The sequence below is a fragment of the Ursus americanus genome, chromosome X, assembly GCF_024610735.1.
Source record: "Ursus americanus isolate L20-20 chromosome X, mUrsAme1.1.p, whole genome shotgun sequence".
NCBI classification, from domain to species: Eukaryota; Metazoa; Chordata; class Mammalia; order Carnivora; family Ursidae; genus Ursus; species Ursus americanus.
In genome coordinates, this window is record NC_142164.1 from 74,413,884 (window position 1) to 74,485,972 (window position 72,089).

The 72,089-nt window shown below is 38.9% G+C and overlaps 1 protein-coding gene across 1 annotated transcript; it reads left to right on the forward strand.

Annotated features, from left to right (window-relative positions):
- The first annotated feature begins 28,740 nt into the window (after positions 1 to 28,740).
- On the forward strand, positions 28,741 to 30,243 carry LOC123802695 (germ cell-less protein-like 1). Its single transcript, XM_045813566.1, has one exon. The coding sequence runs from the start codon at positions 28,741 to 28,743 to the stop codon at positions 30,241 to 30,243; it is 1,503 nt and encodes a 500-aa protein (XP_045669522.1).
- The last annotated feature ends 41,846 nt before the right edge of the window (positions 30,244 to 72,089 follow it).

The following is a 72,089-nucleotide window of genomic DNA, read 5'->3' on the forward strand; positions in this document are numbered from 1 at the left end:
GATAAAACACAGGAGCACTGTGCCACCGGGCAGGCAGACAATTTTGCTGTCAACATTGGCAGGCATGTATTCATTCGAATTAGTATTTTTGTATCCATTGAGTAAATACCTACTAGTGCAACTGCTGGATCATAGGGGAGTTCTACTTTTAAATTCGGAGGAAACTCCATACTGTTTTCCAGAGTGACTGTGCCAGTTTGCATTCCCACCAGCATTGCAAATGGGTTCCACCTTCTCCATATCCTCGCCAACACCTGTTGTTTTTTGTGTTGTTGATTTTAGCCATTCTGACAGGTGTGAGGTGATATTTCATTTCAGTTTTTATTTTCATTTCCCTGAAAATGAGTGATGTTGAGCATCTTTTCATACGTCTACTGATCATCTGTGTGTCTGCTTTGGAAAACTGTCTACTCATGTCTTCTGCCCATTTCTTAATGTTATTATGTGTTTTTTGGGTGTCACGTTTTAAAAGTTCTTTATATATTTTGGATACTAACCCTTTATTGGATATATCATTTGTGAATATCTACCCCATCCCATAGGTTGCCTTTTAGTTGTGTTGATTGTTTCATTTGCTGTGCAGAAGATCTTATTTTGATGACATTCCAATAGTAATTTTTGCTTTTGTTTTCCTTGCCTCAGGAGACATATCTAGTAAGAAGTTGCAATAACCGATGTCAAAGAAGTAACTGCCTGTTACTTCCCTCTAGGATTTTTGTGGTTTCAGGTATCACATTTAGGTATTTTTTCTTAATGTTTTTTTTTATTATATTATGTTAGTCACCATACAGTACCTCCCTGGTTTCTGATGTAAAGTTCGATGATTCATTAGTTGCATATAACACCCAGTGCACCATGCAATATGTTACATTTAGGTCTTTATTCCATTTGGAATTTGTTTTTGTTTATGTGCTGTAAGAAAGTGGCATAGCTTCATTTTTCTGCATGTTGCTGTCCAGTTTTCCCAGCACTATTTGTTGAAGAGACTGCCTTTTTTCCATCGGATAATCTCTCCTCCTTTGTTGAAGATTAATTGGCCATACAGTTGTGGGTCCATTTCTGGGTTTTCCATTGTGTTCCATTGCTCTATGGGCCTGTTTTTGTGCCAGTATCATACTATTTTGAATACTACAGCTTTATAGTACAACTTGAAGACTGGAATTATGATTCCTCCAGTTTTGTTTTTTATTTTCTACACCGACTTGGCTATTTGTGGTCTTTTGTGATTCCATACAAATTTTAGGATTGTTTGTTCTGATTCTGTGAAAAAAGTTTTTGGAATTTTGATGGGGATTGTCTTAAATGTTTAGATTGCTTTGGGTAGTATTTACATTTTTCATTTTGTTTTGTTTTTAATATTTTATGTATTTATTTGTCAGAGAGAGAGAGAGAGAAAGAGGATGAGGAGAGAGAGAGAGAGCACAAGCGGGGGGAGTGGCAGGCAAAGAGAGAAGCATGCTCCTTGCTGCTCAAGGAGCCCAATGCGGGACTTGATCCCAGGACTCTGGGACATGACCTAAGCCAACAGCAGACTCCTAACTGAATGAGCCACCCAGGATTCCCTGGATAGTATGGATGTTTTTGTTTTTCTTTTGTTTAAGCAGTTTATTTTATTTTTTTATAATAATATTTTTTATTATGTTATTCACCATACAGTACATCCCTGGTTCTTGATGTAAAGTTCGATGATTCATTAGTTGCGTATGACACCCAGTGCACCATGCAATACATGCCTTCCTTACTACTCATCACCAGCCTATCCCATTCCCCCAACCCCCTCCCCTCTGAAGCCCTCAGTTTGTTTCTCAGAGTCCATAGTCTCTCATGCTTCACTCCCCCTTCTGATTACCTGCCCTTTCTTTATCCCTTTCTTCTCCTACTGATCCTCCTAGTTCTTATGTTCCATAGATGAGAGAAAACATATGATAATTGTCTTTCTCAGTTTAATGTGTTTTTTAATTTTTTATAGATTTTATTTGTTCATTCGACAGACAGAGGGAGAGAGAGCACAAGCAGGGGCAGCTGCAGGCAGAGGGAGAAACAGGTTCTCTGCTGAGCAGGAAGCCTAATGTGAGGCCTCCATCCCAGGATCCAGGGATCATGACCTGAGCTGAAGGCAGACGCATAACTGACTGAGCCATTCAGGGGCCCCAGTATGGACGTTTTAACAACATTTGTTCTTTCAATCAATGATCATGGAATATCTTTCCAATGCTGTGTTGTCTTCAATTTCTTTCATCAGTGTTTTATAGTTTTTAGAGTACATGTCTTTCACCTCTTCAGTTTTGTTTATTTCTAGGTGCTATATTATTTTTGGTGCAATTTTAGGTGGGATTGTTTTCTTAATTTTTCATTATCTTCCTTCATAATCAGTATATACAAACACAACAGATTTCTGTATGTTGATTTTGCATCCGGAGGCTTTACTGAATTCCTTATCAGTTCTGGTAGTTTTTTGGTGAAGTTTTTAGGGTTTTATACATAGAGTATCTTGACATCTGGAAAGAGTTAAAGCTTTACTTCTCCCTCATTAGTTTGGATGCATTTTACTTGCTTTTGTTGCTCATTGCTGTGTCTAGGACTACCAGGAGTATGTTGAATAAAATTGGTGAGTGTGGACATCCTCGTCTTGTTCCTGATCATAGGGGGAAAGCTGAGAGCTTTTCTATGAAGTAAACTACGAAGTGTGCTTAATATAAGGCCTTTAATATATTGAGGTATGTTTCCTCAAACCTAGTTCATTAAGTCTTATTGTCATGAATGGATATTTTACTTTGTGAAATGTTTTTTCTGCACCTATCTAAATGGTCATATGGTTTTAAGTTTTCTCTTAGTGATGTGGTGTATCACGTTGAATGATTTGTGAAATTTGAAAGTTTTTTTAATTTTTTGATTATTTTAATTTTTTATTATGTTATGTTAGTCACCATAGAGTACATCATTAGTTTTTGATGTGGTGTTCCACAATCCGTTGTTTGCATATAAGAATGTGGCTTTTTTTAGATTTTATTTTATTTATTTGAGAGAGAGAGAGAATGAGCAAGGAGGAGGGCAGAGGGAGAGGGAGAAGCAGGCTCCCTGCTGAGCAGAGACCCTGATGTGGGACTCGATCCCTGGACCTCGTGGATCATGACTTGAGCCAAAGGCAGATGGGTAACCAACTGAGCCACCCAGGTGCCCCTGATTTGTGAAATTCGAACCACTCTTGCATCCTGGGAGTAAATCCCACTTGATTTTGTTGAATGGTTTTTTTTTTAAATATGTATTGTTAATTGCAGTTTGCTAGTATTTTGTTGAGGATTTTTGCATCTATTTTCATCAGAGATATTGACCTATAGTTCTCTTTTGTGTGTGTGTGTGGTGCCTTTATCTGAAAATGGTATCAGAGTAATGAAGGCTTCATAGAATAAATTTGGAAGTTTTCCTTGTTTTATTTTTTGGAATAGTTTGGGAAGGATAAATATTACTCCTCTTTAATATATGGGAGAATTTGCTGGAGAAGCCATCTGGTCTAGAACTTTTGGTTTTTAGGGTGGGAATTTTTTTGATTTCTGATTCAATTTCCTTGCTGGTAATCAGTTTCCTCAAATTTTCTATTTCTCTTTGCTTCAGTTTTAGTAGGTTATATTTTTCTAATAATTTACCTTTTTCCCCTAGGTTGCCCAATTCATTGACATATATTTTCCCTATATTTCCCTATATTTCTTTGTATTTCAGTGGTGTTGGCTGTTATTTTTACTCTCTTATTTGTGATTTTGTTTATTTGCGCCATTTTACTTTTTTGTTTGTTTGTTTTTGAGTCTGGCTTGAGTTTTATAAATTTTGTTGATTCTTTTCAAAGAACCCGGTCCTGATTTCACTGATCCACCTACTTATTTATTTATTTAGTTGGCCAGCAGGGTCTGTTGTCAGACTAGTTGTCTGCCTCCTGCCCATTGCTGGGGCCTCCATCCACTGGTGTTGTCATCTTTCAGTCCCTCTGGGGCAGGAGTCACTTTAGAGTGGTGCTGACCACTGTAGGAGCTGCTTGCATACTTCCAGGCCTGTGATACCACCTTGTATGGCCTCTGGCCATGAACATATTGGAGAGGTGGATCCCCTGAAACACAGAGTGGAGATGGTGTAGCAAGGCGGAGATGCTAGTAAGCTTTGAGCACCAGGGTTCCTCTACAGGACAGTCCCTGCCACGCTGGATGAGATGGGACATCGGGAGAGGGAAATAATGGAAGTAAAGCATGTTGGGGCAGGGCAACAGTGCTGGCAAGTTAGGTAGCCAGTCCTGCAGGTGCCCATGTGTTTACTTTGGGGGTGGCCATGGGAAATGACAACTGCTAGTTCCTTTGTTCCTGGAGGAGTCCCCCAGCAATTTATGTGCCCCTGGGACAGGCTTTGAGATGAGTAAGTAACTCTCCCTCCTGTATGCCTCAGATGTCTTTCAAATTGCTGCTTATATGCTGTATCTCCACAGGCTGTTTGTCATGCTATCTCTTTAAAGGCAGGGACTCAGTTTCCTCTCAGCCTCCCAGCTCTCCCAGAGCGATGCCCATTGATTTTTTTTTTAATTCCAGGATTAAGTCCTGCTGGTTGTAAGAACTCATGTAATTTGGCCCCTCTGGTTTCCAAAAACAAATGTTATGGCGATTTGTTTTCCCCTTGTGGGTGCCCCAGTGTAAAGATGTTTCTCTCCCTTTTCCATGCCCACAGCATCCCTCCCCCACCCCTGCAGATAGTCCTGTGAGTCCGTTTAGCACTTGACAATGTCTCTGCTCTTTCTGTCCTTTACAATATGGTCTCTTCTCTGCATTTAGTTGTGAAATTTATTCTGCTAGTCATTGGGTCAGTTTCTGAGTTATTTAGACACTTGTGAGGGTTCTCTAGTTGTATCCATGCGACAAGATGATCCTTGTGTCCTCCCACTCTGCCATCTTCTTGGCTAAGTGTGTTTAATATAAATAGATACCATATTTTGTCAAAAGCATTTACTCTATCTATGGGAATGATCATATGATGTTTATCTTATATTCTACTAATGTGATTTTACATTGGCATTGATATTTGTATATTTAACCGTCCCTGCATCCCATGAATGAATGCTACTTGAGCATGGCGTATGATCCTTTTAATGTACTGCTCAATTTGTTTTGTCCATATTTTGTTGGAAGTTTTTTTAATCTATACTCGTCAAGGATATTTCACTGTAGTTTAGGTTTTAGTTCGTTCTTTCTCTTTCTTTCTTTCTTTCTTTCTTTCTTTCTTTCTTTCTTTCCTCTTTCTTCTTTTTTTGTAGTGTCCTTATATGGCTTTGATATCAGGGTATGTTTGCCTCATAAATCAAGTTGAAGAGTGTTTTTTCCTCTTCAATGGTTTGAAAGAATTTGAGAAGGATTGGGATTAAATCTTCTATAATTGTTGCTGTAATTCTCCAGTGTAATCATCTGTTCCTGGGGTTTCCTTTATTGGAATATTTTGGATTACTGACACATTCTCATCGCTAGCAATTTGCTCAGATTTTCTGTTTCCTTTTTTTTTATTACTATGTTCAATTAGCCAACATACAGTACATCACTAGGTTTTGATGTAGTGTTCAACGATTCATTAGTTGTGTATAACACCCAGTGCTCATCACTGCACATGCCCTCCTTAATACCCATCACCTGGTAACCCCATCCCCCCCACCCCCTCCCTTCTGAGATGCTGAGTTTGGTTCCCAGAGTCCAGAGTCTCTCATGGCTTGTCTTCCTCTCTGATTTATTCCCATTCAGTTTTCCTTACCTCCCCCTGTGGTCTTCTGCCTTACTCCTTATGTTCCATATATGAGTGAAACCAGATGATAATTGTCTTTCTCTGCTTGGCTTATTTCACTTAGCATAATCCCCTCCAGTTCCATCCATGTCAAAGCAAATGCTGGGTATTCCTCTTTTCTGATGTCTGAGTAATATTCCATTGTATCCATGAACCATATGTTCTGATCCATTCATCTGTTGAAGGACATCTTGGATTCTTCCACAGTTTGGCTATTGCAGACATTGCTGTTATGAACATTGGGGTGCACATGCCCCTTCTTTTCACTACATCTGTATCTTTGGGGTAAATTCCTAGTAGCGCAATTGCTGGGTCATAGGGTAGCTCTATTTTTAATGTCTTGAGGAAGCTCCATACTGTTTTCCAGAGTGGTTGTACCAGCTTCCGTTCCCACCAACAGTGTAAGAATGTTCCCCTTTGTCTACATCCTTGCCAACAAATTTATTGTTTCCTGTCTCTTTAATTTTTGCCATTCTAACTGGTTTAAGGTGGTATCTCTTGGTTTTGATTTGCAGATTTTCTGTTTATGACTTTTGTCATTGTGGGTTGTTTTTCTAGGAATTTATCCATTTCTTCTAGATTACCTACTTTCTTGCTATACAGTTTTCCATAATAGTTTCTTATAATCTTTTATATTTCTGTGGTATTGGTTGTAATGTTCACTCTGTCATTTCTAATTTTATTGATTTTTGTCACCTCTCTTTTTCTTGGTTAGTCTAGCTAAAGGTTTGTCAATTTTGTTTATCATTTTGAAGAACCAGTTCCTAGTTTTGTTCATCTTTTCTGTTGTTTCCCCCCTTTTTTTTGTTTATTTGTTTTTGCTCTAATTTTAATTTTTCCTTCTTTTTGTTAAATTTGGGCTTATTTTGCTCTTTTTCTAGTACATTGTTGTGCAAAGTTGTTTGTTTATTTGGAATCTTTCTATTTTCTTAATGTATGACTTTATAGCTTCAAACATTCCTCTTAGAACTGCTTTTTTATTTCATTTGTTAGTCTCAAGATACTGTCATTTCTCTTTTAATTTCTTCTTTGGTCCATTAGTTCTTCAGGAAAGTATTCTGTAAATTCCGTTATTCATGAGTTTTCCAGTTTTTGTTTTCTTCTTACTGATTTCTAGTTTCAAATCACTGTGGGCATAGAAAATATGTGGTATGATTTCAATCGTCTTGAATTTCCTAGGACTTGTTTTGTGACCTAACCTAATCAGTCTTAGAAAAATTCTGCATGTGTTTGAGAAGAATCTGCATTATGCTGTTTTCAATTAAAATGTTTTGTATATGACTGTTAGTTGTATTTGTTCTAAGTGTTGTTCAAATCCACTCTTTTCTTAGTGATTTTATATCTGGATGGTGTAATCATTGTTGAGAGAGGGGTATTAAAGACTCCAATTATTACAACATTGCAATTTATTTTCTTTTTAGTTGCGTTAGAATTTGTTTTATATATTTAGGTGTTCCTGAGTATGTGTGCTTTTTAAAACATATTTAGGTTGTGTGCATATTTATAATTGTTATATCTATCTGATAATTTTTATTATGTAACAATTGTCTTAATCTCTATGGATCTTTTTTTTTAGATTAAAGAATATTTTGTTTCATATTCAGATGGCTACCCGTTTTCCTCTTACCATTACTTTGATGTATATTTCCATCTTTCCGCTATCAGTTAAAGCTAAATGAGACTCTTGTAGGTATCACACATTGGACTTTTTTTTTTTTAAATCCATGCAGCCATTTATGTCTTTTGGTTCAAGAATTTAATCCATTTACATTAAAGTTACTATAGGCAAATACTCATGTTGTCATTTTGCTAAATGTTTTCTGTATTGTAGATCCATTGTTTATTGTGTTTTATCATGCTGCCTTCATCTGTGATTGTGTTACTTTTTGTTTGCTATGCCTTGACTTCTCATCATAATCTTTGTGTAACTACTACCATTTTTTCCTTTGTGATTTCCATGAGGATAAGAGAAAATATCCTAAAATTTTAATAATTTATTTTACTATAATAACTATTTAACTTCTAAAAGATTTTATTTAGAGCTTGTGGTTAGTGAACACGTGGAGATTTGGGGAGAGTGGCGGCCTGGAGAAGGCAGGGAAACTGCTTGGTCTCTCTCCAGACCTTGCCCTACTAACTGTTCCATCTGGCTGTTCCTGAGTTACATCCTTTTATAATCAACCACTGATCTGCCTGACATATTCCACAGAGCTCTTAAGGGAGCTGGCTTCACAGTTTTCTATCTGGCAGAGTTTCAGAGAGCTACAGATCTCTATGGGGACTACGAATAAGCAGATATTTCATTAGACAACAGTGAGAACAGATGGCGGAGGAGTAGGGGACCCCTTTTTCAGCTAGTCCCCTGAATTGAGCTGTATATCTACCAGACCATCCTGAACACCCACGAGTTCAGCCTGAGATGTAGGAAGATACATCTGGATCTCTACAAATGAACATCTCCAGTGCTGAGTATTGAGATACGAAGCGGGAAGCCGTGAATCTGTGCACAGATATCAGAAGATAAAGAGGAGGGCAAGGGAGCCACCATGCCCAGGCACCGGGAAGCAGTAGGCACCTGCACTGGGGAGGTGGCCGGACTCGCGGACCAGCACCCGTGAGAAAGCCGACTGAGACCATGAGCCTGGGAATGCACCCGAAAGACCGAAAACTGGAGCTCCGGAGCGCTCACTGGAAGCAGACTGATACTGGGACCTTGGGAGCACGCACGACTGGATTGAAACTTGGAGCTCCACAGTGCACACTCGAACGAGATTGAAACTGGGAGCTTGGGAGTGAACACGTGACCAGACTGAAAACAGGCACTCCAGAGCACGCACACGAGCAGACTGAAACAGAGAGCTCAGGAGCGCGCCCGGGATCTGGGGGCGGCTGGCAGTGTTAGAAACACAAAGGACAGAGAAGTGCCATCCCTGGAAGCAAGGGCTGGGAGAGCCACTGTGGGGCGCACAATTCGGGATGCTGCAGGGTTTTTAGCAGCACCGACAGAAACAGAGTTAAAGTAGCCAAGAGAGCTCAGTGGAAGGAGGACTGCAATCTCTCTGTTCTGAGGCAGAGGCTAGGATACGGCCACTGCTGCTCTGACTCTCAGAAGAGTCACAGGAAAACACCAGGGAAAGCTGCCAGAGAACAAAAGCCCAGAAATACCAGCTCACATTGGGCCAATCCCCATCCTCCCTCAGAGGGGACGGGGTGAATCTACCCAAACAGGGTTGCCTGAATATCAGCGTGGCAGACCCCTCCCCTGGAATGAAAGCGGAAAAATCAAGAAGCCCACATCCCTAAGGTCCCTATAAGACAAGTGCACACTGCCTGGGTCCTGGTCAATAATTTGGGCTCTGGGCAACCCTGCAACCTCTCCTCATCAGAATGATGAGGGGGAGACATCCCCCCCCAGCAAAGAAAAGATAATGAGTCTGTGGCCTCTGCCACAGAACTGATGGATATGGATATAACCAAATTGTCAGAAATGGAGTTCAGAGCAACAATGGATAAGATGATGTGTAGGCTTGAAAAAAATATTAACAAAAATATTAACGAGAATATAGAATCTCTAAGGGTGGAAATGAGAGTGAAACTGGCAGAAATTAAAAATGCTATGAATCAAGTGCAGTCTAAACTAGATGCTCTGACAGCCAGGGTAAATGAGGCAGAAGAATGAATTAGTGAATTGGAAGATGGGATGGTAGAAGAGAAAGTTAAAACAGAAACTTGGTGTAGAAAAATCAAATCTCAAGAATGTAGGTTATGTGAGATTACTGACTCAATGAAATGTTCCAATGTCAGAATCATCGTCATCCCTGAGGGGGTGGAGAAAGACAGAGGTCTAGAAGAGGTACTGGAACAAACTGTAGCTGAGAACTTCCCTAATCTGGCAAAGGAAACAAGCATTCGTGTTCAAGAGGCAGAGAGGACCCCTCCAAAGGTCAATGAGAGTAGACCTGCGCCACGTCACGTCAAAGTGCAATTAGCAAATATTAGATCCAAGGATACAGTGTTGAAAGTGTCCAGGGAGAAGAAAATCCTTACATACAGGGGGAAAAATATCAGAATTACATCAGACCCGTTTACAGAGACATGGCAGGCCAGGAAGGGTTGGCAGGGTATTTTCAAAGCTCTATCTGAGAAGAACATGCAGCCAAGGATCCTTTATTCAGCAAGGCTGTCATTCAGAACTGATGGAGAGATAAGGACCTTCCAAAATCGGCAGGAACTGCAGGAATTCGTGACCACCAAACCAGTCCTACACAAGATATTATGGGGGGTTCTATAAAAGTAAAAAGGCCCCAAGAGTGATACAGAACAGAAAGTCACAATCTGTAGAAACAAAGACTTTACAGGCAATATGACATAATTAAAACCATATCTCTCAATAATCACTCTCAATGTGAATGGGCTAAATGCTCCCATAAATGCCACAAGGCTGCAGATTGGATAAAAAGGCATGGCCCATCAATTTGCTGCCTACAAGAGACTCATATTGAACCTAAAGATACACCCAGACTGAAAGTGAAGGGATGGAAAACCATTTTTCATGCCAATGGACCTCAAAAGAAAGCTGGGTTAGCAATTCTCATATCAGACAGATTAGATTTTAAACTAAAGACTGTAGTTAGAGACACAGAAGGACACTGTGTTATTCTTAAAGGATTTATCCAACAGGTGGATATGACAATGATCAATATCTATGCCCCCAATGGGGGAGCAGCTAGATACACAAACCAACTATTAACCAGAATAAAGAGACAAATAGTAATAATACATTAATAGTAGTGGACCTCAACACTCCGCTCTCAGCAATACGCAGATCACCTAAGCAGAAAATCAACAAAGAAACAAGTGCTTTCTGTTATACGCAAGATATGAATCATGGAAATTTGCATCAAAAACTTGGGATGTACTGTATGGTGACTAAGATAACATAATAAAAAAATTACTATTAAAAAAAAAAGACACAAGAGCTTTGAATGACATACTGGACCAGATGGACCTCATAGATATACACAGAACACTACACCCAAGAACAACAGAATATTCATTCTTTTCAAATGCACATGGAACTTCCTCCACAATAGAACATATACTAGGTCAAAAAACAGTTCTCAAACAATACCAAAAGACTGAGATTATTCCCTGCATATTCTCAGACCACAATGCTTTGAAATTGAAACTCAATCATTAGAAAAATTTGGAAGAAACTCAAACACATGGAAACTAAGAACCATCCTGCTCAGGAATGATTGGGTAAACCAAGAAATTAAAAACCAGATTAAACAATTTTTGGAGACTAATGAGAATGAAAACACATAGGTCCAAAACCTATGGGACACTGCAAAGGTGGTTCTAAGGGGAAAACACATAGCCATCCAAGCCTCACTCAAAAGAATAGAAAAATCTAAAATTCAGTTTTTATATTCTCACCTCACGAAGCTGGAGCTGGAAGAGAAGAAGAGGCCTAACCCATGCACAAGAAGGCAGCTGATCAAGATTAGAGCAGAGATCAATGAATTGGAAACCAGGAGCACAGTAGAGCAGATCAACAGAACTAGAAGCTGGTCCTTTGAAAGAATAAATAAGATCGATAAGCCACTGGATAGAAGTAGTCAAAAGAATAAAGGTAGGACTCAAATTAATAAAATTATGAAGGAAAGGGGAGAGATCACGACCACCACCAATGAAATAGGAAGTATAACTAGAAACTTTTATCAACAAATTTATGCCAATAAATTAAACAACCTGGAAGAAATGGATGCCTTCCTGGAAACCTATAAACTACCAAGACTGAAACAGGAAGAAATTGTTTATTTAAACAGACCGATTAATTATGAAGAGATTGAAGCAGGGATCAAAAACCTCCCCAAAAGCAAGAGTCCAGGGACTGATGGATTCCCCAGGGTATTCTCCCAAACATCGAAGAAGAAGTAATACCTATTCTCCTGAAGCTGTTTCAAAAAATTGAAACAAAAAATAGAAAAGGCCCCGAATCGCCAAGCAATTGTTGAAAAGGACAAACAAAGCTGGGGGCATCACGATGCCTGATTGCAAGCTATACTGCAAAGCTGTGATCACAAAGACAGCGTGGCAGTGGCACAAAAAGAGACACATAGACCAATGGAACAGAATAGAGAACCCAGAAATGGACCCTCGGCTCCTTGGGCAACTACTCTTTGACAAAGTGGGAAAAAGCATCCAGTTTACAAAGACAGTCTCTTCAATCAATGGTGCTGGGAAAATGGGACAGCTACATGCAAAAGAATGAAACTTGACCACTCCTGTACACCATACACAAAGATAAACTCCAAATGGGTGAAAGACCTCAATGTGAGACAGGAATCCATCAAAATCCTACAGGAAAACATAAGCAGCAACCCCTTTGACATCGACCACAGCAAATTCTTTCTTGACACATCTCCAAAGGCAAGAAAAGAAAAACAAAAAAATGAACTTGTGGGACTTCATCAATGTCAAAAGCATCTGCAAAGCTAAGGAAACAGTCAGAAAAACTAAGAGCAGCACACGGAATGGGAGAATATATTTGCAAATGATACTACAGATAAAAGACTGGTATGCAAGATCTACGAAGAACTTCTCAAACTCATTACACAAGAGACAAATAAACAAATCAAAAAATGGGCGCAAGATATGAACAGATACTTTTCCAATGAAGACATTCAAGTGGCTAACAGACACATGAAAAAATGTTCAAAATCATTAGCCATCAGGCAAATTTAAATCAAAACAACCTTGGGATACCACCTTATGCCAGTTAGAAGGGCAAATATTGACAAGGCAGGAAACAACAATTGTTGGAGAGGATGTGGAGAAAGGGGATCCCTCCTACATTGTAGGTGGGAATGCACGTTGGTACAGCCACTCCGGAAAACAGTGTGGAGGTCCCTTAAAAGTTAAAAATTGAGCTACCCTATGACCCAGCCATTGCACTACTGGGTATTTACCCCAAAGATACAGACGTAGTGAAGAGAAGGGCCATATGCACCCCAATGTTCATAGCAGCATTGTCCACAATAGCTAAATCATAGAAGGAGCTGAGGTGCCCTTCAACAGATGACTGGATTAGGAAGATCTGGTCCATATACAATGGAATATTACTCAGCCATCAGAAGGAATGGTTACACAACATTTGCAGCAACATGGACGTGACTGGAGGAGATTATGCTAAGTGAAATAAGTCAAGCAGAGAAAGACAATTATCATATGGTTTCACTCATTTATGGAATATAAGGAATAGCGGGGAGATCGGTAGGAGAAGGAAGGGAAGAATGAAGGGGGGATAGACAGAAGGGGGAACGAACCATGAAAGACTATGGACTCTGGGAAACAAACTGAGGGCTTCAGAGGGGAGGGGCGTGTGGGTTTGGGTGTCTTTTCCACTGGATGTTTTTTCGTGCTTTATCAAAGATTAGTCGCCCAAAGAGCCGAGGGTCCATTTCTCGGTTCTCTATTCTGTTCCATTGGATTATGTGTCTGTTTTTGTGCCAGTACCATGCTGTCTTGGTGATCACAGCTTTGTAGAAATCAATGAATTAGAGATCAGGAACAGAGTAGAGCAGATCAACAGAACTAGAAGCTGGTTCTTTGAGAGAATCAATAAAATTGACAAACCACTGGCAATACTTACCCAAAAGAATAGAGAAAGGACTCAAATTAATAAAATTATGAATGAAAAAGGAGAGGTCACAACCAACACTAATGAAATTGGAAGGATTATTAGAAACTTTAATCAACATCTATATGCCCATAAATTAAGCAATCTGTAAGAGATGGAGGTCTTCCTGGAAACCTATTAACTACCAAGACTGAAACAGGAAGAAATTGATTTTTTAAATAGGCCAATTAATTATGAAGAGATTGAGTCACTGATAAACAATATTCCAAATAACAAAACTCCAGGCCCAGGCTTTTTTCCTGGGGTATTCTATCAAACATTCAAAAAAGAAATAATACCTATTCTCTTAAAGCTATTTCAAAACATAGAAACAGAAAGAAACTCATTCTATGAGGCCAATATTACCTTGATCCCTAAACCAGGCAAAGCCACCATCAAAAAGAATTACAGACGGATTTCCCTAATGAATACGGATGCCAAAATCCTCAACGAGATCCTGGCTAATAGAATCCAACAGTACATTGAAAGGATTATCCATCATGACCAAGTGGGATTCATACCCTAGGATGCAAGCGTGGTTCGACATTCGCAAATCGATCAGCGTGATACATCATATCAACAAGAAAAGATTCAGTAACCATATGATCCTCTCAATTGATGCAGAAAAAGCATTTGACAAAATACAGCATCCTTTCCTGATTAAAACACTTCAGAGTGTAGGGATAGTGCACATTCCTCAATCTCATAAAAACCATCTATGAAAAGCCTACAGGAAATATCATTCTCAATGGGGAAAAGCTGGAAGCCTTTCCCTTAAGATCAGGAACACGAGAAGGATGCCCATTCTCGCCACTACTATTCAACATATCACTAGAAGTCCTTGCAACAGCAATCCGACAACAAAAAGGGATTAAAGGTATCCAAATGGGCAAAGAAGAAGTCGAAATGTCTCTCTTTGCAGATGACATGATACTCTATAAGGAAAACCCAAAAGAATCCACTCACAAACCATTAGAAGTTATAGAGCAATTCAGTAATGTGGCGGGACACAAAATCAATGCTCAGAAATCAGTTGCATTTCTATACATGAATAATGAGACTGAAGAAAGAGAAATTAGGGAATCCATCCCTAATTAACTTAACCAGAGATGTGAAGGATCTATATTCAAGAAACTATAAATCACTCTTGAAAGACATTGAGGAAGACACAAAAAGATGGAAAAATATTCCATGCTCATGGATCGGAAGAATTAACATAGTTAAAATGTCCATGCTACCCAGAGCAATCTACACTTTCAGTGCTATCCCGATCAAAACAGATGACATTTTTCAAAGAACTGGAACAAAGTGCCCTTAAATTCGTATGGAAACAGAAAAGGCCCCGAATCACCGAGGAAGTGTTGAAAAGGAAAAACAAAGCTGGGGGCATCACAATGCCGGATTTCGAGCTGTACTACAGAGCTGTGATCACAAAGACAGTATGGTACTGGCACAAAAACAGGCACATAGACCAATGGAACAGAATAGAGAACCCAGAAATGGACCCTCGGATCTTTGGGCAACTAATCTTTGATAAAGCAGAAAAAAACATCTGGTGGAAAAAAGACAGTCTCTTCAATAAATGGTGCTGGGAAAATTGGACAGCTACATGCAAAAGAATGAATCTTGACCCCTCTCTCACACCATACACAAAGATAAACTCCAAATGGATGAAAGACCTCGATGTGAGACTGGAATCCATCAAAATCCTAGAGAAGAACATAGGCAGCAACCTCTACGACATTGGCCAAAGCAACCTTTTTCATGACACATCTCCAAAGGCAAGAGAAACAAAAGATAAAATGAACTTGTGGGACTACATCACGATTAAAAGATTCTGCACAGCCAAGGAAACAGTCAAAAAAACTATAAGGCTGCCCACAGAATGGGAGAAGATATTTGCAAATGACACTACACCTAAAAGACTGGTATCCAAGATCTACAAGGAACTTCTCAAACTCAATACGTGAGAACCACATAAACAAATCATAAAATGGGCAGAAGATATGAACAGATACTTTTCCAATGATGACATACAAATGGCTAACAGACACAAGAAAACTGTTCAAAATCATTAGCCATCAGGGAAATTCAAATCAAAACCACACTGAGATACCGCCTTATGCCAGTTAGAATGGCAAAAATTGACAAGGCAAAAAACAACAATTTTTGGAGAGGATGTGGAGAAAGGAGATCCCTCTTACATTGTTGGTGGGAATGCAAGTTGGTACAGCCACTCTGGAAAACAGTGTGGCGGTCCCTTAAAAAGTTAAAAATTGAGCTACCCTATGACCCAGCCATTGCACTACTGGGTATTTACCCAAAGATACAGACGTAGTGAAGAGAAGGGCCATATGCACCCCAGTGTTCGTAGCAGCTCTGTCCACAATAGCTAAATCGTGGATGGAACCGAGATGCCCTTCAACAGATGACTGGATGAAGAAGTCGTGGTCCATATATACAGTGGAATATTATTCAGCTATCAAAAAGAACGAGTTCTCAACATTTGCTGCAACATGGACGGCACTGGAGGAGATAGTGCTAAGTGAAATAAGTGAAGCAGACAAAGACAATCATCATATGGTTTCTCTCATCTATGGAACATAAGAACTAGGAAGATCAGTAGGGGAAGAAAGGGATAAGGAAAGGGGGGTAATCAGAAGGGGGAATGAAGCATGAGAGACTTTGGGCTCTGAGAAACAAACTGACAGCTTCAGAGGGGAGAGGGGTGGGGGAATGGGATAGACTGGTGATGGGTAGTAAAGAGGGCACGTATTGCATGGTGCACTAGGTATTACAGGCAACTAATGAATCATCGAACTTTACATCAGAAACCAGGGATGTACTGTATGGTTTCTAACATAAGAAGAAAAAAAAACATTAAAATTAAAAAAAAAATAAAATCAAAAGATATAACTCAGGAACAGCTAGATGGAAGAGATGCATAGGGCAAGGTATTTGGGAAGGATCGTGGAGCTTCCATGCCCTCTCCAAGTGTGCTACTCTCCCTGAATCTGCATGTGTTCACAGACTCCGGAGCTCTCCAAACTCCATTCCTTTGTTTTTTTTTTTTTTTTTATGGAAGCTTCATTGCACAGGCATGAATGATTAAATCATTGGCCATTGACAGTTGATTCAACCTCCGGTGCCCCTCCCCTCCTGGGAGGTCAAGGGAGTAGGACTGAAAATTCTAACCTTATGATCACATGGTTCTATCTCCTGGCAACCATCCCTATCCTTAGGTGCTTTCCAAAAGTCCTTCATTAACATAAACAAAGACACCTTTATCACTCTCTTCACAGGAAATTCCAAGGATTTTAGGCTTCCCATGCCAGGACCAGGGCCAGGGGCCAAATCTATATTTCTTATTAGAAATCACAATATCACAGTGGGTGAGAGAGGTGTGATGTGAGAAAGACTTGACACACCATTGCTTGCTTTGAAGTTGGAGAAAGGGGGCCATGAGCCAAGGAATGTGGCAGCCTCTAGAAGCTGGGAACAGGCCTCAAATTGCAGCCAGCAGGGACCTCAGTCCTACCACTGCAAGGAATTAAATTGCACCAACAACCCAAATGACCAGGAAATGGATTCTCCCCAGAGCTTCCAGAAAAGAATATAGCCTGCTGACACCTCGATTTTAGTCCACTGGAACCCCTACTAGATTCCTGACCTAAAAACTGGAAAATGATAAATGCATGGTATTTTAAGCCACTAAATCTGTGGTCAACTGTTACAGCAGCTATAGGAAACAAATACAGCCTGTCAGGGGTAACAAGCCCCCCACTTCACATGTGCTTTCAGTGCAGACCAAATGGGGGAGCAGTGATGAGGCACCTCCTTCCCCCAGGGTGTCAACACAGGCCTAGTGGGAACCAGGATTTCTATCCCCACCTGGCCATCATGAGGAGGTGATCATCCTTCACCTGCTGGTATGGTTTCAGAGGAAGTCTGCTAAAGGAGAAGAATTACATAATACAGAGAGCCTTATACCAACCCAAATGTCCAGGATACAACTGAAAATCACTCATCATGCCAAGAACCAGAAAAAGCTCAGTGTGAATGGGAAAGGCAATCAATAGATGCCAGCACCAAGATGACACAGATAAGAGAATTATCTGACAAGGATTTTAAAGCAACCATCATTAACATGTTTTAGTGAGCAATTACAATCACTTAGAAAGAAATGGAAAAAAAAAAAGAGAAAGAAAGAAAGCCTCAGCAAAGATAAAGTAGAAAGAAAGCCCCAGTGGAAATTTTAGAACTGAAAAAATAAAATAGTCAAAATGAAAAATTAATTAATTAAAAACTCAGTGGATGGACTCAGTAGCCTAATGGAGAGAAAAGAATCAGTGAACTTAAAGATAGAGCAATAGAAATTACACAGACTGACCAAGACAGAGAAAATAAACTGGAAACAAAAATGAACAGAGCCTCAGAGACAATAACCAAAGGTGTAACTGTTTTAACTTATTTTATTTAAATGCAAGTAGTTAACATACAGTGTATCATTTGTTTCAGATGTAGAGCTCAGTAATTCATCAGTTGCATATAACACCCAGCGCTCATTGCACCATGTACCTTCTTTAATGCCCATCACACAGTTACCCCATCCCTCCCCCACCTCCCCTCCAGCAACCCTCAGTTTGTCTCCTGTAGTTAAGAGTCTCTTACGTTTTGTCTTCCTTTCTGATTTCTTCCCAATTTTCCCTCCCTTCCCCTATGATCCTCTGCACTGTTTCTTGTAACTTTTATGTCATTGGCATCTCAGTGGATTTCTCATCAGAAGCTATGGAGGTCAGAAGAAAGTGGTATACTATTTCTCAAGGGATGACAGAAATGACTGTCATCTCAGAAGCTCATAAATGGTGGAAATATCTTTCAGAAATGAAAGAGAAATAAACACATTCTCAGACAAATGAAAACTAAGAATTTGTTGCTGGTAGACCTACCGAAAAATCACTAAAGGAAGTTCCTGAAACAGAGGGTAAATGATGAGGAAAGAAATCTTCAATCATCAGGGAAACAACAACAACAGCAGCAGCAGCAACAACAACAACAACAACAACAAAAGAGTATAAAGAGTATTGATATGTGCAAATGCAATAGATTTTCCATCTCCCACTGAATTTTCTAATTATATTTGATAATTGAAGCAAAAAAGTATAACATTGTCTGTGATTCTCAATGTAGAAAAATTATATGAAATTGCAATATTTTTGTTAACCATTTTGTTATAGAGATGATGAATAAATTCTCAAGTTATTGAATACCTACTACGTTAGGAATATTTTCTGTTATCTTTAATTTTCTTTGCCTTTTGTGATGGTAGGGGTAGTCCTACTTTGCAGATGTGGTACCAGAGGCTTTGGGCCCCAGTGTGTGTGTGTGTGTGTGTGTGTGTGTGTGTGTGTGTGTGTGCACGCGCGCACATGCACGCACAGGTGCACGCACACACACACGCATGCATGTGGTGTGAGTGGGGGATGGACGGGGTGGGTGCTCTGCTAAGCAAGGATGTTAGTTAAATGACTTAAGATGAACTTCTGGGAAAAAGGCAGAACATAGATGAAGAAATAGGCAGTTGTGAGTATTCAAGAATTTTAGCACACTATTTGTGTATACACTTCTTATATCTGTATATGTGGTGATCACTGGAGACCATCTTTCTGTCTCTCTAAGAAAGCAAGAGTTCAACAGGTAGCTGGTAAGGGTGGGACAAATGTAATTTTCCCTTTTCCATAAACATCAATGGAGGATGGATTATCTGCGTTTGTGTGGCAGTGGCAGTTTTGAGGCCAAAAAAACAAAAACAAAAACAAAAAACAAAAGAAAACAAAACCAAAACCAAAACCAAAAACTCACTTTGCTGTGGTTGGATCTCTCACGTTATAGAACATGACCCAAAGCCTCATAAGTTTAGCTGTTCAACGTGAGGGGCCACATGTGGCTACTGTTTATGTATCTACCTTTGAAGACAACGTGGAATAGTGGAAAGCCCCTGTAATTTATAGACAAAGTGACCTAGATTTATATCCTCACTCCAGAAATCACTAGCTATGCCATAAGGGAAAGATTACCTAACTGTTCTGATTCTCATTTTTCCCAATTCAAATGTGGGTGTAAGAATGCGTACGTGGGGGGCGCCTGGGTGGCTCAGTCATTAAGCGTCTGCCTTCGGCTCAGGGCGTGATCCCGGCATTCTGGGATGGAGCCCCACATCAGGCTCCTCCGCTGGGAGCCTGCTTCTTCCTCTCGCACTCCCCCTGCTTGTGTTCCCTCTCTCGCTGGTTGTGTCTCTCTCTGTCAAATAAATAAATAAATAAAAATCTTAAAAAAAAAAGAATGCGTATGTGGTATAGTGTTTGTGAGGGTCAAGTGAAAAAAAAATGCATATAAAGTGCTTAGAATGTTAAAGCTGTTCAGTAAATGTTAACTCCCTGCTCTACCACAACCCTCCCAACCTCCAACTCAAAACAACTGAGTTTAGATCTTTGTAGTGACATCCGTTAAATTGTGTGGAGATCTTAAATTGCTCTAGAGAAACACTGGTTTAGAGTAGAGCAGTCGGTGAACAAGTGTATTTACTCATGGCATCACACCTGACTCGGCAACTTTGGAGAGCATGTTAAAATATCATGGCTGAACTTGTCAAATAGAAATAAGATATCTTACTTCCAAACCACTAGAGAGGTAGGAAAGAACACTCGGTCTACCCAATAGAAACTCAATGAATCCAATAGAAAACCAAAAAAGAGAGTAGTACATGAGAAGCATAGAAAAAAAAAATCACGATAAATGGAAAGCAGAAATAAGATGGCAGAAACAACTGCATAGATAGAGATTACTAGGGAAAATTCAAAATGGAGCCATATGACCTTTAAAAGAGGTGTATGTAAACCATAAGGACACCAAAGAGTTAAAAGTAAATAGCTGTGGACAAATTATTTTTTTCAATGATTTCAGTTCATAAAGGATTTAAAAGAGGGATTCAGGGTGCATAGATAGCATTTCTAATTATTGTGTGTATAATTCTGAAGCCTCAGAATATACACATACCCAAAATTCACTAAAATTGACAAATTCACTAAGTGGGAACTTTTAGTATATCTCTCAATAACTGATTAAGAAAACAATAACTATTAGTAATGATAAGGAAGATTTGAAGAACCCTATTAAAATCTTGATTTGATGGGTATGTATAAAATGCTAGGTCCAGCAATTAGAGAATATATATATATATATATATATATATATATATATATATATATATATATATATATATATATATATATATATTTGGATGCAGGAATGGAACATTTAGAAAAAAATGATTATATACTAGGCCACAAATATATGTCAGCAATGATTAAAAAGAGTTGTTAACATGAAACCGCTTTCCACTTAAGGAAAAACATCTAAACACAATGTAATTGAGATAATAAAAAATAATAGCCCAAGGAAAACAGAAACAAACCACTTAGGGCAGGAACATTTAAAAATGCAACCTGAATCAAGTGATAAATATGACCAGCGAGTGATAACTTGTAATTATTAATCATAATGGAAATTAGGAAATATTGAAACCAAATGGCAATGAAAAAGGTACCTATAAAATCTTGTGGGATACACCAAAGTGTTAGTTTGAGGGGCATCTATAGCACCGAATGCGTACATCAGGAAAGAAGGAAACATACAAATTAACGAGCTAAGAAACCAAAATATGAAATTGGAATAAGAGTAACAGTAAATACAAGAAAGTGGAAGGAAGGAATATTTATCAATATTAAATAAAGAGAACACAAAATCCACAAATAAGTTCAAGCAAACCAAATGGTTCCTGTTAGAAAATGCAAATTAAATCAATAAAGGTCCAGCAATTGTGTTTCAGAGAGAAAGAGAGAGACAGAGAGAGTGCACCTAGTTAGAAGTCATTAAGTATAAGAGAGTCATGGCTACAGATATAATAGATATTTTTCGTAAGTAGCATACTACTTAATCTGAATTAATTTGAATACCTAATTTTTTTTTAAAGATTTTATTTATTTATTCAACAGAGATAGAGACAGCCAGCGAGAGAGGGAACACAAGCAGGGGGAGTGGGAGAGGAAGAAGCAGGCTCATAGCAGAGGAGCCTGATGTGGGGCTCGATCCCATAACGCCGGGATCACGCCCTGAGCCGAAGGCAGACGCTTAACCGCTGTGCCACCCAGGCGCCCCTGAATACCTAATTTTTAAACTTAGATGAAATAATTTTCTCAACCTACTAAAATTAAACAGAAATAGATTGTTTAATCCATCATAAATATGAAATTGTTTTTTTTAATTTTTTTTGAGAGAGAGAAAGAGAGGGAGAGAGAGAGAACAAGCAGGGAGGAGGGTCAGAGAGAGGGGGAGAAGCAAAATCTCCTCCAAGCAGGGAGCCCAATGTGGGGTCTGATCCCAGGACCCTGAGATCACAACCCAAGCTGAAGGCAAACACCTAACCAACTGAGCCACCCAGGAGCTCCAGTATGAAATTCTTTTTTCTTTAAATATTTTTTTTTATTCTGTTAGTCACCATAGAGTATATCCCTGGTTTTTGATGTAAAGTTCGATGATTCATTAGTTGCCTATAACACCCAGTGCACCATGCAATACGTGCCCCCCTTACTACCCATCACCAGCCTATCCCATTCCCCCACCCCGCTCCCCTCTGAAGCCCACAGTTTGTTTCTCAGAGTCCATAGTCTCTCATGCTTCATTCCCCCTTCTGATTACCCCCCCCCCCGTTCTTTATCCCTTTCTTCTCCTACTGGTCTTCCTACTTCTTATGTTCCATAGATGAGAGAAACCATATGATAATTGTCTTTCTCTGCTTGACTTATTTCACTTAGCATTATCTCCTCCAGTGCCGTCCATGTTGCAGCAAATGTTGAGAACTAGTTCTTTTTGATAGCTGAATAATATTCCATTGTATATATGGACCACAACTTCTTCATCCAGTCATCTGTTGAAGGGCATCTCGGGTCCTTCCATGATTTAGCTATTGTGGACAGAGCTGCTACGAACATTGGGGTGCATATGACCCTTCTCTTCACTACGTCTGTATCTTTGGGGTAAATACCCAGTAGTGCAATGGCTGGGTCATAGGGTAGCTCAATTTTTAACTTTTTAAGGGACCGCCACACTGTTTTTCAGAGTGGCTGTACCAAATTGCATTCCCACCAACAATGTAGGAGGGATCCCCTTTCTCCACATCCTCTCCAACAATTGTTGTTTCTTGCCTTGTCAATTTTTGCCATTCTAACTGGCGTAAGGTGGTATCTTAGTGTGATTTTGATTTGAATTTCCATGATGGCTAATGATTTTGAACATTTTTTTCTTGTGTCTGTTAGCCATTTGTATGTCTTTATTGGAAAAGTGTCTGTTCATATCTTCTGCCCATTTTATGATTTGTTTATGTGGTTCTCGCGTATTGAGTTTGAGAATTTCTTTGTAGATCTTCTTGTAGTCTTTTATCTGTAAGAGCAACCATGTCTGGAACTCACAGTGTATCTACTTATTAAGTCATATCCGGCCACCCCATACATTTGGGAACCTGATCCCCAATTTTGGATTCTATCCTTTTACAAGCTGATATGATTAATTACTTCAAAGTACTCATAGGATACTTCCAGCTTTATCATGCAGAAACGGGCTGCCTTTCCAAAACACCCAGCTAAGCAGCCTTTACATGATCTGCAACCTGGAAACTTGGTTTTCTGAAATAGGCATCAGAAACCTATGCCCTCGAGCCTAGATTTAAAAATGAAATCTCATCAGGTACCTTAACAACTAACATCAGTGAAACTCTGATGTGTTGATCCCTGAATTAATGTTTCCCATCATATCTCCCTGTCTTCTGGATATCCACTCCATCTGAAGACATTAAGCTGAGGATTAGTAGTAATCTTTCAGGTGATGCCGACTTCAGAACTGGACTGATTCCTCCCAAGATGACAGAATAAGTTTAAGTTTCTGATACTCCAATACTTTTTCCTCCCTCTTTAGTCTACTATTATTGTTACCTATTATTACATTGTGATGTCTTCTAGAACATTATTATGACCTTCCCTTATGTTTATCCTTCTTTATCCTATCACCTTTTTTTTTTTTTAACTCCTATGCTTTCCTCCTGCCACTTAAGAAAAAGACGTCTGACATTCCCCATCTGGCCCTGTTGATAAACAAACAAACAAAAACAAACCAAAACAAAACAAATGCTGTTCCTTTTAAATGCTCTTAAAGGCAGAATTCTTTTTGAAGACGTTTCTGATTTGTCAGTTTCCTTTATAGCATTAATCTCAAACTTCAATTTGGATGTTGACCTCGTGGTCAACAAAACACTCCTGCTGTGGTCATTATAATTCTATCAGCAAGGCTTACTTAATCAGGAGTAGGCTCCAATATCAGGGCCCTTCTGGCCCTGACAGTCACTTTGTTCTTGATATGCATGTCTGTCCCTGATACTCAATCTGCCCTGTGAAACTGATGAACTCTGCTGAAGACATTGTCCATCTCAAGGAACACAAAATTGGCTTTCACTTGTTGTGATAAGTGATATTTATACTCCCAATACAGTCTGTGTCACACTGGGGTGCTACTTCTTATATAAACACCCATATGGCCCATGCTAACTTAACCTATGTATTCAGGATAATTGTTAGAGACTTTTAGATACTTTAAACTAAACATTCTAGCAGGTCTTGTTTCCCTGGGGAAAATGAAATTATCCAGAAACATTCAAGCCAGTTTCTTTAAGAAACTCCCAGGAAAAACAACTTCATATATGCTATGTGACCTGCAATTCCCACATTGAGCATAATAATAACTAGCAAGGATAGCTCAAAAACTTGTCTTTGACTCTAACAAAAGTCATGTGGCTCTCTAAAACAGACCCAGGTGGATTGATTGCCTAGGTTTTATAATCTAGGCCCTTGACTTCAAGACTTGTTTCAAGGACTAATAATCATTGTGTTTTGTGTGATTGCTTGTTCTGCAGTAGGCCAGTGCATCCTATCCAGAGCCCTAAACACTACTGCACAGCCAGTGTCACATCAGAGGACTCAACTATGCATTGTACACCAAAAGGAGCGGGAAAGACTGACCCATGACTGATTACAGACTACATTTTCTGAACAAACTCCTGATGGGCAAAATCAGAGCGATGGTGAAAATCTAGACAAAATGGATTAATGCCTTGTGACTTAATGTCTTTGGTCAAATGGGGGTACTACAAAAGAAAACAAAAATCTCCTGACATCCAGGCTAGGACATGTTGTTCTCCCATTGGACATTAAAAAATCTCACAACTTCGGACGAGGTCACTCTGAGGCCATCATAAAGTGAGACAAAACAAAGGCTGCTTCATAATTTTTTTAAAGCACAGACAAAAATAAGATCACTGTACAAACCATCATACATTTCTCTCCTATCTAATATGAATGACGGCTAGATTTTTTTGTTTGTTGTTTTTTTTTTCCCTTTTGTTTCTACCAATTACAGCTTTAAGCTCACTCTAATCTGTTCTCTCTATACAAGAGGTTTATTAAAATAATCATGGGGACACTCTCTCTTCCTGACAGCATCCAAACCCAATCAAAACTCTGCTTTCCTTACACTGTCACCCAAATCACCTCACACAAGCTCAAATCAATATGCCTTTATATCACCCTTTAATATGCCTTTTATATCACCCTCTTACATATATGGCTCACATTTCCCCATCATATGCTTTCTCTCTTACTGCAATGAGTAATAAACCCAACGTGTTCAAGTACAAATGTATTCATGGTAGTCTTTAGCTGGAAGGCATTGACATATTGTGTTATGTTAATGTTGATGACAAAGCAAAATGAAGAATAAAATATGATCACTACAATAGTCCCATATGCTAATATTTGTAAAGTAATTTTCAGTTTACAAAGACATTTATTTTGTATCCTCTCTATAGGCAATTCCCAGGTCTCAAGACTGAGAAGAGGGCTGGCATAATGCTGGAGATATTAACAAAAAGAACAGTAAAAAAAAATCAAACAGAAAATCATTGAAAATGGATTTTTGTGCTAGTGGAATGGAGGAAGGAACACAAAGTTGAGTTTTGGACAATGAGTTTGAGATGATGGCCCGACAACCAGCTGATGCCTTCTGGACCACAGAAGGCAAGACCCAAATTCCTCAAGTTCCAGAGCACAGAGTTTCAGAATGAATGGCCTTTGGATGGCTACCAACCTTCCAAAAGCCCTGTCCCCAGCCTTCATAGCATCTCAGCAAGCACAATGAAGACAAATGAGACCCTATAAGTCTAAACGTGACCACTTTGTACTTCTGTTTTTCTAACCCCTCTCCACCCCCACAAATATCACCAACCCACTTAGGGGTTATCCAGACGACCTATATATTCAGAAGTAGAAGGAAAGGAAAAATTCACTTGGGGCAACTTATTATAGAACAGCTCTATGTAACAGAACTCCCAGTGCTGATAGAAATGTTCTATTTCCACACTGTACGCAGTGCAGCAGCCACTATTCATGTGCAGCTAATGAGCACTTCAAATGTGGCTAGTGAGACCGAGTTTTCAATCTTATTTAATTTTAACGAAGTTTAATAGTCACATGTGACTAGTGACTACTATATTGGAGAATGTAGCTCTAGAGGAAGTCTCCTCTCCTGCTGGTGGACCATAGTCGACCACTTACCTTCACCCAAACCATGCTCTTCATGACTGCTTGGAAATTTTTAATTCACTTAAAGCCACAGTCCTTCATAAAATCCCACATACTTCAAATGCACTAATCAAAACCATCAGTTGCTTATAGCTTCCTAGTTTTATCATTGCCTTGTTTTATTTATTTATTATTATTTTTTTTATAATTGACAGGCATCACAAGTGTAATGCATTGGGTTCATGTGATGAATACTTCTCAGAGAATCGAGGATTTTTTAAGTATTCAAATCTTAGCATGACTTTGCCCAGGCAGTTTTCATCCTTTCCACTGCATCATATCACCCTGCTTGCTTCTAGGCCCCAAATCAAATTTTGCTACAATATGGAATGAAATCATCCTTTGGTGTCTAACTTGAGGAACGAATCACAACAATTGATGTGGAAAACGCGTTCAAGGTCTAAGGTAAACTTTTACCTGCACTGTTAGAACAAATCACCCTCAAAGACTTGTCATAGTATCAGTTAGCTATTTATTGTCTAAATATGAGGTAAATTTCAGTTCTCTTGTCTACTAGAAAAAAAATTCTTTCTGTCTTCAGAACATCATGAGCAAAAAAATATTCCTCCACCCCTGATATATTTTTACAGTCTATAAGACATTACATGATCAGAAGACCTATTGAGGCAAAATTTGTATTTCTGAAGCACCTGAGGTCAAAGCAGAAGTCCATGCATGGGCTATGAATTTGAGAGTCTATGACATTTAGATGGTGACTGAAGTCAAGCAAGTAAACCTTGGAACATGGGGAAGATGATACACCCCTTTCAAGAGACTTATTGTAAATAAAAGAAAGGGCATTGAGGCCCATGTAGCTGAGTGGACAAGTGAAGTGGAAACTTATGTGGGCTCATAAAACATTAATGTCTTGGGAGTCATGTTATTAGCCAAAAAGGTGATGTCATGGAAACCTTGGGTTTTGTTTCAATCCACTTACTTCAATGCGTCTTTTTGGCTCACCCCAATTCAAAATGTTAAGTTTAATCCTATGGTTTGGGTCATGTGCTTCTAGAACAGGTGTATTTTGCTATTTTAACTCTCATCGGACAGCTTTATTTCCAAATTCTGTGGTCGAGACCCGGCGAGCACCTCCTGTGGACCTTATGGATATACACTCTCTCCCCGTCCCTTTATTTTCCTCTTGAAAAGATTTTTCTTTTTGGTAGCGCATTGATAAATCTTTCATCAAAATTCCAATGTCATCTTTGTGTTCCTTATACATAGACCCTTTATTTTTTATTAAAATATTTTATTTAGTTATTTGAGAGAGAGAGAGAGCATGAGCAGAGAGAGGGAGAAGCCGACTCCCTGCTGAGCAGAGAGCCCAATGCAGGGCTTGATCCCAGGACCCTGAGATCATGACCTGAGCCAAGGGCAGACGCTTAACCAACTGAGCCACCCAGGCACCTCTGTATAGACCCTTTAAACAGTACCATACTTTACACTTTCTGATGTCTGTGTCTATCCCATCTACATCTTTCTCCTTTATAAGCCATTGCTTGTTAGGTCCCTTATATCTTTCAACATGAGCTCTAAGACTGCTAGCCTCTGTTTTTCATAGACTACTAAATCTATCTCAGGGACCCCACTGGAAGGGGACATAACAGAAGAAAGTTTGTATACTGAATTGTAGTCACATTTCAGTCCTGCCTCCTTAAGATAGGCAGAGAGAGAGAGAGAGAGAGAGAGAGAGAGAGAGACTAAAAATGATCTAATCAAGCCCGAGGGAGTACAGTTGAGGGAAGACTATCTCTGCCATGAAGTTGTGAGAAAACTTGGTCTTTCAGCCAGATCTCAAATGTTGAAAATGAGTTTTTGTTTGGAAAAAAAAATAGGGAAAGTGCCATACGGAGAGGGTTCAAGATATTCAAACAGGTAGGAAAAAAAAAATAAAACCAAAGGGTGTTCTGGGAACTTAAGATTTCTCCAAAGCTATGTTTCTCTGCCTATGGAAAACAGAGACATGAACACAAAAGCAGATGGTTTACACACATACAAAGAGTTGAAATTGGCTGTGTAACTTAATGCTATTTAAAAACAAAAGTTAAGTGGCAAATCAAAGTCTGGGGTGAAATTACCACGTTTATCACAGAAAATCTTTTCACAGTCTGAAGTAATGAGCTAATTTTTAAAATTAAATAAGAGGACAAAATTGAGACCAATATGTATTTCTCCAAAAGGGAACGGTCACTAAATATTTTAGATGGACAAGAATGAATTATGTTCTTGAAAGTAATGGGGAAAAATCATGTAAAAGGGCCCCTGCTCTGACATAAATCTTTGAAGGGACCCACAGAAGCCCCAGAGCGTGAGTTAAACAACGTGGTCTTCGTGGTAGGAGTTACCTTTGTCCAACTGGGTTGGGCCTAATAGGGTGTGGCTTAGCGTGGCGTCCTAAGTGACGTAAAATCTGACGTCAGCTCTACCCGGCAGCACTTTGGGCTGAGCTAGTGCCCGTGGTAACTGTGCCTGGTGAGGAAGTGTGTCCTTTGCCGCCTTGAGGTACAGTCAATGGGAGCACTAAGCAGTCGAATGTTATGGCCCAGGGCGGGGCGTGCCCAAGAAGAGCTAGGTGCTGCTGGAGAGGAGGCAGTGGAGGTAGCAGTGGCAGTGGTAGAGGCAAGGGAGGAGGACAGTGAGGAGGCCGGACCCACCACCAGTCAGGGCGGCCTCAAGCGGAAGTTAGGCCCAGGAGGTCCCCACGCAAAAGTGCCCCGCCGGAAGTGTGCCAGAGACAGTTCAGGGTCGGTTTATGAGGCACTCTTCCTGAGAGGGGAAAACAGTGATGTGCGGATCCGTGCACTGGGGGAGGAGTGGAATTTACACAGGGTCTACTTATGCCAGTCAGGGTACTTTGCTAGCATGTTCAGTGGTGCTTGGCGGGAAACAACCATGAATACCATAGAGTTGCAGATGCCTGATGACAACATTGATCGGGAGGCGATGCATGAAACTTTAGGTTCTCTGTACCAAGACACCGTGCTCATCACACCTGGACGAGTAGTAGCCATCCTGGCCACGGCCAGCATGCTGCAGATGGATGAGCTAATTCAGCAATGTGGAGAGGTGATGAAGGAGACTGTCAGTGCCCAGACTGTGTGCAGCTATTACTACTCTGCTGAGAGTTATGGCCTCCAGTGCATCAGGACCATGTGCCTCCAGTGGCTGCTGGATAACCTGATGATCCAGCATAATGAGGAGCTATTGCGAGAAGTCAGCCCGGAACTCATGAAAGAGCTCGTTGCCTCTTCAGAGCTCTTGGTTATGGAGGTAGAGATGGACGTGTACACCATGCTGAAAAAGTGGATGTTCCTGCAGCTGCAGCCAACATGGAGGGGCTCCCACAGAGCCTTATTACCTGATGCTGATTTGTGGTTTACCAGGTCCAGGAGCGAGTCAGAAGGCACCCCTTTCCTGGAGACTGAGCAGGGCAGAGACTTTGTGCCAGTGTTCCAGCAGCTGCGGCTTGCTTACATAATCTGTGACTTGCCATCAGCACACATAATTGACCAGGATGCCCTGATCCCTGCTGCATGGCTTACCCCAGTATACAAAGAGCAGTGGCTTGCACTGCTCCAGGCTGAGCAGACAAGGGAACTTGGACCCATAGACATCTATCTGTCTGATCTCCAGGGGAACAGCATGCGGTGTGGGGGCCGGCTGTGCAGAAATGAGCAGTGCAGTTGGCGATGGGCTGGTTTCAACTTCGGCTGGGACCTGGTGGTGTGCTATACCAACCGGCGCATCATTTTCCGGTGCAATGCCCTGAACAAGTCCTATGGCCTGGGGGTTAGCTTACTTTGTCAGAGAAAGGTTGCATTCCGCCTGCGCTTGACCTCCTTGGACAGGGCTGGAAGAGCTGTTTTCAGGAAGGACACAGAATACCAGATGCTTTCCTTGAGAAAGGATCAAGAGTTAGAGGTAGTGAACCTGGAAAACCAAGAGGTGGCCTTCCCCATATATGTGGCCTGTAACTTCCTGTATCTCCCACATGAGGGACGCTGCCCAGAGTAAGCACCAATGCCAAAGCTTACAGGTTTGTGAACTATAGCTGGTAACATTTGAGACTCTTTATGGGCATATATGAAAAGGACATATTTTTAACAAAATGTTTTAACAGACATTGGTTTGTTAAAAACAAAATAGTTTTAACAGAATGAAGCACCTCTAAAAATCATCTGTGCTATTAATGTGGCAACCTGTCCTCCTGATTTACTATTCCTTAACCCCCACATCATCTCTACGGAGACCAAGACCAATTGACTTTAGAAACTGTGAACCTACTTACTGTACTACTCTTAGTAGAACTCTTAAAATATGCAATTCCTTTAGTTTGATTAAATGGATATGAAAGGAATACCTTGACTTATCTTTCAGTTGGTGTGTTTGGAACTGCCCTGTCTAACTCATTACCACCACTGCCACTAGTTTCATTCAGATTGCTCCCTCTTCCCCATTTCCTGCCACTGAGTGTACTCCTTGGTTTCCATGATATCTCACTGTGCAAACACACCCATACTACACTGATGATCTTCTTTTTGTTGGTTGTTCCTCAACCTAATACTATTTTGATGTTAGTTAATTTCCCTAGCATTTTAACCCCAGAATTTCACATTTCAAACTTTATAACATCTTATATTGGAGGGGCAGTGAAAAGAAGCTGTTTGATTCTGTGAGGATATTCCTTTAATAAATATAGCTCTTTTTTTTCTCCTTGTGGCACGTAGTCATGAATTATTTATGCACCAGAAAGAACTTTTTAAGCAAGTCGATGGCCTTTGCTCTTCAGAAATATTTGATGTCCAAATTGTGTTTGGCATTAACTATTCCCTGCTTAAGAGCAGGACTGATAACCTCTGGAACGAAATGCCTTTGAATTACAGTGGGAATTATTTGGCATCTGGAAATGGGATCAAAAGGTAAGAAGTCCAAGCTAGTAACTTAAAGGGTAAGGTAGAAAGTGTTTTTGTCAAGAAGAGAGAAATGCACTAGTTGTGATTTAAATATGTTGCTTTCTGATTACTGCTAATTTGAAAGCTGCCACCATCCCATTCCCTCGCAAACGCCCTATTTGTTGCATTTTACTGAGTGATTTCTTGTAGTTAAAAGTAAAATAACAGAAAATTCTGTTTAGTAACCCATACACATAATAGGTAACATGCTTGGAAGGAATGTGAAAAACTAATATAAGATGAACAAATGAATAAAAAAAATAACAGATTTAATGTTTTACTTAGTTCAAACCAGAATTTTTCTGGCTGGTGTGTAGTTCTCTTCCCAATTAGATTTTATCCTTTGTTATCCAGTGAACAAATTATTTTTTACTGCTTGTTTGTTTATTCTTTAAGGATGTTTGAAAGTCTTCTTTTTTTATAATAATATTTTTTATTATATTATGTTAGTCACCATACAGTACATCCCTGGTTTTCGATGTGAACGTCCATGATTCATTAGTTGCGTATAACACCCAGTGCACCATGCAATACGTGCCCTCCTTACTACCCATCACCAGCCTATCCCATTCACCCACCCCCCTCCCCTCTGAAGCCCTCAGTTTGTTTCTGAGAGTCCATAGTCTCTCATGCTTCATTCCCTCTTCTGATTACCCCCCCTTTCTTTATCCCTTTCTTCTCCTACCGATCTTCCTAGTTCTTATGTTCCATAGATGATAAAGAAAGTCTTCTTTATCTCAAACCCACATACTAATATTGGAGTAATAATTACATAACAGTTACCTGAAATGGCTCAGTCAGGAAGCTGCTATTCACACCCTTTGATGTTTGCCTTTACTTTTGCATTTTTCCCTCTGTGTTCACTTACACTCCGTATATCCTAACAACTACAAATGACAGATTTCATTTCACATTTTTAATTAACGGATGTTGGGGAAAGAGTAGTGATTAAGCAGAAAGATAGAAAAGTAAGAATTAGTTTTGTTTGGTTGGTTTTTTTAGTTCTATAACAATTTCATTTCCTTTATATAAACTTTCTAAGCAATTGCAGATTACTTGTTTCTTGAGCAGAATGCCAGGATGCCATTTCACCAAAAAAGAGGTATCCTCCCTTGGAAAATTCAGAGAGTACTTAGGTAGAAATGCACCTTGACTGAGAGATCTACTTGTGGGTTCCTCCTTCAAAATTAGTTTTGAATCCTTAAATTTCTTTTTGCTGTTTTCAATAGAAGGCTGCTTAATAATGTTCAAATAGTGACAGCTTAAATGCACTCATTTAAACATTTAAACTTTCACAAACCCTGGCTGTTGCCGTTTGCCAGCTTATGCGATTTATCCAATATCAGTCTTTAAGGTTTTTTTTTTTTATCTTTTCTTTTCTTTTCTTTTCTTTTCTTTTCTTTTGGACTGCTAAGCTTGAGGAGGAAAGCTTCCCTCCTTAACACTCATTTTTTTTAACAGCCTCCCAGTAAAGGAATGGGGAAATGGGGGACTCAGGACAAAATACATAGTCATGGTAATGCTATGTGAAAGAAACTAAATAACAGCAAACTAAATGTCACACCAAAGGAGATATAGATCTACACTATAGTCCTTGACAATGATACAGATACATCCTTGTCCCTGTCTTTCCCTCTATGTATGTCTGTGTTTCTGTCTCTCTGTCATTCCCTATCTCTGTCTCTATTGTCTGTGTCTGTCCCTGCATCGTTGTCCATCTCTGTCTACCTCTGTATGTCTTAGTGTCTATCTTTTGTCGGACTCTGTCTCTGTCTCTTTCTGTTTCTGTCACTCTGTGCCTGTAAGACTTTCTGGGTGTCTTACTTTTTTTTTTCTTATAATAATATTTTTTATTATATTATGTTAGTCACCATACAGTACATCCCTGGTTTCTGATGTAAAGTTCGATGATTCATTAGTTGCGTATAACACCCAGTGCACCATGCAATACATGCCCTCCTTACTACCTGTCACCAGCCTATCCCATTCCCCCACCACCCTCCCCTCTGAAGCCCTCAGTTTGTTTCTCAGAGTCCATAGTCTCTCATGGGTGTTTATCTTTCTGTCTCTGTCCCTCTTTGTAAATGTGTCTCTTTCTCCATCTGTCTGTCTCTTGTCTTTCTCTTTCTGTCTCAGTCTGTCTCTGTCTCATTCTGTGTCCGACTGATTTTTCAATCACTCTGCCACTATCTCTTTCTTGCTGAATGTCTCTCTCATTCTATTCTTGTCTTTCTCTGTTTCTGTGTCTGTCTCACAGTCAGTCTGTCTTTGTTTTTTCTACTTCTATCTATCAGCATCAGCTTATCTCCCTACCTCTGTCATTAACTGCTACTGTCGGCCCTAATTTGTATGTGCCTCCATATATCCCTGCCTATGTCTGCTTTCCTCTGTCTCTATCTCTGTCTCTGAACTCCCTTTCCTATGTATCCCAGACTAACTGTACACCTACCCCATTATAGCTTTGGAGAAATCTTAAGTTCCCAGAACACCCTTTGGTTTTATTTTTTTTCCTACCTGTTTGAATGTCTTGAACCCTCTCCATATGGTACTTTCCTTATTTTTTTTTTCCAAACAAAAACTCATTTTCAACATTTGAGATCTGGCTGAAAGACCAAGTTTTCTCACAACTTCATGGCAGAGATAGTCTTCCCTCAACTGTACTCCCTCGGGCTTGATTAGATCATTTTTAGTCTCTCTCTCTCTCTCTCTCTCTCTCTCTCTCTCTCTCTCTGCCTATCTTAAGGAGGCAGGACTGAAATGTGACTACAATTCAGTATACAAACTTTCTTCTGTTATGTCCCCTTCCAGTAGGGTCCCTGAGATAGATTTAGTAGTCTATGAAAAACAGAGGCTAGCAGTCTTAGAGCTCATGTTCAAAGATACAAGGGACCTAACAAACAATGGCTTATAAAGGAGAAAGATGTAGATGGGATAGACACAGACATCAGAAAGTGTAAAGTATGGTACTGTTTAAAGGGTCTATACAGAGGTGCCTGGGTGGCTCAGTTGGTTAAGCGTCTGCCCTTGGCTCAGGTCATGATCTCAGGGTCCTGGGATCAAGCCCTGCATTGGGCTCTCTGCTCAGCAGGGAGTTGGCTTCTCCCTCTCTCTGCTCATGCTCTCTCTCTCTCTCTGTCAAATAACTAAATAAAATATTTTAATAAAAAATAAAGGGTCTATGTATAAGGAACACAAAGATGACATTGGAATTTTGATGAAAGATTTATCAATGTGCTACCAAAAAAAAAATCTTTTCAAGAGGAAAATAAAGGGATGGGGAGAGAGTGTATATCCCTAAGGTCCACAGGAAGGTGCTCGCCGGGTCTCAACCACAGAATTTGGAAATAAAGCTGTCCGGTGAGAGTTAAAATAGCAGAGAAAGACAATTATCATATGGTTTCACTCGTTTATGGAGCATAAGAAATAGCAGGAAGATCAGTTTGAGAAGGAAGGGAAGAACGAAAGGGGATATAAACAGAAGGGGGAATGAACCATCGGAGACTATGGACTCTGGGAAACAAACTGAGGGCTTCAGAGCGGGAGGGGGTTGGGGGAATGGGATAGGCTGGTGATGGGTAGTAAGGAGGGCGCGTATTGCATGGTGCACTGGGTGTTATATACAAATAATGAATCATGGAACACTATATCAAAAACTAAGGATGTACTGTATGGTGACTAACATAACATAATAAAAAATTATTAAAAAAAAAAAAAAGAAGAAGCAGCGTGAGAGCCAGTACAGGAGAATGTTTGGTGTTTTGTGGCTTGTAAAGCATTCATGTTTTATCTTTGTTCAGACATGATTATGAAGTGGCCTCTGTACTGCTGACTCTGTCTGGCTCTGTCTGAATGCTTGTCTCTGTTAGTCTCTGTCAGTGTGTCTGTCTTTTTCTGTCTCTCTCTGTCTGTATCTGACTGTGCCTGAATCTTTCTCTGTCACTGTCCAGCTGCCAATTAACTGTTTGCTCCTGTCTGTATTTGTCTTCTTCTGTCTTTCTGTCTGTCTCCAAGTCATTCTGTCTCTGACTGTCCCTTTCCGTGCATCTCTGCCTACCTGTCTTTTTCTCTCTCTGTCTCTGTTTCTGTCTGCCTCTGTACTTCTGTCTCTAGCTGTTACTGTTTTTCTCTGTCTCTATATTCCTCTGTCTCTCAGTCTCTATATGTCTTTATCTGTTTCTGTCTCTGTTTCTCTGTCTCTGTCTGGCAGTGTTTACTACCTCCGTCTGTCTTTCTTTGTCTAAATCTGTTTTTCTTTGACTCTGTCTTCGGAAATATCTTGCTGTCTGTCTTTGTCTTTCTACTTTGGGCTGTCTTTTTGCTTATACCTCTTTTTGTCTATCTCTGCATGTGTCTATTTCTCTCTCCCTGTCTGTCTCTGTGTCTTTCTGTCTCTGTGTGGTGATTGTGATTTTCTGTCTCTCTGCCACTAATACTCTTTCTCTTTTTGCCTCCATCTATCTGTCTCTGTCTAACTTTGTCTGTCAGTTTCTGCCAGTCTCTGTCTCCGGCCATCTGTCTATATGCCCACCAATCTCTACCTCTCTTAGTCTATATGTTTGCCTATCTATCTCTATGTGTGTGTATCTTTATCTTTTCCTGCCTGCCCCAACTCTGTCTCTGTCTCTGTCTCAGTGTGTCTCTATGTGTCTCTGCTTCTGTCTCTCACCTTGTCTGTCTGTCTCTGTCTGTTAACCTTTTCTGTGTCTCTATCTCTCGGCATCTGTTCTTCTGTCTGCCTCTGCCTAGATTTCTTTCTCCATATGTCTGTTTATGACTGTATGTCTCACTCTGTCTATCCGTCCTTCTGTGTCTGGATCACTCTTTGTTTTTCTCTCTGTCCCTGTGTCTCTGAATAAATCTCTCTCTGATCATGTCCCTATCTCCTTTGTCTCTTCCTCTATGACTCTGTCTGTGACTATCTCTCCCTCACTCTTTCTGTCTTTTTTTTTGGGGGGGGGCCTTTTTTTTTCTTTATGCTTACTCTATTTTTCTCTGTTTGTCTGCCACTTTCATCTGTTTTCTTGCATCTTGTCTCTTAGTGTCTCTCTCCTCTGTTTGTCTGTATCTACCTATTGCCCATTTTTAAAATTAAGCTTTTATTTTAATTCCAGTGTAGTTAACATACAGTGTTATATTAGTTTCAGGTGTAGAATATAGTGATTCAACAATTCTGTACATTACTCAGTGTTCATCATGGTAAGTGTACTCTTTAATCCCCATCACCTATTTTATCCATCCTCCCACCCAACTGCTCAATTTTTATTCATTTCTGTCCTTCCGGATTTTTTTTAATTGTCATTCTCTTTCTGTAAGTCTCTGTCTCTGTTTAGCTCCCTTTCTCTGCAGGTCCATCTGTCTCAGTCTGCCTTCCTTTCTCTCTCGTGTCCTTTCATCTCAGGCCATCTATGTAAATCTATCATTGTTTTTCTCTCTGTCTTTGTCTCTGCCTCTGTTTTCTCCTGAATTTGTCTCTCTCTGTCTCTGACAATGTGTCTCTATCTCAATATACCTTTCTATTTCTCTGTGTCTGTTTCTCTCCATCTGACTCTTTTTCTTAGCCTATCTATCTGACTCTGGCTGTCGCTGTCTGCCACTCTCTTTCTTTGGTATGTTTCTGTCTGTCAGTCTCTATCTGTATGTCTGTGTCTCTCTGGTTGTCTTTGAATTGGTTGTCAAATCAGATTTATCCCTGTAAGTCTCTGTCTTCCTCTACCTTTCACTGCCTGTCTATCTCTTTGCCTTTCTCTATTTCTTTGTCTTATCCTGCCTCTCTATTTCTGTGTGTTGTTCCTTCTCTGCCTGTCTCTCTCATCTGCTTCATCTATCTCTCCTCGTTTGTCCATCTGTCACCATCTTTTCCTCCATTGGTCTGCCTAAAAATCCCTTTTTTTCTCTGTGTCTGTCTACCTTTCCCTGTCTGCCTGTCTGCCTCCATACTTGTTTGTCTGTATCTGTCAACTTCTATCTCTCAGTCTCTCTGTTTATTTTTGTTCCTGTCTGTATGTCTGTGTTTTTCTGTTTCTATTTCTGCCTTCCTTTATATCTTGATTCATCTGCTTGCCCTGCTCTTTGCCTGCATCTCTATCTTTATCTGTCTCTGTCGATGTGTCTCTCTGTCTGTCTCTGTCTCTCTCTTCTCCCTGTCCATCTTTGTCAGCCTGTCAGTCTGATTATCTGTCTGTCTCTCACCATCTGTGTCTCTCTGACTGCCTGTCTGTGTTTCTCTGGCTGTCACTCCCCATCTGTCTCTGTATGGTTGATTCCATCATTAGTGGACACAGGGATGAACCAAGGAAAACAGAAAGACCAGAAGGAACACCCAGCTGCAAGGTAAAGAATGAAGAACTGAAAGTGCACGAAGTTCTATCAGAAGACTTTTATCAAGGAGCTCCTCACATCTTAAATTTTTGTCTAGTCTCTGAGGGAAGAAAACAGAGTCTTCAATGGAGTTCATTGTGGGAAGAGAAGCTCTAAAGCTATGAATAGAGCAGGCATTAAGAAAAGCCTTCTGTTAAATCACCCCCGCACCACCACCCTAAAGACAAGGCATCACTAAAGTAATGTAAGACCTATAGTGTGCTGAGTGTACAGAACAACAATAAACCACAAAGCCAACCCATCTCCACCTTATAACTAGATTATTTTCAAACATCCAGACCGAAGTCTAGCAGGATGATAATCATGCCCATTTTTAGACGTAAAAACTCTTGACCTAAGTCTCCATCACCCTACACAAAATGTCTGGTCTTTGACAGCAACACAAATTTCAAGGTATGCAAAAAGGCAAGTAAAAATGACACACAGCCAAGAGACAAAGAAGTCATTGGAATCAGCCTTGGATATTACATAAATGGTGGAAATATCTAATGGAATTGGAAAGAACTACATGTTAATGTCCTCATAGAAAAAAAATGGGCAACAGAATTTCAGATGGGTAATTTCAACAGAGAGATGGAAACTATATCAAAGGGAAATGATAGAAGTGAAAAAACCAGTAATAGAGATGAAGCATGCCTTCAGTGGGCTCATCACTAGACTTACAATTGGGAAAAGAATCACAATTTGAACATGGGCTGGCAGCAATTACCTGAACTGAAACTCAAAGAGGAAAAAAAAAAAGTGGATCAACACACCCAAAAAGCAAAAACAGAACAAAAGAAAAAGGGACAGAGGACCCAAGACATGTGGGACAAAATTAAATGGTCTACTGCAGTGTTTGCCTGTCTGTCTGTTTGTCTGTCTGTCTGTTTTAAAAGCTTATGCTTTTGTTTTACTCAGTTTTGCCTATGCCATTTTTGTTTGTACGAATACATTTGCTTCAGTACTAAAGTAATACCCATTCATCGACAGAGGTCAAGACATTCTAATATACCTGAAGCTTACCACTTTAAGGAGCAAAGATTTAATCCTTTAAGATACTGGACTTCTATAATTAAATTGCTGTCTGTCTTGCAAACAGTGTATGGAATCCAATACAATTTCACCTTGATGACTCAAAATTATCCTGGAGAACACCAACTTTAATAGTTCTTCAGAATTAATAATTGGGCTGCTTCAAAAGCCAAAGGTGAATAGAGGTCTGTTTTATCCCTTTGCTAAATAACTCCTGGGTGCTTTGGTCTATGTTCCCCTTTGCTGCCCCCTTTGTTGTCAGATATCACAATTTACAACTTACTGTCCTTGGCTTCTACACCTGCTACAATACTGTGCACAGTCCTTAGGGAACAGCACGAGTACAGTGTACCTACTCTCGTAGAACTGTAGTGAGGATACATAGAACATACATATACATATACGGAAGCTGGCACACAGTGGGGATTTTTATTTTTAAAACATAGCTCATGCTGTGTATTCAGTTTTGCCTTTTGCATGTTTCACTTGATATTGTGGGAATTTTCACATGCCATTGTAGTATTCTAAGTTAATCTTTCTGGGAAACATTCCAGGTTGAAAATAAACCCTGGTAAATTTAGAGAAGATTGTCAGTTTCACAATTGTGTAGCTTAAATGAAAAATTCATGTTTCAATAAAAAATTTAGTCTTTTACCTGCAAAATTGTGCATTGGAAACATCAATATCTTCGTGATATGAAACTCATGGGATAATATGATGTATTCCAAAAAGTTAAGTTTTATGTCTGTGAATTTTATTTCTAACTGATTTCATCTATAAACATGCTCAAAACAGATCAAAGGGATCACACTACTTAGGATGAAACCACTTGATAATTGGTTATTGCTCTATAGTGAAAAAACAAACATATGAAGCAATCAAAACATGGTTACCATTGAAAATTGCATCAACCAAGGGCATAGAGATGAAAAAAGATATGACATAAGTGTTGTAAAAGTCCTCTACCATGTTAAAAACTTATGGACAGTAATTAAATCCTCTGGTTTCAAGGATGTGTACTCATTTCCAAACTCATCACGTTGTATACATTAAATATGTACAGATTTTGCATACAATCATACTTCAGTGAAGTAGTTTAAAATATAAATAAATAAAAAATAAATGAGCACTTGGGTGTTATACGCAAACAACGAGTCATGGAACGCTACATCAAAAACTAATGAAGTACTGTACGGCGAATAACATAACGTAATTTAAAAAAGAAAATAATTCTATGATAATTAAAGCTTACCAAAAAAAAAAAAATCCTTGGGCTATTTAAAATCACTATTTTGCAGAAGATGGGTATTTACTCTGGTAAAATTCTAGAAGATAATATTTAAAACTGATAAATATCTCATAAAACCTACATTGTTTTCCTTGCTATCTCAATCCCAATGTTTATAATAACAAGCATGAACTGTGGACAAAAATGTGAAATGGTATAAAATTTCTGGAGGTCAGTTTAACAATATGTGTCGAAAGTCTTAAAATGCTACTTATTCTCTGGAAACTAGTAGTTCTATTCCCACAAATTTACCCTAAGAATATTTAAGAGGTGGAAAAATAAATGATGAATAGGATGTTCTTTGTACCATTCTTGTATAATAGTGAAAATTTTTCCAACACTAAGGTAGTGGAAATAAATGTGACAAGAAAAGATACTCAACATAGTGTTATATGTTATTAAACAAGCTACAAAACAGTAAAACAAAATGTGTGTTTGGGGAGTTGGTTGTGGAGATACATATATCAAACATGCATTTCATGAGATGTCTTGAAGAAAGAAAAATAGTAAATTGCTTCAGGGAAGCAAAAGAATGATAAATGAGTGAAAAGAAAGGCAAGTTTCTAATCAAAAGAAGGGTAAATAATTTTAATAACTAGAAATAGCAAAAAAGCTACTCGTGTATCTGTTCTAGTATCTTTTGGTGGAGTCTTTCAGGTTTTCTGCATATAGTATCATGTCATCTGCAAATAGTGAAAGTTTTACTTCTTACTTGCCAATTTTGATGCCTTTTATTTCTTTTGGTTGTCTGATTGCTGAGGCTAAGACTACCAGTACTATGTTAAATAACAGTGGTGAGAGTGGACATCCCTGTTTGCTGCTGACCATAGAGGACAACTTCCCAGTTTTTCCCCATTTAGGATGATATTAGCCGTGGGATTTTCATAGATGACCTTCATTATATTGAGGCATGTTCCCTCTAAACCTACTATGTTGAGGGTTTTTTTTTTAATCATGAATGGAAGTTGTACTTTGTCAAATGATTTTTCTGCATTTATTCAAGGGATGATATCGTTTTTAACCTTCATTTTATTCATGTGATGTATCACCTTGATTTATTTGTGCATATTGAATCACCCTTGCAACCCGGGAATTAATCGCACATTATCATGGTGAGTGATTATTTTAAATGGTTATTTTAACGTGTTGTTGGATTGGGTTTGCTAGTGTTTTATTAAGAATTTTTGCATCTATATTCATCAGGGATGTTCTTCTGCAGTTCTCTATTTTAGTATTTCCTTATCTGGTTTTGGCTTCAGAGTAATGCTGGTCTCATAGAATGAATTTGAAAGTTTTCCTTCCATTTCCATTTTTTGGAATAGTTTGGGAAGAATAGGTATTAACTCCTCTCTAAATGTTTGGTAGAATTTGAAAAAAAAAATAAAAAAAAATAAATGAATAAATATTTGATAGACTTTGCCTGTGAAGCCATCTGGTCCTGGACTTCTGTTGGTTGAGATTTAGGGGGGGGTTGTTTTTGTTTTTTGAGATTTTATTTATTTATTTGAGAGAGAGAGCGGGCACTGAGCACAGAGCCTGGCATGGGGCTTGATCTCACGACCCTGAGATGATGACCCGAGCCGAAACCAAGAGTAGGACTCAAATGACTGAGCCACCCAGGCGCCCAGGGAATTTCTTGATTATTGATTCAGTTTCTTTGCTGGCTGTCAGTGTATTCCAGTTTTCTGTTTCTTCCTTTTTCAGTTCTGGTAATTTATATTTTTCTAGGAATTTATCCATTTCTTCCAGTTTGTACAGTTTGTTGTACGTAGTTTTCCATAATATTCTTTTACGCTTGTTTGTATTTCCGTGGTGTTGGTTGTTATTCTTCCTATTTCATGTGTGATTTTATTTAGTTGGATCCTTTCTCTTTTCTTTTTGATAAATCTGGCCAGAGGTTTATCAATTTTATTATTTTTTTTTTCAAGAACCAGCTCCTGGTTTCATTGATGTGGTTCTATTGTGGTGCTTTTTTGTGATTGTTTTAGTGTCTATATCATTTATTTCTGCCCTAGTCTTTATTACTTCCCTCCCTCTGCTGGCTTCAGGCTTCATTTGCTGTTCTTTTTCCAACTCCTTTAGGTATATGGTTAGGTTGTTTATTTGAGCCTTTTCTTGCTTCTTGAGGTAGGCCTGTATTGCTATATACTGCTCTCTTAGGACCTCTTTTGCTGCATCCAAACGTTTTGGACCATTGTGTTTTCATTTTTATTGGTTTCATGTGAGTTTTTTAAATTTCTTCCTTGATTTCCTGGTTGACCCATTCATTCTTCAGTAGCATGTTATTTAACCTTCTTGTATTTGTAGTCTGTCCAAATTTTTTCTTGTGGTTGATTTTTTTTTTTTTTTTACATAGCGTTGTAGTCAAAAAAGGTGCATGGTATGATTTCAAAATTTTGTGTTTGTTGAGGCCTGTTTTGTGACCTAATATGTCATCTATTCTGGACAATGTTCCATGTGTACTTGTAAAGAATGTGTATTCTGCTCTTTTAGGATGTAATGTTCTGAATGTATCTGCTAAGTCCTTCTGGTCCAGTGTATCATTTAAAGCTGTTGTTTTCTTGTTGATTTTCTGTTTAGATGATCTGTCCATTAATGTAATTGGGATGTTTAAGTGCCCTACTATTACTGTATTATTACCAATTAGTTCCTTTATGCTTGTTATTAATTGTTTTATATATTTGGGTGCTCCCATATTGGGTGCAGGGATATCTACAATTGTTTTATTTTCTTGTTCGATTGTCTCTTTTATTGTTATATAGCACTCTTGTCTCTTGTTACAGTCTTTGTTTTAATGTCCATTTTGTTTGCTTTAAGTATTGATATTCTAGCTTCCTTCTGCCATCCATTTGCAGGATTAATGTTACTCCATCCACCTCACTTTCAGTTTGCAGGTGTCTTTAGGTCTAAAATGAGTCTCTTGTAGGCAGCATACAGATGTGACTTTTTTTTAAAAAAAATTCATTCTGACACCCTATATCTTTTGATTGGAGTGTTTAGTCCATTTATAATCCAAGTAATTATTGATAGATATATATTCATTGCCATTTTATTTCTTGTTTTCTGTTTGTTTCTGGAGATTTTCTCTGATAGGTTCTTGTCTTTGTGATTTTGGTCTCTCTTTTCCACTCAAAGAATCCCCTTTAATATTTCTTACAGGGCTGATTTCGTGTTCTCAAACTCCTTTAGTTTTTGTTTGTCTGGGAAACTCTTTATCTCTCCTTCTATTCTGAAATGGCAGCCTTGCTGGATAGAATATTCCTGGCTTCAGATTTTTCCCATTCATCACTTTCAATATATCCTGCCAGTCAATGCCTTCTGGCTTGTCAATTTTCCATTGAGAAATCTCTTGCTAGCCATATGGCTCCTCCCTTGTAAGTTAACGACTTCTTTTGTCTTGTTGATTTTAAGATTTTTTTCTTTATCACCATATTATGCAAATTTAACTACAATATGTCTTGGTGTTGGCCTGCCTTTGTTGATTTTGATGGGAGTTCTCTGTGCCTCCTGGATCTGGGTGTCTGTTTCCTCCCTCAGATTAAGGGGGCTTTCTGGCATTAATTCTTCAAATAAATTTTCTGACCCCCTTCTCTCTTTTCTTCTTCTGGGACTCCTATACTATGGATGTTATTACATTTGATGGAGTCAAGTCTTTTCTCATGTTGCATAATTCTTTCTCTCTTTTGTTCAGCTTAGTTAGTTTTTGTTATTTTTCCATGCAGGCCACTAATCCGCTCCTCTGCTTCTTCCAGCCTGCTGTTATTGCATCAAGCCTCTTTCCATTCTCATTTATTGCACTTTTCATCTCTGATTCATTGTGGTTTTTTTTTTTTAACTATTTTATCTTTGTGTTAAGGGTTTCACTGATGCTTTGCATTCTTTTCTCAGGCCCAGTGATTATCCTTATGATTGATGATTTAAATTCTCCACCAAGCATGTTACTTATAACTGTTTCACGTTGATCTCTGGCCATGGCCTTATCTTGTTCTTTCTTCTGGGACAATTTCCTCCAACTTGGCATTTTCTCTAAGTCTCTGTCTTCTTCTGGGTGCTAGGGAAAAAATGGTTATGTCCCCTGCTCTTTCAAGTAATGACCACATGAAGAAGCGGTGTTGTAGTGGCCAAGGCCTGGAACTTTGGGGAGTGTCTATGGTGTGTGCTGCTTGTTCTGTGCTCTTGTGTTTTGGCCCGTCTATCTTTCAGGCCAGTCATCTGTAGATGCTCTCCTTGCCTACTGTGGACAGTGTTTCGTCCCTAGCTTGAATGGTGAGTTTTAACTAGATGTGCTCTGGTCTGCTTGTGAAATGAGACCTGACACCACCTCCACCAGAGCTGAGGTCCTGCAGAACTCTGTGGTGGGGAGATGTGGTGTAGGCAGGGTTTTGTGTTGGTCTTGTGGGGGAGGGACCCACTTTGTTAGGACTGAGGCAAGTGTGACTGAGAAGGGCACTTACACTGGAGTGCAGGAGTGTGGGGCTTGGTGTAAGCAAGTTAGGCAGCCAGTGTCAGTGCTCTGCTGCTTCCTGTGGGTGCCTCTGTGTTTATTATGAAGGGTTGGGGAGGGAAACGGCACCAGCCAGCTCCTTTGTTTGAGGTTTAGTGTCCCCGTGAATGCTGTCCCTCAAAGACGCACTCCACAAAGAGCAAATAATCTCCCCACTGTGTGCCCCAGGCTCTCTTCAGATCACTGTTTCCATGCTGTCTGCCCCTGGGACTTTTTCCTGCCTTCTCTCCAGGAGCAGTGTAGTGTCCTCTGGGCTCTATTCCAGTCAAGCCCCTTGACCTTTGAAACTCCAGGCTTTAAGCCCCTCTGGTTGCAATAACTCACAAAATTCAGCCCCTCTCCTTTTCCAAGCCAATGGCTTTGGGTAACCATTCTCCTTGTGCATTCCTCTGTTTGCTCCTCTCTCTCTCTCTAGCACCCTTCTCTGTGACCACATCTTCCACCCCTCCACAGCACCCATGATCTGTTTCTCCCCTAAACAACAGCTCTGCACTTCCTACCTCTTTGATGTGGCCTCTTCTATCCTTTTAGTTGTGGAGTTTGTTCTGTCAGTCTTCGGGTCTATTTCTGAAGTATTTAGGATGATTTGATAGTGATCCAGTTGTGTTCATGGGGCAAGGTGAGCCTAGGGTCCTCCTACTTTGCCACCGTCTTCCAAGTCACAGAGCGGAATAATTTCAAATGATGTATAGTAACACCTAGCAGACCTCCAGTAAATTCAGAAGTAGAAGGAAAAACAAGAATTGCCTAGGGCAAGTTTTGCAGGAGGAAGACTTCATGACATGGCAGCTTCTACTACTGAAGGATCACTTTTGACCCACTGTCCCTACCCAAAATATCTTCTTCCTGACTGTGTGGGGAGAAAAAGAAAACAAAAACAAAACAAAACAAAACAAAGCACCTTATTTACCTAAGTACAGTTCTTACTAAAGTCCTTCAGATATCAAACAGACTAAACCAAATGAATCAGATAGCTTTAATTTCCTTTCTGTGCCTTTTCTGTTTAAATGGCAAATACGTTTGGGGGAATTAAGGGGCTTTTTCTCACGTCTTATCACAAATTGGTACATATTATTTCCTTTCTCTGACCCTGCAGCACAGCACCCTTTTATACGTCTTCAACTAAGTCCAGTGTTTCAATTTTGCTGCATTATGGAGTAAAATCATGGTTTATGAATGGTTAATAACATGCCCTTTTGAAAATGTGGACAAATGCTTAGACAGACTTCCCTCTGCTTTTTTACAACAAGTCATTCCTAATGACTGTACATATACTAAGCAGCTATTATTTACCATCTGGGTGGGTAGTGTAACATGCTGCTGCTATAAGGCTCCTAGGTAGGCTTCAGTTCTCTTGACAATATCTGTTTATGTTCAGAAGATCATAATATGACAAATAAGTGACAGTTCATAACAAGTTTAATTTGACAGGCCATAGAATGTTTATATAATCTCTAGCACACGAAATGCTCAGAAAACATATTCAGACAAAATTTTGTTTTCTAAAACACAAACTCATGTGGAAGTTTAATCTTCAACAGACCTGCTTAGGACAAAGCTACTGTCTCTCCCACCCCCACCCCAAGATACTACTATGAGTGCCTTTTCACACCTTTACTCATATTGGGAATTGAACTGTATCTATTTTGTTTCAAGTTTGTTGATTGTATGTGACTAGATATTGAGTTAGGTGATGCCCTTTAAAATTGTATCAAAGTGAATTCCCATCTTCTGCAAAATAAAATTCTCATGAATCTGTGGGTGCAGCTGCTGGTAAACAGTTTCCAAACTGGAAGCAGTTCATTACTACACTTACGTAATCATAGTTTTTCAAACATAGAGCAATAGCCAAATCGTGATTGGCTTCATCCCAAGTAGTGTGGCCCCTCTCGTCACTTTTGCCCACTCTGCCATTTGCAGATTGTCGTCAAAATAGGAATAAATTCCAAAGTCACAATGTAAAGTTTAACCCCCTAAGAATGCCTATTCCATTATTCCAAGGACTTTCTGTCATTAAGTCATCCATATTTTCAATGTAAAAGTATATTTCTAAATACTCGTTTATAGAGTTCACCACCCCTCATATTTCATGATGCTTTCATACTGGGCCCAATAACATGTGAACAGCAAAGTCTTCTGTTACACGTAAATATTCATCCATTTCTGCAGTATCCAGAACTGTTCAGGGTCTATGATTTTATTGTACTTACAAGTTAATAAACTGACCAGTTACTGTTTGATTGATACCAGGAAAGACATGAAACTCCTGGATCAGAGACAGAGGGCTTCATTACTGGTGTATGAAAAAAAAAAAAAAAACCCAGTATTTACAGTTCATGTTCTTCTGCCTTGGTTTCTCATGGTCCCCAAGTCCCACAGGGAAGTTGCAAAGAGCCCATCACGGACACCGGCATATGCTATGGACTGCAAAGGTGAAGAACAGTAATTTAGAAGATTCACCACTTTTACAGCAAGCAGAAGTGGGCCTGCTCTATGTAGTGGGAGATGTTGCCTCACCACACCAGGTTGCTTGTTGAAATCACATCTCTGAGAAGTACCTTGTGTAAAGAGCAGACAGGCCTTTTTTATTCTTGGCATTCCCAGCAAGAATGCACAGGGAATAGTGCAGGGCCGAAGGTGGATTTCCTCTCCCAAACTGAAGCTAGACTGTTTAAATCATAGATAGCTATAAATATAGGTATAGATATAGATATAAAAAGATATAGATCCATGTTTTAAATATTATTTAAATAAATAAATGTTTTAAACTCATATATACACAGACACATTATTTCTTTTTAAAATTTTTCAAGTTGTGATTTAAATTCCAGTTAGCGTATAGTGAAATATTAGTTTCAGGTGTAGAATTTAGTGATTCACCACTTATTTACAACACCCAGTGCTCATAATAAAAAGTGACCTCCTTAATACCCATCACCCATTTAACCCACCCTCTGCCCACCTCCCCTCCAGCAACCTTCAGTTTGTTCTCGATAGTTAGGGGTCTGTTTTCTGCTTTGCCATTCTCTCTCTTTTCCCCCCGTCTTCATCTGTTTCATTTCTTAAATTCCACATAGGAGTGAGATCATATAGCATTTGTCTCTCTCTGACTTATTTTGGTTAGCATAATACTCTCTAGCTCCATCCATGCCCTCACAAATGGCAAGATTCCATTCTTTTTGATGGTAATATTCTATTTTATATAAATACCATATCTTCTTTATCAATTCATGAGTTGATGGACATTTGGACTCCTTCCATAAATTCGCTATTGTTGATAATGCTGCTATAAACATCAGGGTGCATGTTTCCCTTTGAATCAGTACTTTTGTCTCCTTTGGGTAAATACCTGGTAGTGGAACTGCTGGATCATCGGGTAGTTCCCTTTTTAACATTTGAGGAACCTCCATACGGTTTTCCAGAGTGGCTACACCAGTTTGCATTCCCACCAACTGTGCAAGAGGGTTCCCCTATCTCTGCATCCTTGCCAACACCTGTTGTTTCCTGTGTTGTTAATTTTATCCATTCTGACTGGTGTGAGGTGATATCTCACTGTAGTTTTTTTTTCCCATAATAATATTTTTATTATATTATGTTATTCACCATACAGTACATCCCTGGTTTTTGATGTAAAGTTCGATGATTCATTAGTTGCGTATAACACCCAGTGCACTGTGCAATACGTGCCCTCCTTACTACCCATCACCAGCCATTCCCATTCCCCCACCCCTCTCCCCTCTGAAGCCCTCAGTTTGTTCTTCAGAGTCCATAGTCTCTCATGCTTCATTCCCCCTTCTGACTACCCCCCTTTCTTTATCCTTTTCTTCTCCTACCGATCTTCCCACTTCTAATGTCATTGTAGTTTTGACTTGTATTTCCCTGATGATGAGTGATGTTAAGCATCTTTTCATGTGTCTGTTAGTCATCTGTACATCTTTTGTGGAAAAATGTCTATTCATGTCTTCTGACCATTTTCTAACTGCATTATTTGCTTTTTGGGTATTGAGTCTTATAAGTTCTTTTTTGAATTTAATTCAATTAGCCAACATATAATACATCATTCGTTTTTGATATAATGTTCAATGATTCATTAGTTGTGTATACAAGTTCTTGGTATATTTTGCATACTAACCCTTTATCAGATATATCGTTTGCAAATATCTTCTCCCATTCTGTAGTCTGCCTTTTAGTTTTGGTGATTGTTTCTGTGGTTGTGCAGAAGTTCTTGTTTTGTTTTGTTCTTTATTGTGATAAAGTCCCAATAGTTTATTTGTGCTTTTGTTTCCCTTGCCTCTGAAGACGTGTCTAGCAAGAAATTGCTATGGCTGAGATCAAAGAGGTTGCTGCCTGTGTTCTCCTCTAGGATTTGGATGGATTCTTGTCTCATATTTAGGTCTTTCATCCATTTTTAGGTTTTTTTTTTTTTTGTATATGGTGTAAGAGAATGTTCCAGTTTCGTTCTTCTGCATGTGGCTGTCCAGTTCTCCTAACACCATTTGTTGAATAGACTGCCTTTTTTTATCCATTGGCTATTCTTTCCTGCTTTATCGAAGATTAGTTGACCATATACTTGTGGGTCCATTTCTGGGTTTTCTATTCTGTTCCTTTGATGGGTTTGTCTGCTTTTGTGCCAGGACCATGTTGTTTTGAGAACTACAGCTTTGTCATATAGCTTGAAATCCAGAATTGTGATGCCTCCAGCTTTGGTTTTCCTTTTCAGCATTGCTTTTGGCTACTCAAGGTCTTTTTTGGTTCCATACAAATTTCAGGATCATTTACTCTAGCTCTGTGAAAACTGCTGGCGGTATTTTGATAGGGATTGCATTAAATTTGCAGATCGCTTTGCATAGTATAGACATTTTAACAATATTTTTTCTTCCAATCCAGGAGCATGGGATGCTTTTCCATTTCTTTGTGTCCTTTACAATCTCTTACATTAGTGTTCTGCAGTTTTCAGAGTACATATTTTTGTCACTTTGGTTAGGTTTATCTTTATCTTATAGTTTGGTGTAATTTTAAATGGGATCAATTCCTCGATTTCTCTTTCTGCTGGTCCGTTATTGGTGTACAGAAATGCAACAGATTTCTGAATGTTGTTTTTATATCGTGCAACTCTGCTGAATTTGTATATCATTTCTAGATGTTTTTTTGTGGACTGTTTTCGGGTTTCTATAGAACGTATCATGTCTTCTGCAAATAGAGAAAGTTTGACTTCTTACTTGCCGATTAGGGTGCCTTTTATTTCTTTCTGTTGTCTGACTGCTGAAGCTAAGAGTTCCAGTACTATGATAAATAACAGCAGTGAGGTGGACATCCTTAACTTGTTCCTTACCAGGAGGAAAAGCTCTCAACTTTTCCCCCTTGAGAATGACATTAGCTGTGGTTTTTACATGCACAGCCTTTATGATGTTGAGGTTATGTTCCTTCTGTGCCTACTTTGTTGAGGGTTTCTATCATGAATAAATGTTCTACCTTGTCAAACGCTTTTACTGCATCGATTGAGAGGATCACATGGTTCTTAGCCTTTCTTTTATTAATGAGGTGTATAATGCCAATTGATTTGCCAATATTGAACCATTCTTGAAGCCAAGGAATAAATCCCACTTGATCGTGGGGTAGCATTCTTTGATATGCTGTTGGATTCGATTCACTAGCATTTTGCTGAGAATTTCTGGACCCATATTCACCAGGGATATTGATCTCTAGATTTCTTTTTTTACTGGAGTCTTTTTTCTGGTTTTGAAACCTGGGTAATGATGGTGTCCTAGAATAGGTTTGGAAGTTCTCCTTCAATTTCTATTTTTTGGAACAGTTTGAGAAGAATAGGATTTAATTAGTCTTTAAAAGGTTGGTAGGCTGAGGAAAATGAAATTAAGGAATCCATTCCATTAACAATAGCACCAAAAATCATACATTATCTCGGAACAAACTTAGCCAGGGAAGTAAAGGATCTATATTCTAGAAACTACAAATCACTCTTGAAGGACATTGAAGAAGAAGCAAGAAGATGGAAAAATATTCCATGCTCATGGGTCAGAAGAATAAACATTGTTAAAATGTCTATGCTACCTAGAGAAATCTACACTTTCAGTCCCATCCTGATCAAAATACCAAAAACATTTTTCAGAGACCTAGAACAAACACCCCTTAAATTTGTGTGGAACTGAAAAGGCCCTGAATTGCCAAGGAATCATTGAAAACAAAAACAAAAAACAAAAACAAAACAAAACAAAACAAAACAAAAGCTGGGGGCATCACAGTGCTGGATTTCAAGCTGTACTACGAAGCTGTGATCACAAAGACAGCATGGTACTGGCACAAAAACAGGCACATAGACCAATGGAACAGAATTGAGAACCCAGAAATGGACCCTCGGCTCTTTGGGCAACTAACCTTTGACAAAGGAGGAAAACACATCCAGTGGAAAAAAGACAGACTCTTCAATAAATGGTGCTGGGAAAATTGGACAGCTACAAGCAAAAGAATGAAACTTGACGACTCCGTCACACCATACACAAGGATAAACTCCAAATGGATGAAAGATCTCGATGTGAAACAGGAATCCATCAAAATCCTAGAGGAGAATATAGGCAGCAACCTCTTTGACATTGGCCACAGCAACTTCTTTCATGACACATCTCCGAAAGTAAGAGAAACAAAATAAAAATGAACTTGTGGGATGTCATCAAGATATAAAACTTCTGCACAGCCAAGGAAACCATCAAAAAAACTAAGAGGCAGCCCACGGAATGGGAGAATATATTTGCACATGACACTACAGATAAAAGACTGGTATCCACGATCTACAAAGAACTTCTCAAACTCAATATACAGGAAACAAACAAATAAAAAAAATGGGCAGAAAATATGAACAGACACTTTTCCAATGAAGACATACAAATGGCTACCAGACACATGAAAAAATGTTCAACATCATTCGCCATCAAGGAATTTCAAATCAAAACCACACAGAGATACCTCCTTACACCAGTTAGAATGGCAAAAATTGACAAGGCAAGAAACAACATTTGTTGGAGAGGATGTGGAGAAAGGGGATCCCTCCTACATTGTTGGTGGGAATGCAAGATGGTGCAGCCACTCTGGAAAACAGTGTGGAGGTCCCTTAAAGAGTTAAAAATTGAGCTACCCTATGGTCCAGCAATTGCACTACAGGGTATTTACCCCAAAGATACAGACATAGTGAAGAGAAGGGTCATATGCATCCCAATGTTCATAGCAGCAGTGTCCACTATAGCTAAATCTTTGAAGGACCCGAGATGCCCTTCAACAGATGACTGGATTCAGAAAATGTGGTCCATATATGCAATGGAATGTTACTCAGCCATCAAAAAGAACGATTTCACAACATTTGCAGAGACATGGACAGCACTGGAGGAGATAATGCTAAGTGAAATAAGTCAAGCAACGAAAGACAATTTTCATATGGTTTCACTCCTTTCTGGAACATATGAAATAGGAAGATCAGTAGGAGAAGAAAGGGGAGAATGAAGGGGGGTAAACAGAAGGGGGAATGAACCATGAGAGACTATGGACTCTGGGTAACGAAGGCTTTTCAGAGGGGAAGGGGTTGGGGATTGTGATAGGCTGGTGATGGGTATTGAGGAGGCCACGTATTGCATGGTGCACTGGATGTTATACGCAAGTAGTGAATCATGGAACATTACATCAAAAGCTAGGGATGTACTGTACGGTGACTAACATTACATAATAAAAATTATTATTTAAAAAAATAAATAAAATAAAATTCTTCCTTATATACAATCGAATATTTCTCGGCCATCAGAAAGGATGAATACTCACCATTTCCATCGACGTGCGTGGAATTGGAGGGGATCATGCTAAGTGAAGTAAGTCAAGCAGAGAAAAACAATCATCATATACTTTCGCTTATATGTGGAACATAAGGAATAGCATGGAAGAAAGAGAAGGAAGGGGAAAATGAGGGGGGGAATCAGAGGGGGAGATGAACCATGAAAGACTATGGACTCTGGGAAACAAACTGAGGGTTTCAGAAGGGAGGGGTGTGGGGGAATGGGTTAGCCCAGTGATGGGTATTAAGGAGGCCACTTATTGCAATGAGCACTGGGTATTATATGTAAACAATGAATCATAGAACACTACATCAAAAGTTAATGAAGTACTGTATGGTGGCTAACATAACCTAATAAAAAATAGATATAAATAAAAATAAATAAATACATAAATAAATAAAATAAAATTCTTCAGCAAAAAAAAAGAGTCATCTTTGTTTTTTGGAGAATGTACATTTTATAATTTCAGTCCTTTTAAATTTAATGGAGTTTGTTTACAGTCCACTATATGGTATAGAGTATATTCCTGTTGTACTTGAGTAGAATATGTAGCCTTTTTTTGGAATAAGTGTTCCAGAGAGATCATTTGAGTTCATTTGTTTTGTAATACTCTTTACCCATTACAGGAGTTGACAGGCTGTTGTATCCATTACTGAAAATGGGGTATTGTGGTCTACAATAAGTATATCACTGTATACTTCTTCTTTCAATTCTTCCAGCTTTTGTTCACATATTTTAGTGGCTTTGTGATTAGGTTATATAATTGTGTATCGTTATGACTTTTTGATAGATTGATGCATTTACCATTATAAAAACGTTCTTGTTTGTTTCTAGGAAAAACATATATCTTAAAATTTATTTTCTATAAGTCTAACCACTTCAGCTCTCTTCTGTTTACCATTTCTATGCTATCATATCTACCATATCTTTTACTATCATGTTATTGTCTCTGAAGACATATTGTGTTTCATGTAGAAAAGAGGAAGCTTTATCATGACTTTTAATAATTCATTATGTCTCAAAATGTCATTTTTGTAACATATGCCCTCCATGATTATCTTATTATGTGTTAAATCAATAATTTCTATCAGGGCATTTCAATTCTTTTCTTCTTCATTTGTTTCTTTTCTACACTTTTGTTTCTGAGTTACTGTCTTCCAGGTTTACCTGGTGATTACAGTTAGTATCTTAAAACTATATACTTGGGATGAATACCAACTTAATTTCATTAGTATCAAATGATTTCTTCTATTATAGCTCTATTCTCCCTGCTATCATTTCTGCTACTCTTTATATATTATAAGCCAATAAACACTATTTTATAATTATAGCTTTGTTTAATTTCACTTTATTTTATTTTAGTTTTTATTAATTTTTTTTATTTTGTTATACTAGTCAACATACAGTACACCCCCAGTTCTTGATGCAATGTTCCATGATTCATTATTTGCGTATAACACCCAGTGCACCATGCAATATGTGCCCTCCTTAACACCCAAAACCAGAAAGGAGAAGGCAAGTTACATGCACTTGTATCTTTATATTGACTTTTGTATTTATTTATGAAGTTACTTGAACTAATGTTCTTTACTGCTTCAGGTGACTTTTAGTTAATGTCTCATGACCTTTCATTTTTGCCTGAATGAGTCCCTTTAGTATTTCTCGTATGGCAAGCTGGCTAGCAATGTGTTATCTCATTTTTCCCCTCCTTTATTTGAAGATGACTTGTTTTCTCTTTAATTTTTAAATGTTTATGTTGCTGAATATAGATGTGTTGTTTGAAAATCTTATTTATTAGTATTATGAATATGCCATCTTACTGCCTCTTCCCCTCTGTGGTTGAGAAATCAGTTGTTAATCTTATTGTAGATTACTTATGTATTTTGTGCTGTTTTTACCTCACTGCTTTTAAGATTTACTCTTTTTTTAGGTTTCTATGCAGAATATGATGTTTACAGGTGTGATCATATTTTAGCTTATCAAATTGGCAATCCAGTGAGATTCTTAAATATTGAGTAGTAATGTTTTTCATCAAATTGGAAAGTTTTTAGATATTATTTTTTTCAAGTGTCATTTCTTCCCACTTCTCTTTCTGTTCTCCTTCTGGGAATCCCAATATGTATATAATGATACACTTGAGAGTATTTTATAGGTCTCAGGAGCTCTGTTCATTTTTCTTCATTTTTTTCTGTCTATTCCTCAGATGGATAATCTCAGAATTCCTATCTTCAAGTCAGTTGCTTTCTTCTTCTTTCTCCTACAAAGTCCAATTAGTTGTTTAATCTTTATATTAAAAGTGTATATTAGTTATCATCACATGCCAACTCCAAAATTTGTCTTTGGTTACTTTTTTAGAACTTCCATTTCCTTATTAACATGGCTTATTTGGCTAAAAATATTCTCTTACAATCCTTCAATTCGTTAGAAGAATTCTTTCCTCATTTGAATATATTTCTTATAAATGATTTAAAATATACAGAATGAAAGTAAAGAGTTGGAAACGGATACTCCATAAAAATGGAAAGCTAAAGAAAGCTGAGGCAGCTGTAGTTATATCAGGAAAATATAGAGTTAGAATTATAGACTATAATAAGAGATAAAGAAGGCCATTAAATAATAAAAGGGCCAATCAAACAAGAGACTATAATATGAATACACTCGTATGTGGAATTTAAGAAACAAAACAGATGAACATAAGGGAAGGAAGGAAAAATAAAATAAGATGAAAACAGAGAGGGAGGCAAACCATGAGACTCTTAAGTATAGGAAACTGAGGGTTGATGGAGGGGAGGTGGGTAAGGGATTGGGGCAATTGGGTGATGGGAATTAAAGAGGGCAATTGATGTAATGAACGCTGGGTGTTATGTGCAACTGATGAATCACTAAATTCTACCTCTGAAAGTAATAATACACTACATGTTAACTAATTGAATTTAAACAGAAAAATTAAAAACATATATATAATAACGTAAATATGTATGCAGCCAACACAGGAGCACCTAAACATATATAGCAACTCTTAGGAAAACTAAAGGGAAAAATAGGTAGCAACAGAATAATAGAAACCTGGACTAATACCCCACTTACATCAATAGATATATCATCCAGACAGAAAATCCGTTCAGCGAAGTTCAACATTGTACTAGAAGTTCTAGCCTCCACAATCAGACAGGTAAAAGAAATAAAAGGCATTCAAATTGGCAAAGAAGAAGACAAACACTTTCTCTTCACAGAGATAATTTATGTGGAAAATCCAAAAGCTCCACCCAAGAATTTCTAGATCTCATACAGGAATTAAGCAATGTGGCAAGATATAAAATCAACGCACAGGAATCGGTTTCATTTCTATACACTAACAATGAGACAGAAGAAAGAGAAATTAAGGAATTAATCACATTTACATTTGCACCAAACACCACAAGATTCCTAGGTATAAACCTAACTAAACAAGTAACAGACCTGTACTCTAAAAACTATAGAACACTTATGGAAGAAATTGAAGAAGACACAAAGAAATGGTAAAACATTTCATGCTCATAGATTGGAAGAATACATATTTTTAAAATGTCTATGCTACCCAAAGCAATCTACACGTTCAATGCAATCTCTATCAAAATACCATAGACATTTTTCACAGAGCTGGAACAAACAATCCTAAAATTTGTGTGGAACCAGAAAAGACCCTGAATATCCAGGGAAATGTTGACAAATAAAACCAAAGATGTTGTCATCACAATGCCTGACTTCAAGCTATGTCAAAGCTGTAATCATCAAGACAGTATGCTATTGGCACAAAAACAGACACATAGATCAATGGAATGGAATAGAGAATCCAGAAATGGACCCTCAACTCTATCGTCCACTGATTTTCAACAAATCAGGAATGAATATGCAATGGAAAAAGAACAGTCTCTTCAATAAATCGTTCTGAGAAAATTGGACAGCCACATGCAGAAGAATGAAGCTGGACCATTCTCTTACACCATATACAAAGATAAAATCACAATGGATGAAAGACCTCAATGTGAGACAGGAATCCATCAAAATCCTAGAGGGGAACACAGGGAACAACCTCTCTGACCTCAGCTACAACAACTTCTTGCTAGACATGTCTCTAAAGGCAAGGGAAACAAAAGCAAACATGAACTATTGGGGCTTCATCAAGATAAAAAGCTTCTGCACAGCAAAGGAAACAGTCAACAAAACTAAAAGGCAACCCATGGAATGGGAGAAGATATTTGCAAATGACATATCATATTAAGGGCTAGTATTCAAGGTCTATAAAGAACTTATCGAACTCAGTACCCCAAAACCAAATAATCCCATCAAGAAATGGGCAGAGGACATGAATGGCCAACAGACACATGAGAAATGATCAACATCACTCATCATCAGGGAAATACAAATTAAAACCACAAGATACCACCTCACAGCAGTCAGAATGGCTAAAATTAACAAATCAAGAAACAACAAATGTTAGTGAGGATGCAGAGTAAGGGAAACCCTCTTACACTGTTGGTTGGAATGCAAGCTGGTGCAGCCACTCTGGAGAACAGTATGGAGGTTCCTCAAGAAGTTAAAAATAGAACTACCCTACAACTCAGCAATTACACTATTAGGTATTTACTCCAAAGATACAAATGTAGTGATCTGAAGGGGGGCCTGCACCCTGAAGTTTTTAGCAGCAATATCCACAATAGTCAAAGTATGGAAAGAGATCAGATGTCCATTGTTGGATGAATGGATAGGGAAGATGTGGTATTTAGGAATATACAATAGATTCAATGGAATATTACTCAGCCATTAGAAAGCCATTAAATCTTACCATTTATATTGATGTGGATGGAACTGGAGGGTATTATGCTTAGCGAAATAAGTCCATCAGAGAAAGACAATTGTCATATGGTTTCATTCATATTAGGAATATAAGAAACAACACTGAGGATTGTAGGGGAGGGAGGGAAAAATGGAATGGGAAGAAATCGGAAAGGGAGACAAACCATGAGAGACACTTAACTATGGGAAAGAAACTGATGGTTGCTGGAGGGGAGGTGGGAGGATGGGGTAACTGGGCAATGCGCATTAAGGAGGGCAAATGATGTGATGAGCACTGGGTGTTATATGCAACCGATGAATTACTGAACTCTACATCTGAAACTAATGATTTTTTTATATATTGGCTAATTGAATTTAAAGAAAAATAATAAATAAATAAATAAATAAATAAATAAATAAATAAAAGCTGATTCTTCAACATGATAAAATTGGCAAACCTTGAGCTAAAGAGAGAAGACTAAAATAAATAAAATTAGAAATGCAAGAGGACGTATTATAACCACTATCACAGAAATACATAGAATCATGAAAGACTACTATAAACTATTATAAGCCAACAAATTATTTAACGTAAAGAATAGGATACATTTCTAGAAACCCACAACCTACCAAGACTGTGTCAGGGAGAAAATCTGATCAGACAAATAATGAGTAAAAAGACTGAATCACTACCAAAAAACTTCCAACACAGAAAACTCCAGAACCAGATGGCTTCAATGGTGAATTCTACCAAACATTTAAATAGCACTTCACACCAGTCCTCCTCAAACTCTTGCAAAATTTCAAGGAGAAGGGAACATGCCCAAACACATTCTACAAGGCCAGAATTATTTTGAAACCAAAACCAGATAAGTATACCACAAGAAAAAAATTAATATTCCCAATGAATATAGATGTAAAAATTCTCAACAAAATATTAACAAAATGAATTGAAGAATGCATGAAAAGGATTATACACCATGTCCAAGTGTAATTTATCCCTGGGATAAAAAGATGGTACAACAAATGAAAATCAATAAATGTATTTCATCAGAAAAGGTTAAAATCATTTGATCATTTCAATACACACACAAAAAGGTATTTGACAAAATACAACATCTTTTTATGATAAAAACCACTAACAGATTTGGTATGGAAGAAACATACATCAATATAATAAAGGCCATATATGAAAAACCACATTAACATTATACTCGCCGAGGAAAAATTGAAAGCTTTTCTTTTTTTTTATAATAATTTTTTTTATCATATTATGTTAGTCACCATACAGTACATCCCTGGTTTTTGATGTAAAGTTTGATGATTCATTAGTTGCGTATAACACCCAGTGCACCATGCAATACGTGCCCTCCTTAATACCCATCACGGCCTATCCCATTCCCCCACCCCCCTCCCCTCTGAAGCCCCCAGTTTTTCTTTTAAGATCAGAAACAAGGCAAGAATGACCAATCTTACCATTCCTAGTCAATACAGTACCGGAAGTCCTAGTTAGAGCAACGATTCAAGGCAAAGAAATAAAAGGCATCCAATTTGGAAAGGAAGAAGTGAAATTGTCACTATTTGCTAATGATATGTTCATATATATATCCCCGTGTGTGTGTGTGTGTGTGTATACACACAAATCTCTTTATATATTGATATAGGTAGATATAGATATAAATGATATAGATATAGATACATGGTCTCAAATAGCCCAATAGTTTAGAGCTATTAGAGCTAATGAACAAATCCAGGGAAGCTGCAGAACACAAAATCAATGCACAAAAAACAGTAGCATTTGGGTTCTGGTACAAGATGGTGACACAGGAAGATGCTGAACTCACCTCCTCCATGGACGCACCAAATCAACACCTATTTGTAGAGCAATTCCTCCTGAAGAAAAACTAAGAGCTGACTGAACAGCCTCCAAAAAAGATGAACCCAGGGAAGTCCACAGCATAACACATTATTTAAATGTTTCATAAAACACTCAGTTACCCCATCCCCCCACCCCTCTCCCCTCAGTTTGTTTCCCAGAGTCCAGAGTCTCTCAAGGTTTGTCTCTCTCTCTGATTGCTTCCCTTTCAGTCTTCCCTCCCTTCCTCTATGGTCCTCCATGCTATTGCTTATGTTCCACATAATTGTTGAACACTACATCAAAAACTAATGATGTACTGTATGTTGGCTAATTGAACATAATGATAAAAAATAATTTAAATGTCAAAGGTTAAACATAAAGAGAGTATTTTAAAAGCAGCAAGAGGAAGTGATTAGTTATTCAGAAATGAAACCTCATAAGGCTATCAGATGATTTGTCAACAGAGACTTTGTAGGCCAGAAGAAAGTGGTATACTATAGATTAAACAAACAAACAAACAAAAAACAAAACAAAACAAAAAAACCCCACTAAAACCAAGCATTCTCTACCCTGCAAGATTATCACTCAGAATTTAGGGAGAAATAAAGAATTTTTCAGACAAACACAAGTTAAAGGAGTCCATCACCATTAAACTGGCCTTGCAAGAAATGTGAAAGGGGCTTCTTCAAATGGAAAAGTAAAGGCCATAATCGTCCATCAAAAAATTATGAATAAGATGTAAAATATGACAACATATACATAAAATGTGGAGAGGAGAGTAAAAAAGATTTTTTTTAAGAATGTGTTTGAACATAGCTGAACATCAACTTACTATAGACTGCTATGCATTAGGTTTTATATATGAAACTCATGGTAACCTAAAACCCCAAACTTATAGTAGATACACACACACACACACACACACACACACACACACACACACAAAGAAAGTTGAACATTACAAAAAATCATTAAACACTAAAAAAGAGAACAAGGGAGGAGAAAAAAGTACAAACACAACAAGAAAATAATTAACAAAATGTCGGTAAGCACATATCTATCAGGGGGAGCTAAGATGGCAGAGTAGTAGGTGGACCCTGTGCTTGCCTCACCCCTTGAACACAACTACATAAATATCAAATCATTCTGAACAACCAAGAAACTGATTTGAGGACTGACAGAACAAACTGCACAACCAGAGGGAGAGAAGAGGCCACACTGTTGAAGGAAGGTCTGGAGATGTGACTGGGGGAAAAAAAATGATTACAGATGCTGTAGAGGGAAAGTGAGCCTTGCTGGCAGAGAGAGGCAAGAGAGAGGAAGAGACAGAGATTGGAGCACACAGGAGATTGCACAAGGAAACAGTTCCCCAAAGCCACTGACTGGAAAAACTAGAGAGGCTGAGGACTGTGAGTTTTTATAGCCAGTGGAGCTCACAGACTGGAGTTTTAGAGGTACACACTGTGGCTTGTGTTGAGTCCAACAGTCATTCCAGTGGAGAAGGTGGGTGGATAACCTAGAAGCAGATGGTGGGATAGGAACTGGGAATCCCCTGGTACACACTAGGAGAGGTGTATCCCTCTTCTTGGAGTGCCTCTGGGAGAAGGGGCTTTGCCTCCCCAGGGAAAAAAGAAAAAGTGGGCACCATTATGCTCCCCTGTACCTAAGCATAGGCACAGAGACACCTGCTGAGGGTGGCTAACCTGGACACCAGATTTTTGTTGCACTTTCCTCAAAATTCTAAGCTCCTGCACAGTGGAACAATTATGCCTCTGGGATAAACCTGCACTGGCCCCAGTGCAGCAAGACCCACACCCAGAGGGTAAGCATAGGTCCATACCACACCAGGTCCCTACAGTTTGGAGTTTTAAAAGTTATCTGGCCTCTCTGTGATAAAACAGGGGTGTAATGCATTGTTGGGCAGGCAAGTAGCCTGGACACAGGGTGAAGTCAGGGATCTGAGGGAGGACTAGAACACTCAAAGGAATATTGTTCACTCTTCTGTGAGGGCTTCTGGGACAGCAGGGGGCATGAACTTGCCTCTCTGGGAACAAGCGAGAAGGTTAGCACCATTTCTCCCCCACCCTTCAGCATAAACTAAGTTCAGTAACCAGCACAGCACCAACAGTGGCAGGTTAAACCACTTACAACAAGCCCAGCCACCCTGTGCAAATGTGCCTAAGAACCAGAGCAGTGAGCCCCTCCCTGAGAAGACCATCACAAACCCATAGCACACACACCAAGTCTACTGAACATACAGTGCTGCAAAGCTTAAGTTCTAGTGGAAATACAATTGGGCTCTTTTAACAAGCAGACCAGAGCACACCTAGTTAAAACTTGCCACACTCTGGACAGGGTCCAAACACTGCCCACTGCAGGCAAGAATAAACTCTGCAGAGGACTGACCTGAGAGAAAGAACAGCCAAAGCACAACAGAAGAGTGCACACAGCCTACACCAGAAACATTTCCTGAAGCAACAGGCCCTGGACAATATATGACCCTTTCTTAATAAAGCCATTACCTCCAGGAGCAGGAAACATAAAAGGCTTTCCTAACATAGAGAAGAAGACAGAGACCTACACAAAATTTCAAGACAGAGGAATTAATCCCAAAAGAAAGAACAAGAAAAGGTTGCTGTCAGGGATACAATTGAAACAGACATAAGTAATATACCTTAACCAGATTTAAAACAACAATCATAAGGATACTAGCTGGGCTTGAGAAAAACATAGAAGACACCAGGGAGTCCCTTACTGCAGAGATAAAAGACTTAAAAACAAGTCAAACCAAAATTTTAAAAAATGCTATAATTGAGATGTGAAATCAACTGGATGTAATGACCGCAATGATGGAAGAAACATAGGAATGAATCCTTCATATAGAAGATAAACATATGGAAAATAATGAAGCTGAAAAGAAGAGGGAAAGAAATAATGGATCATGAATATAGACTTAGGAACCAGTGACTCCATAAAGGGTAATAACATTCATATCATAGGAGTTCCAGAGGAGAGAGGGAAAAAAGGGACAGAAGGTATATTTGAGGAAATTATAGTTGAAAACTTCTTTAATCTGGGGGAGGAAACAGAAATCCAAATCTGGGAGGCACAAAGAACTCCCATCAAAATCAACAAAAACAGGCCAGCACCACCACATATAGTAGTTAAATTTGCAAAATATAGAGATAACGGAAAAAATCCTAAAAGCAACAAGAGAAAAGGAGTCTCTAACTTACAAGGGAAGACAAATAATGTCAGCAACAGACCTCTGCACAGAAACTTGGTAGGCCAGAAGAAGTTGGCATGATATATTCAACATGCCGAATGGGAAGAATATGAAGCCAAGAGCCCAGCAAGCTGTCATTCAGAATAGAAGGACAAATAGAGTTTCCCAGATAACAAAAACTAAAGGAGTTCATGACCACTAAACTAGCCCTGCAAGAAATATTATAAGAGACTCATTGAGTAGGAAGGAAAGACCAAAACTGACAAAGACTAGAAAGGAAGAGTGAAATCACCAGAAACAAAAATTAAGCAAGTGATAGAATGGCACTCAATTCATATCTATCAATAATCTTTCTGAACGCAAAGGGCTAAATGCTCCAATAAAAAAACACAGGATGTCAGAATGGGTTTAAATAAAAAGACCCTCTCATGGTTACAGAAGGGAGGGGGTGGGGGGATGGGGTAACCGGGTGACGCGTGTTAAGGAGGGCACAAGTGGTGATGAGAGATGAGCACTGGGTGTTATATGCAACTAATGAATAATTGAACACTACATCAAAAACTAATGATGTACTATATGCTGGCTAATTGAATATAATAAAAAATAAATAAAGAGAAAAAAAAGACCCATCTATATGCTGCATACAAGAAACTCTACCTACATTTAAAGATACCTACAGACTAAAAGTGTGAAGATTGATAACAATTTATCATGGTAATGAATATCAAAAGAAAGCTGGAATACTTATCTCAGAAGAACTAGATTTTAAACCAAAACCTGTATGGTGTATGGTGACTAACATAATATAATAAAAAATATTATTAATTAAAAAAAAAGTGTGCATATAGACATTAAACGTGGAGAATTGCTATTTAGGAGTGGCAAAAAGTCATGAGTGTAATAGTAATTCTATATACTAATTGCCTATAGGCATCCTTTCAGTGAACTATATATACAGTTTTTCTTTTACCTATGTTATTTAATTAATGGAAATATAATTTTATGCCTAATAAACACCTCAACTTGTGTTTAAAAAAATAAAATAAAATAAACCAAAACCTGTAAGAAGAAATGGACAAGGGCAATACATCACAAAAAGGGGGCCTATCCAACAAGATTTCACAATGTAAATATTTATGCTCCCATCCTGGAGCATGCAAATATATAAAACACTTAATAACAAACACGAAGGAACTCATGATAATAACACAATTAAGGTAGAGTACTTTAACACCCCACTTAAACCAATGGACATACCCTCTCAGCAGAAAATCAACAAGGAAACAATGGCTTTCAATGACACACCGGACCAGATGGACTTAACAGATATTGTCAGAAAAATTCATCAAGAAGCAGCAGAATACAAAATCTTTTCTAGTGCACATGGGACATTCTCCAGAATACATCACTTACAGGGTCACAAATCAGGCCTTAACAAGTACAAAAATACTGAGATCACACCATGCATATTTTCCAACCACAACACCATTAAACTTGGCCAACGACAAGAAAATATCTGAACGAACACAAATTCATGAAGATTAAAGAAAATTCTACTAAATAATGAATGGGTTAACCAAGAAATTAAGTAAAAAATTTTAAAAGAGAAACAAATGAAAATAAAAAGATGACAACAACAGAAAAAATTTGGGATTCAGCAAAAGTGGTCATAAGAGGGAAGTATATAGCAATACAAGACTACCTCAAGAAGCAAGAACAACCTCAAATACACAACCTAACCTCGCACCTAAGGGAAAAAGAATGGAAGAGCAAATGAAGCCCAAAGTGAGCAGAAAAAGAATATAATAAAGATTAGAGCAGAGATAAATGATATGGACACACGAAAAAAATTTTTAAAAGGTACTAACAACTATATGCCAACTCATTAAGTAATCTGGAAGAAATGCATGCATTCCCGGACACTTACAAACTATGAAGACTGAAACAGGAAGAAAAAGACAATCTGAACAGACCAATAACCAGTAAGGAAATTGAAAAAGTAATCAAAAACCTCCCAAGAAACAATGGTCCAGGGCCAGATGGCTTCTCAGGGGAATTATACCAAATATTTACAGAAGAAATAACTAATTTACTGAAGCTGTTTCAAAAACAGAAATAGAAAGAAAACTTCCAAACTCCTTCTATGAAGACAGCATTACTTGATCCCCAAACAAGACGAAGACCCCATCAAAAAGAAGAATTACAGACCAATATCCCTGATTAACATGGATGCGAAAATACTCAACAAGATCCTAGCCAATAGGACCCAACAGTACATTAAAAGGATTATTAACCACCAACAGATGGGATTTATTGCTGGGATGCAAGGGTGGTTCAACATTCACAAATCAAACAAATGTGATACATCATGTTAACAAAAGAAGAGACAAGCACCATATGATCCTCTCAATGGATGCAGATAAAGCATTTGACAAAATACAGCATCCTTTCCTGATTAAAGTTATTCAATATATTGAGATACAGGGAACATACCTCAATATCATAAAAGCCATCTATGAAAAGCCCACAGCGAATATCATTCTCAATGTGGAAAAAATGAGAGCTTTTTCCTTAATGTCAGGAACACGACAGGGATGCCCACTCTTACTACTACTGTTCAACATAGTACTAGATATCCTAGCCTCAGCAATCAGAAAACAAAAAGAAATAAAAGACATTCAGATTGGCAAAGAAGTCAAACTCTCTCTCTCTTGGCAGATGACATGATACTTTCTGTGGAAAACCCAAAAGACTCCACCCAAAATTAGTAGAACTCATACAGAAGTTCAGCAATGTGGCAGGATACAAAATCATTGCACAGAAGTCAGTTGCATTTCTATACATTAACAATGTGACTGAAGAAAGAGAAATTAAGGAATCTATTCCATTTGCAATAGCACCAAGCACCATAAGATATCCAAGAATAAACCTTACCAAAGTGGTAAAGGATCTATAGTCTAGAAACTACAGAACACTTATGAAAGAAATTGAGGAAGACAGAAAGAGATGGAAAAACATTCCATGCTCATGGATTGGCAGAGTAAGCATTGTTAAAATGTCTATGCTGTCCAAAGCAATCTACACATTCAATGCAATACCTCTCAAAACGCCATAGACATTTTTCACAGAGCTGGAAGAAGCAATCCTAAAATTTGTATGGAACCAGAAAAGACCCCGAATCACCAGAGGAGTGTTGAAAAAGAAACCCAAAGCTGGTGACATCATGATGCCTGACTTGAAACTATATTACAAAACTATTATCATCAAGACAGCATGGCATTGGCACAAAAACAGACACATAGATCAGTGGAACAGAATACAAAACCCAGAAATGGACCCTCAACTCTACGGACCACTAATCTTTGACAAACCAAGAAGGAATATGCAATGGAAAAAAGACAGTTTCTTCAATAAATGGTGCTAGGGAAAATTGGACAGCTACATGCAGAAGAATGAAGCTGGACCATTCTCTTACAGCATACACAAAGATAAACTCACAACGGATGAAAGATCTCAATGTAAGACAAATCAAGAAGGAGATCATAGGCAATAAACTCTTCCATATTGGCTACAGTGACTTCTTTCAAGACATGTCTTTAAAGGTAAGGGAAACAAAAGCAAAACTGAACTTTTGGGACATCATCAAGATAAAAAGCTCCCGCAGAGCAAAGGAAATAGTCAACAAAACTAAGAGGCAACGCACAGAATGGGAGAAGATATTTGAAAATGACATTACAGATAAAGGGCCAATATCCAAGATCTATAAAGGACTTCTCAAAATCAACTCTCAAAAATCAAATAACCCAGTCAATAAATGGGCAATATTCATGAACAGACAATTCTCCAAAGAAGACATACAAATGGCTAACAGACACATGAGAAAATGTTCAACATCACTAGCCAGTACAGAAATACAAATTAAAACCCTATTGAGATACCACCTTCCACCAGTTAGAATGGTCAAAATTAGCAAGATAGGATACAACAAGTGTTGGCGGGGTGGTGGAGAAGGAGGAACCCTCACAGTGTTGTTGGAAATCCAAGCTGGTACAGCCACTCTGGAAAACAGTATGGAGGTTCCTCAGGACGGTAAATATAGAGCTACCATGTGATCCAGGAATTGCACTACTACAAATTTACCCCAAAGATACAGATGTAGCAAAAAGAAGGGGCACGTGCACTCTAATGTTCATTGCAACAATGTCCACAATAGCCAAACTGTGGAAGGAGCCACGATGCCCTTCAACAGAAGAATGGATAAAAAGATGTGGTACACACACACACACACACACACACACACACACACACACAGAGTGGAATATTACTTAGCCATCAGAAAGGATGAATACCCACCATTTACATCGACATGGATGGAACTGGAGGGAATTCTACTAAGTGAATAAGTCAAGCAGAGAAAGACAATTATCATATGGTTTCACTCATATGTGTAACATAAGGAACAGTGCAGAGGGAAGTGATGGAAAACTGAATGGGAAGAATTCAGAGAGGGAGACAAGCCATGAAAAAATCTGGACTCCAGGAAGCAAACTGATGGATACAGAAAGGACAACGTTCAGGGGATTGGGTAAGAGGGTTATGTGTGTTAAGGAGGGCACGTGCAGTGATGAGGACTGGGTGTTATATGTAACTAATGAATCGTTGAACAATGAAATCTTGCCATTTGCAATGATGTTACTGAAGCTAGCGTGTATTATGCTAAGAAAAATAAGTCAGAGAAAGACAAATACCATATGATTTCGCTCATGTGGAATTTAAGGAACAAAAGGGATATGCAAACAATAAAAGAGACCCTTAACTATAGAGTACGAACTCAGGGTTGCTGGGGGGGGGGGTGTTGCATGGGGGATGGGCTAAATGGATGATGGCTACTGAGGAGGGCATTTGTTGTGATGAGTACCAGGTGTTATATGTAAGTGATAAATCACTAAATTCTCCTCCTGAAACTAATATTACACTGTATGTTAACTAACTGGAATTTAAGTAAAAATTTGAAACAAAGAACAATAAAAAAGTAAAGACACATTGATCTCAGTGTTGTTTCTGCTAATGGAACTAATGGCTATTCTACAATAATCATACAGCAGGTTTGGATCACTTCTTACTAGATGTGTTGAACAGATACTTAAATGATGCCTTGATCTCTTTCTCATCACAGATGACATGATACGTTATATGGAAAACACAAAAGACTCTACCCCCAAAATACTAGAACTCATACAGAAATTCAAAGATGTGGCAGGATACAAAACCAATGCACAAAAATCAGTTGCTTTCCTATAAGCTAACAATGTAACAGTAGAAAGAGGAATTAGGGAATTGATTCCATTTACATAGCACCAAAAACCATAAGATAACTAGGAATAAACCTAACCAAAGAGGTAAAGGTTCTATACTCTAGAAACTACAGAACACTTATGAAAGGAACTGAAAACAGAAAGAGATGGAAAAACAACCCATGCTCAGATCAGAAGAATAAACATTGTTAAAATGTCTATGGTGCTCAGGGCAATCTATACTTTCAAAGTCATCCCAATCAAAATACCAATGGCATTTTTCAAAGTGCTGGAATAAACTATCCTAAAAGTTGTACAGAAGCAGAAAAGACCCCAAATAGCCAAGGAAATGATGAAAAAGAAAAACAAACCTGGGAGCATCATGTTGCCTGATTTCAAGTTATATTACAAAGCTGTGATCACCAAGACAGCATGGTACTGGCACAAAAACAGGCACATAAATCAATGGAATTGATTAGAGAGCCCAGATATGGGCCTTCAACTCTATGGTCAACTAATCTTTGGAAGAGCAGGAAAAAATATCCAATGGAAAAAAAGGCAGTATCTTCAATAAATGGTGTTCGGAAAATTGGATAGCCACATGCAGAAGAATGAGACTGGACCATTCTCTTACACCATGCACAAAGATAAACTCAAAATGGATGAAAGACCTCGATGTGAGACAGGAATCCATCAAAATCCTAGAGGAGAACATAAGCAGTAATCTCTTCAACACTGGCCACAGCAACTTCTTTCAAGACACGCCTCCAAAGCAAGGGAAACAAAAGCGAAAACAAACTATTGGGACTTCATCAAGATCAAAAGCTTCTGCACAGCCAAGGAAACAGTCAAAAAAAACCTAAGAGGCAGCCCTCGGAATGGGACCATATATTTGCAAATGACACTACAGATAAAAGACTGGTATCCAAGATCTACAAAGGACTTCTCAAACTCAACACACAAGAAACAAATAAACAATTCAAAAAATGGGCAGAAGATATGAACAGACACTTTTCCAATGAAGACATACAAATGGCTAACAGACACACGAAAGAAATGTTCAAAATCATTAGCCATCAGGGAAATTCAAATCAAAACCACATTGAGATACCACCTTCCTTTCTTTTTAAAACATGTAATATTTCAAGGCAAAATGTTCACAGCTTTTGGGTTACACATATTTTTTTTTCACATAAAGTATTCTATGTAATTGCCACCACAACCCTGTGAACTGGATAGGGAAGGCATTCATATTTTCCCCTTACATGCCAGAAGACTATATCTCAGAGAATTGAGGTGATTTGCTCAAGGCTAAACTGCCAACATTCGGCCATTCCAGGAGTCAAACCCAGATCTTCTGACTTACGATTCCTGGCTCTTTCTAATGATTTTAGCTCCCAAAACCTCAGCTGAGAGTGCACTGAACATTGCAACATTGCCCGTATCTTCAACCACTTATTGACATCCATGGTATCTCTGGAGTCACCCTGGTTTCTATGATGTATCAATTGCAGGGTGTGGGGCAAGGGTGGACATTCTCAGTGCCATACTCTAGATTATCTTTTCTTATTTCTGCATGTATTATGTTAGTTTTATGTTGTCTTGGACAGTTAACAGCACTCAGGAGACACTGGAGTTGATGGTAGGGTTCTGGAACGAGTAGGATGGATAGGGTTCTCTTTTCCATTTAGCCCATTTACCTTTTGAACAGGAATTGCCAGTGAGTCAGTAAGACGGTGGGCCTGGAGCATTATCCTCCGCTCCGTACGCTGCCAGCTTGTTTACCCCTCACAGTAGATAATGCTATCACCTTTTATAATGGGCCTGGACGGACTTTGCTGACTCAGGTTCAGCACCATTTTGTGACTAAAACAGCAGACAAAGATTTTATTTGTAAATGATAAGCCTTTTAGGGGTGCTTGGGTGGCTCAGTTGGCTAAGCATCCGACTCTTGATTTCGGCTCAGGGTCCTGAGACTGAGCCCTGCATCAGGCTCCGCACTCAGCTCTGGAACTCAGCTCAAGTCGGCTTGAGATTCTCTCTCTCCCTCCCCCCCACCCACACATTCGCTCCCTCTCTCTCTCTTAAAATCAATCAATCTTAAAAAAATAAATGATACGCCTTTTAAATGATAATGGATCAGACAGTGTACCAGAAACCTGAATTAACCTCCATTTCATTGACAGCTTTTTTAATGATAGGAATTAAATGATATGCTTTACAGGATGGATGGAGAGAAGTGCCGAGTAAATAGACAGAATCTGATGATTTCAATGAAAATAAAGGGATGGTCTCAGCAAATTAAACCTCAAATTTGAATTAGTAATTCATATCGTATTAATTTGTTTTTCACAAAGCCTTTCTTCTTGCATGAAATACACATAGACCAGGAAAGTTTAATAGAGCTCCATGATGGCTCCAAAGTACTTTCCTGTATATCATGCAAACAACAACAAGAGATTCAAGAGGGCATATTCAGTCCAACTCAGTGAATCTCATTGGTATCTTCATGCCTGGTGCCGTGCTAGCGACTGTAAGAAATTCACAGATGTAGCCACTTTGAGGGGGCAAAAGGCATATATTTAACCCACAAGCACACATTTGTGGTGGCCCTTTATACAGTCAGCACTGTTCCAGGCACCATGGTTCTCAGAGAGGAAACTGAGAGAAGAAACTCAATGTGTTCACTCTTTCATTTTTAAGATTTATTTATTTATTTGAGAGAGAGCAAGAGGAAGGGCAGAGGGAGAGGGAGAGAGAGAATCCCAAGCAGGCTCCCCGCTGAACACAGAGCCGGACCTGGAGCCCGATCTCAGGGCCCCGAGATCATGACCTGAGCTGAAATCATGTGCTGGATGCTCAACCGACTGAGCCACCTAGGTGCCCCTAAAGTGTTCAGTCTTTAGTGAGCGTTAGTGAGCTTAGAATCTAGTTGGGAATAATGGTGAGACAGAAAGCCTTCCACATTAGGGAAGAAGTAGAGTAGCCATTAATCACTGGGCCATAAGTGCAACCAGGTTTCCAAGATGAAAGAGATTGGGGTTGACCGGTGCGTTTGGAGAGGGAGCAGGAGGGGACTGCAAAACTGAGACTCGGAGGGCAGAAAGGATTTATACAGACAGAGGAGAAGAGACAAGGTATTTCTAGGAGAATGAGGAAAAAAGTGAACACGGGCACAGAGATAGGAATGAGCATGGCAAATATGGGAAGCATCAAGAAGAGCTCTCAGGACCTGAAAGAAATAACTGTTGACAATATCATAGAACTGGCCTCCTGGGACTGTGGAGCATACAGTGGACTAGGAACCAGAGGGTCTGAATTCCTGAAGGTATTATCCTGGTTCTGCATTTACTACACGGGTGGCCTTGGTTAGGTCGGTTAGAAGCTTTGGGCCCTGGTGCCCTGACCTACTCACAGTCATGTGAGGATACCGACAGTAGCCTGCTTCTCTTTCATGCTTGTTGTAAAAACCACAAGATATGAGGCCTGAAGAAGTTTTTTTTTTCTTTTATTATTTTTACGTTTTTAAAAATTCATTTATTTGGGAGAGAGAGAGCACACAAGCAGGGGGAGTGGCAGGCAGAGGGAGAGGGAGAAGCAGGCTCCCTGCTGAGCAAGGAGCCTGATGCAGGGCTCGGTCCCAGGGTCCTGGGATCGTGACCTGAGCCGAGGGCAGACACTTAACCGAATGAACCATCCAGGTGCCCCAAGAAGTGTTTTTAAAATACTAAAATAAAAATGAGGACCCCTTCTTCCATTTGGTATTACACCAGCATGGTGAAGAAATGGCTCCTGAGTCTACAGTAGGGTTTGTTTTCGAGTTGGCTGCAGGCAGAAGGTTACTGCATGTGGGGACAGGGGCTGCTGATTAGTTGATATGAAGGCAATTTTTGCCCCTGAAGAGGGGCAGGCCTGGGAGCCTGAACACAGGGGAGGCAGATCATCGATGCAAGAGGCGTTTCTTGGGTTCTCTGCTGGGTTGTATGACCTCTCTGAAAGAGGTCCCTGTTCTCTGACATCAGATGGGACAAGTGACAAAACTGTGCACGAAGGCCGGTGCGGTGTGGTGGAAAAAGACCCGGACCTGGAATGAAATCTATGTGAGATCAGAGTTTGGGGTTCACTCCATACTAAACATGTGAACTGAAGCAAGCAACTTGCTATCTCTGGGCCCCCATTCCCTCATCTGTCAAACCGAAGTAAAAACAACACCTGCCCCACTTCCTTGTAGAGTGGGTTGTTGCAAGGATCAAATGCACAACATGTGAGAGGTTTCTGTAAACATTGAAGTGGTAGGCCAACCTGGCTTATTTCGTTTTTCTTATTAAAAATGAAAAAGTAATGAATCATGGAAGAACTGGGGATGTACTGTACTGTACTGTATGGTGACTGATGTAACAAAATAAATATTAGTAAAAAAAAAAAAAAGAAAAAGAAAACTGAGTTTTCTGACCAGTTGCCATCTACTATTTTAGTGTACTCTATCATCATTTCTGAAAGGTTATATGCCAGTAGAGCTAGCTGTACCTTACCACAGTATTAACACTGTAGTTAGGCTGAATTCTTAGCGTTCCTATATAATTAAATCAGAACCCCAATTTAGGATGAAGATCACAGAGTCATAAACCATTCCGGGGGGGGGGGGAGGGGGGGAGAAGTCTGAAACTGCAGTTAAAATACAAGGCAAATTCGCTCAGTT

Bases quoted from the DNA above. Each gene is read 5' to 3' on its own strand.
- LOC123802695 (XM_045813566.1), top strand. From the start codon at position 28,741: ATGGGAGCACTAAGCAGTCGAATGTTATGGCCCAGGGCGGGGCGTGCC.